At 53.7% G+C, this 69,228-nt stretch overlaps 2 protein-coding genes across 5 annotated transcripts; both read left to right on the top strand.

The window, feature by feature from the left end:
- Positions 1-4,282: 4,282 nt before the first annotated feature.
- On the top strand, positions 4,283-10,167 carry DNAJB1 (DnaJ heat shock protein family (Hsp40) member B1). The gene is made up of 3 exons (XM_073319091.1): positions 4,283-4,618; positions 7,467-8,038; positions 8,571-10,167. The coding sequence occupies exons 1-3, from the start codon at positions 4,408-4,410 to the stop codon at positions 8,799-8,801; spliced, it is 1,014 nt and encodes a 337-aa protein (XP_073175192.1). The 5' UTR covers positions 4,283-4,407; the 3' UTR covers positions 8,802-10,167.
- Positions 10,168-19,640: 9,473 nt separating this feature from the next.
- Positions 19,641-62,997, top strand: GIPC1 (GIPC PDZ domain containing family member 1). Of its 4 annotated transcripts, none has more exons than XM_073318309.2 (9): positions 19,641-19,746; positions 25,088-25,420; positions 25,785-25,970; positions 31,731-31,911; positions 40,758-40,870; positions 41,371-41,452; positions 42,184-42,320; positions 61,725-61,902; positions 62,241-62,997. In XM_073318309.2, the coding sequence occupies exons 2-9, from the start codon at positions 25,139-25,141 to the stop codon at positions 62,255-62,257; spliced, it is 1,176 nt and encodes a 391-aa protein (XP_073174410.1). In that variant the 5' UTR covers positions 19,641-19,746; positions 25,088-25,138; the 3' UTR covers positions 62,258-62,997. The 4 variants fall into 4 exon arrangements, with proteins under 4 accessions (XP_073174410.1, XP_073174411.1, XP_073174407.1 ...); XM_073318308.2 differs by lacking the exon at positions 62,241-62,997 and adding an exon at positions 21,558-21,731 and having other exon boundaries at positions 19,651-19,746; positions 61,725-62,213; XM_073318310.2 differs by lacking the exon at positions 61,725-61,902.
- Positions 62,998-69,228: the final 6,231 nt, after the last annotated feature.

Raw genomic sequence — 69,228 nt, 5'->3', positions numbered from 1 at the left:
CGGTGTGTATGTTGCAATGTGTATGTTGCTGTGTAGGGTGTGTAGGTTGCAGTGTGTAGGTTGCAGTGTGTAGGGTGTGTAGGTTGCAGTGTGTAGGTTGCAGTGTGTACGGTGTGTAGGTTGCAGTGACTCTGAGATAGCGCGTGCAGTGTGTAGGTTGCAGTGTGTAGGGTGTGTAGGTTGCAGAGTGTAGGGTGTGTAGGTTGCAGTGTACGGTGTGTATGTTGCAATGTGTAGGTTGCTGTGTAGGGTGTGTAGGTTGCAGTGTGTAGGTTGCAGTGTGTAGGGTGTGTAGGTTGCAGTGTGTAGGTTGCAGTGTGTAGGGTGTGTAGGTTGCGGTGTGTAGGTTGCAGTGTGTAGGGTGTGTAGGTTTCAGTGTGTAGGTTGCAGTGTGTAGGGTGTGTAGGTTGCAGTGTGTAGGGTGTGTAGGTTGCAATGTGTAGGTTGCAGTGTGTAGGGTGTGTATGTTGCAGTGTGTAGGGTGTGTAGGTTGCAATGTGTAGGTTGCAGTGTGTAGGGTGTGTAGGTTGCAGTGTGTAGGTTGCAGTGTGTAGGGTGTGTAGGTTGCAGTGTGTAGGGTGTGTAGGTTGCAGTGTGTACGGTGTGTAGGTTGCAGTGTGTAGGGTGTGTAGGTTGCAATGTGTAGGTTGCAGTGTGTAGGTTGCAGTGTGTACGGTGTGTAGGTTGCAGTGTGTAGGTTGCAGTGTGTAGGGTGTGTAGGTTGCAATGTGTAGGTTGCAGTGTGTAGGGTGTGTAGGTTGCAGTGTGTAGGTTGCAGTGTGTAGGGTGTGTATGTTGCAGTGTGTAGGGTGTGTAGGTTGCAATGTGTAGGTTGCAGTGTGTAGGGTGTGTAGGTTGCAATGTGTAGGTTGCAGTGTGTAGGGTGTGTATGTTGCAGTGTGTAGGGTGTGTAGGTTGCAGTGTGTAGGTTGCAGTGTGTAGGGTGTGTAGGTTGCAGTGTGTAGGGTGTGTAGGTTGCAATGTGTAGGTTGCAGTGTGTAGGGTGTGTAGGTTGCAGTGTGTAGGTTGCAGTGTGTAGGGTGTGTATGTTGCAGTGTGTAGGGTGTGTAGGTTGCAATGTGTAGGTTGCAGTGTGTAGGGTGTGTAGGTTGCAGTGTGTAGGTTGCAGTGTGTAGGGTGTGTAGGTTGCAGTGTGTAGGGTGTGTAGGTTGCAATGTGTAGGTTGCAGTGTGTAGGGTGTGTAGGTTGCAGTGTGTAGGTTGCAGTGTGTGCAGTGTGTATGTTGCAGTGTGTACGGTGTGTAGGTTGCAGTGTGTACGGTGTGTAGGTTGCAGTGTGTAGGTTGCAGTGTGTAGGGTGTGTAGGTTTCAGTGTGTAGGTTGCAGTGTGTACGGTGTGTAGGTTGCAGTGTGTAGGGTGTGTAGGTTGCAGTGTGTAGGTTGCAGTGTGTAGGGTGTGTAGGTTGCGGTGTGTAGGTTGCAGTGTGTACGGTGTGTAGGTTGCAGTGTGTAGGTTGCAGTGTGTAGGGTGTGTAGGTTGCAGTGTGTAGGGTGTGTAGGTTGCAATGTGTAGGTTGCAGTGTGTAGGGTGTGTAGGTTGCAGTGTGTAGGTTGCAGTGTGTAGGGTGTGTAGGTTGCAGTGTGTAGGTTGCAGTGTGTAGGGTGTGTAGGTTGCAGTGTGTAGGGTGTGTAGGTTGCAATGTGTAGGTTGCAGTGTGTAGGGTGTGTAGGTTGCAGTGTGTAGGTTGCAGTGTGTGCAGTGTGTATGTTGCAGTGTGTACGGTGTGTAGGTTGCAGTGTGTAGGGTGTGTAGGTTGCGGTGTGTAGGTTGCAGTGTGTACGGTGTGTAGGTTGCAGTGTGTAGGTTGCAGTGTGTAGGGTGTGTAGGTTTCAGTGTGTAGGTTGCAGTGTGTACGGTGTGTAGGTTGCAGTGTGTAGGGTGTGTAGGTTTCAGTGTGTAGGTTGCAGTGTGTACGGTGTGTAGGTTGCAGTGTGTAGGGTGTGTAGGTTGCAATGTGTAGGTTGCAGTGTGTAGGGTGTGTATGTTGCAGTGTGTAGGGTGTGTAGGTTGCAGTGTGTAGGTTGCAGTGTGTAGGGTGTGTAGGTTGCAGTGTGTAGGGTGTGTAGGTTGCGGTGTGTAGGTTGCAGTGTGTACGGTGTGTAGATTGCAGTGTGTACGGTGTGTATGTTGCAATGTGTAGGTTGCTGTGTGTAGGTTGCTGTGTAGGGTGTGTAGGTTGCAGTGTGTAGGTTGCAGTGTGTAGGGTGTGTAGGTTGCAGTGTGTAGGTTGCAGTGTGTAGGGTGTGTAGGTTGCAGTGTGTAGGTTGCAGTGTGTAGGTTTCAGTGTGTAGGTTGCGGTGTGTAGGTTGCAGTGTGTAGGGTGTGTAGGTTTCAGTGTGTAGGTTGCAGTGTGTAGGGTGTGTAGGTTGCAGTGTGTAGGTTGCAGTGTGTAGGGTGTGTAGGTTGCAGTGTGTAGGTTTCAGTGTGTAGGTTGCAGTGTGTACGGTGTGTAGGTTGCGGTGTGTAGGTTGCAGTGTGTAGGGTGTGTAGGTTTCAGTGTGTAGGTTGCAGTGTGTAGGGTGTGTATGTTGCAGTGTGTAGGGTGTGTAGGTTGCAGTGTGTAGGTTGCAGTGTGTAGGGTGTGTAGGTTGCAGTGTGTAGGTTGCAGTGTGTAGGGTGTGTAGGTTGCAATGTGTAGGTTGCAGTGTGTACGGTGTGTAGATTGCAGTGTGTACGGTGTGTATGTTGCAATGTGTAGGTTGCTGTGTAGGGTGTGTAGGTTGCAGTGTGAAGGTTGCAGTGTGTAGGGTGTGTAGGTTGCAGTGTGTAGGTTGCAGTGTGTACGGTGTGTAGGTTGCAGTGTGTAGGTTGCAGTGTGTACGGTGTGTAGATTGCAGTGTGTACGGTGTGTATGTTGCAATGTGTAGGTTGCTGTGTAGGGTGTGTAGGTTGCAGTGTGTAGGTTGCAGTGTGTACGGTGTGTAGGTTGCAATGTGTAGGTTGCTGTGTAGGGTGTGTAGGTTGCAGTGTGTAGGTTGCAGTGTGTACGGTGTGTAGGTTGCAGTGTGTAGGGTGTGTAGGTTGCAATGTGTATGTTGCAGTGTGTAGGGTGTGTAGGTTGCAGTGTGTAGGGTGTGTAGGTTGCAGTGTGTAGGTTGCAGTGTGTAGGGTGTGTAGGTTGCAGTGTGTAGGTTGCGGTGTGTAGGTTGCAGTGTGTAGGGTGTGTAGGTTTCAGTGTGTAGGTTGCAGTGTGTAGGGTGTGTATGTTGCAGTGTGTAGGGTGTGTAGGTTGCAGTGTGTAGGTTGCAGTGTGTAGGGTGTGTAGGTTGCAGTGTGTAGGGTGTGTAGGTTTCAGTGTGTAGGTTGCAGTGTGTACGGTGTGTAGGTTGCGGTGTGTAGGTTGCAGTGTGTAGGGTGTGTATGTTGCAGTGTGTAGGGTGTGTAGGTTTCAGTGTGTAGGTTGCAGTGTGTACGGTGTGTAGGTTGCGGTGTGTAGGTTGCAGTGTGTACGGTGTGTAGGTTGCGGTGTGTAGGTTGCAGTGTGTAGGGTGTGTAGGTTTCAGTGTGTAGGTTGCAGTGTGTAGGGTGTGTAGGTTGCAATGTGTAGGTTGCTGTGTAGGGTGTGTAGGTTGCAGTGTGTAGGTTGCAGTGTGTACGGTGTGTAGGTTGCAGTGTGTAGGGTGTGTAGGTTGCAGTGTGTAGGTTGCAGTGTGTAGGGTGTGTAGGTTGCAGTGTGTAGGTTGCAGTGTGTAGGGTGTGTAGGTTGCAGTGTGTAGGTTGCCGTGTGTAGGTTGCAGTGTGTAGGTTGCAGTGTGTAGGGTGTGTAGGTTGCAGTGTACATGGTGACACCCATTGTTTCGTGTTCTCCGTGTATACAAATCTCCCCACTGTATTTCCCACTGCATGCAGCGGATGAAGCGGGCTGTAGCCCGGGGAAGCCTGTGCTCGGATAAGCGCGCTCGCCTGTGGGGCGCCGCAAGTCCCCCAGCTCCTTTCGCGGACGCAGACGGACAGGGGGGGCTGCCCTGGAAATGGACATTTCAGACCTCAGCTCGCGCCCAGCCCCGCCCCGAGGAGGGGGCGGGGCGAGAACGCTCGGAGGGGCCGCAGCCATTGGTCCCGCCTGACGGGGCTGCGACCGTTGGTCGCCCAGCGCGCGCCTCTGTCCCCGCCCACCCCACGGGTGCGGGCGGAGGAGGGGCGTGGCCTCCGCGACGGTTACGCTCTCTAGGGGGGGGGGGAGGGTTGTGTGCGGTCACGTGACGCAGACCCGCCCCCTCCCCTCCCCACTGGCGGGGCGCGGCCGGCCCCGCGCTGCGATTGGCGGAGGCGGCGGCCGGGGCGGAGGAAGGTTCTGGAGGGCCGTGGCGAGCTCTGGAAGGTTCCGCCACCCGCCGTATAAATGCGGGGCGGCGGCCGCGGCGCGGGGGCAGGGACTGAGCCGCCATGGGCAAGGACTACTACCGCACGCTGGGCCTGGCCCGCGGCGCCTCGGACGACGACATCAAGAAGGCCTACCGCAAGCAGGCGCTGCGCTACCACCCGGACAAGAACAAGGACCCCGGCGCGGAGGAGCGCTTCAAGGAGGTCGCCGAGGCCTACGACGTGCTCAGCGACCCCAAGAAGCGGGAGGTCTTCGACAAGTTCGGCGAGGAAGGTGAGGGGGCTGCGGGGGAGGGGCTGCGGGCCGGTTGCCGCAAAGCTGGGGGAGGGGGAGGGAGGGGGGGGGGCTGTGTGGAGCTGGGGGGGGAGCGGAGTATCGGGAGGGAGGGGGGGCTGTGTGGAGCTGGGGGGGAGGGAGGGAGGGGGGGCTGTGTGGAGCTGGGGGGGGGAGGGAGGGAGGGGGGCTGTGTGGAGCTGGGGGGGGAGCGGAGTATCGGGAGGGAGGGGGGGCTGTGTGGAGCTGGGGGGGGGAGGGAGGGAGGGGGGGCTGTGTGGAGCTGGGGGGGGGAGGGAGGGAGGGGGGGCTGTGTGGAGCTGGGGGGGAGCGGAGTATCGGGGGGAGGAGGGGCTGTGTGGAGCTGGGGGGAGGGGGGGCTGTGTGGAGCTGGCGGGGGCTGTGTGGAGCTGGGGGGGAGCGGAGTATGGGGGGGAGGGAGGGAGGGGGGCTGTGTGGAGCTGGGGGGGGAGCGGAGTATGGGGGGGGAGGGAGGGAGGGGGGCTGTGTGGAGCTGGGGGGGGAGCGGAGTATCGGGGGGAGGGAGGGGGGCTGTGTGGAGCTGGGGGGGGGAGCGGAGTATCGGGGGGGAGGGGGGCTGTGTGGAGCTGGGGGGGAGCTGTGTGGAGCTGGGGGGGGAGCGGAGTATCGGGGGGGGAGGGGGCTGTGTGGAGCTGGGAGGGAGGGGGGCTGTGTGGAGCTAGGGGGGGAGCGGAGTATCGGGGAGGGAGGGGGGCTGTGTGGAGCTGGGGGGGGAGCGGAGTATCGGGAGGGGGGGCTGTGTGGAGCTGGGGGGGGAAGCGGAGTATCGGGGGGGGGAGCGGAGTATCGGGGCTGGGGGGCTGCCCCCGTAGAGCTATGGGGTGGCGAAGGGTGCTGGCTTGATGTGAGGGCGGCGGGGGGGGGGGGAGAAGGACGGTGAATCCTGGGGCGCTGGGGGAAGAAGGGTGCCGCTGCTTTTCGGATAAAGTAAAGGGGGCGGCTGGCTTGGCCCGGGACAGTGGTGGACGGCTAAGGCTGGGTGGGCGAGGAGGGGAAATGAGGTGCCCGGGTTTGGGGTGCCGTTGTCGTGGGGACAGGAGGGCCTCTTTGGAGGTGGGGGGGGCTGGGGCAGACCGTATGTCCAGGGGGAGAAGGAAATTCTGGTGCAGCTCTGTAGCAGGGCCCCCTGTATGGGGTGGTGTGGGGTGCCATGGTGATGGGCATCCTGTGTAAGTGCTTTCCCTGATGTGAGGTGCGGCTCTGAGACTGGGGAAGAGGGATATTATGCCCTAATGGGGCACACCTGAACTCTCTGGAGAGAGAGCTGGATATCCCTTTGCACCTGGTATCCCCGGTACATACAGGATGATGGAGAGAGGCTCTCTTGGGCCAGCCCTGGGAGTGACCGAGAAGTAAAGTATTCACTAGTAGCTGGACTCTCTTATTTTTATCCTTTACCCCTGCTCCTGAAATTCATTGGTTTTGTCTGCAAGTCTGGAGAGGGGTGACTTTCAGGGGACAGTACTGAATCCTGGGCTTGTGTGTGTACAGGAAGGGGACACAACTTGACTGTACAGCTTGTAGATGCTGTCAATGGCATGGGACGGCTAAGTGGCTGTGAAAAGGACTGTCAACAAACTAATCTAAGAGGAGACTCCTAGGAACAGGGAGATCTGGTACAGGGCTAGTTATGAAAGAAAGTAGAACTAGTTCCTACTGTCTGTAAGTGGATTTGGGAATTGGCCAGTTTCTTTATTATCAGTGTCCTGTTGCATTAATAACATAGCCTGTTAAAATTATTAATAGAACACCAGTGTCGGACTCTTTGGGAGACACCTGCTCTGAAGTCCATGTGCAAAGCCTGGAGGCAATGTGCCTGCCTGACTTCCTCCAGATTAAGGAGTTAAACTTCTGCACCAAATCTCTAATTTAACATTAGTCCAGATTGTTTTTTCTAGGGCGCAGTCTCCTCCATTTAGATGACTCAAGCAAGGGAGCTTGCTTTGTACTTTCTCAAACACTGCTAGCTCGGCTAACTCAACTGTCAATATTTGTATTCAGCTGAAACTGGAAGAAGAGAAGGATTTGTTTAAAACTAATTTAGTTGATATTTCCAGCTAATAGAATTGTAGATAACTGTCCTTAAACTACTTCCGAAAAGTGGAGTCTGAGCTGCTTTACAGTTGCTAGTTTCCTGTGTCTTATATCTTGCATTTCCTGTACATTCTTAGTGATTTCCCCTTAAGAGCTGATGTCTTAGTGGTAGTATGCTGATAGGCCAGTTTTCTAGGACAGCCGAGACATGGCTAGAGAATGGCTTTGCTTGTCACTAGAAGATTCTAGTACATTTGTTTGTTTGTATATGTTAGGTTATGAAACTTGCCTCAGTAACAGTGTTTCATTGAAGTAGGAAGAATTTAACTTTGCTGTCCCCAACCATTTCAGTTTAATGCCTACAATGATTCTAAATCAGACTCTCTGTAGATAGAGATGGGAAGTTTATAGGCCAGTTAGGTTTGCTGCCATATTAAGGAGTACAGTTGGGTCAATTATAAAAAAAATAAACTGCTCTGAATAAGTTAATACTTTAGGAGACTCAGTAATTGGGGGAGATGAGAGCTCTTAAACATGGCTGTAATTTCTGACTAGGGAGGTTTGAATCTTGACATCATTTTAAGATGACAGCAAACCTCTTTTTGGTGATGCATCTCAAACGTAGTCATGAATAAAAATCTCTTTTCAAAGATCTTAGGGTGGGGGAGAGTCTTGCCGTTAACAAAGCCATGGTGGACTGGACTCTTGATAAGAACTGAGTAAACTCAAGCTTTATGACTAACTACTGGATTATATTTACTCTGTTTTTCAGGACTAAAGGGAAGTGGTCCCAGCAGTGGTGGATGTGCCAATGGTGGTACCTCATTCAGCTACACCTTTCACGGAGATCCTCATGCTATGTTTGCAGAGTTTTTTGGTGGGAGGAACCCATTTGATACCTTTTTTGTACAAAGGAATGGAGATGAAGACATGGATGTTGATGACCCTTTCTCCACTTTTCAGATGGGGGGCTTTAGTAATATGGGCTTCTCTCGCTCCCGCTCGGGCCATGAAAGTATACGCAAAAAACAAGACCCTCCTGTCATTCATGATCTGAGGGTTTCCTTGGAGGAGATCTACACTGGCTGCACCAAGAAAATGAAAATCTCTCACAAACGACTCAATACAGATGGCAAGACCACGCGGAATGAGGACAAGATTCTGACCATTGAAGTCAAACGAGGGTGGAAAGAAGGAACAAAGATTACTTTTCCCAAAGAGGGAGACCAAACAGCAAACAACATTCCAGCTGACATTGTCTTTGTTTTAAAAGACAAGCCACACAATGTCTTTAAGAGAGATGGGTCTGATATTATTTTCCCAGCTAAGATCAGCCTCCGTGAGGTAAGCAAAGGTGCCCGATTCAATATGGGACTCTAATGGGTGGCTTGGCTTGGGTTTTAGATAGTGGGAGTGACAAATGGGAATACTGAGATCTCTTCTCTCCCCTACACTTCGTTCAGTATCTGGCTTGAATCCATAATAGGATACCTGCCTAACTGCTCTCTGGTCTGTATAAAATAAGTTAGTAGCCTCAGGATACTTCCTTCTGAAGCAACCAGAGGGCATAAGTCACCATTAGAGATGGCAGATCACAGGCAAATTAGTCTCTTGAGAAAGTGAACTTTCAACATCCAAACTGACCCTGCTGATCCATCAATGTGGAAGGGTTGCACAACTGTTTGTTTGTGGTATATTTGTACAATTTCTAGTGCTGTTGATCTGGTGCCTGTATCAAATTAACTCAGCAGGATTCAGAAGAGCCTAACTGGAATAAACAGGCCATCACAATGAAACGTTTTCTCTTTGGTTGTTCGGGAAATCTGCTAGAGATTGTTTGCAGACAGTGTTTTGATTGTCCTGTTTTTATACTTAGGCCCTGTGTGGTTGCACAGTCAATGTGCCGACGCTGGATGGCAGGACCATTCCAATGGTATTTAAAGATGTCATTAAACCTGGGATAAAGCGGCGAATCCCTGGAGAGGGCCTCCCATATCCCAAGAATCCAGACCAGCGAGGGGACCTTATTATAGAATTTGAAGTAAAGTTTCCAGACAGAATTCCACAGGCTTCCAAAAGTGTACTAGAGCAGATCCTGCCAATATAGCAAGGCTGCTCACGGCGAACTGAAATAAGGACACTTCCAAAGCAAAAGGTTTTTGGACCATAACCAGGACTTCAGGGTTTCTCTTTAGTGGAGGTTGTTGACTTTCACGCTAAGTATCTTTTTCCCCAAGAGTACCATCTTCAAAATTGTGCATTCACTTTTCAGTGACTCTCTAGTCCCAGATCATCACTTGAAGTATTTACATCAGTGAGCAGTTGCTTGTGGGAGGAATCTGCAGAACATCTCATGGCCAAACCTTTGTTCTGGTGACCAGTTTCCACCCTAGTGCTCAATGTGCTGCCTTCCCTTAACTGGTTACCCATAGACTGGGCATCTGTTCCATTTCATCTCATGCAGACCTGTAGTTCCTCCATTGGAAAGGGTGAAACATAAATCTAAAACTGGACTTGCAAGTAAAACAATCTCTAACATCTTGCCTTTGCTGTTGTACTGTGTTGTGTCCCTTGTCGCTTCCTACACGTAAGGACTTTCCTACTGGGACACTCTTAAATGTTAACTGTTTTTAGTTCCTGTAAGTTGTCAATGTCTTGCTAAGGGTTTTCTTAACAGTTTTTCCTTCTGTCGATAGTGTTAGAAGGAAGCCACCCTGTGTTTGACCTTAATCTGTGACTCTGGAAACATTAGAGAAGTCCTGATGTCTTTCAAAATGTGAGCCTGAATGAGTAAGCCCTTAGGTTTAAACTCATCATACATTGGCTAACAACCAAAGTTAACAAGGTCTGGTCTAGGAAAAAATATGCAAAGGAAAATGGATCTTAAGTATAATACTCTGAATCATTCCCTCTATGAAAGTCTTCCCCCTCACACAGACATTTTAAGGTCTCTTATCCTGGTTCCTGGTCATGGGCTGAACAAATATGGGGCAGCCATTTCTCATTCCAGGTACACTGTACCTAAACAGGATGTTGAGTTTCCATCATCCTGCATGCAGGGTCAGTGTCAAAACTTATTGTGTTAAAGACTTACTCCGTACACTAATGGACTCTGGACTTTTTTCAAAGGACTCTGATCCTCTGAATAGGTAGCACCACCGGAGTTATCCTTTTTGATAAAAGGGTTTTTGTTCCTGATACAGGAGCACAGTGGCACTTCCTGTACATATTATATATTTTTTGTATACATTTGTGTAAAGTTGATGTGTGTAATGCAGTAGAGCAGCTTATATTTTATAGGATTGAGTACATTGATAAAGATTCATGAGGGGGTTGTGAGAGAACATGCTCTCTATCCAATGTGGGAGCATGAACCCGGAATGCACTGGAAACTTAACTTGTAATGTTACTGCCATGATAGACTAATGTCAAAGAGCTGCGCCACAATTAAAGTCTCCTTAACTGAAGAAAAAGATCTAGGCATGTGTGGGGGCAGGGTTGGGTATCTGGAGTGAAGGACTTATCTAAACATGTCATTACACTTCAGTGTAATGGGAAAATGCAGTTGAACACTGGTTTAGTCACTAAACACCCATCTTTTGCAGAGTGTATTAGCACTAGTGCTTTTCACTGACCTACGATGGTACCTATGGTGGAATTACTAGCTCACAGGGCTGGGGCCTAGGTTTTTACCCTCCAGTGCGGTCTGCGTTCTTTATGCTGCTTTCGGTGTTACCACCGCTGGAACAGCTCCACTAGTCCTGAACCAGGGGTGGTGTAAACATGGCTTAATGGCTTCATTAGAGTTGTGGAGCACATAACTTTCCCAATTAAGCTTAGAGCCAGGGGCTGTGAGGAAACTAGTCAAGCTAGTCCATGCATTCTATCCCTCCTCTGTCTTGCGTGACAAACATACTTTGGGAAGGTGTTCTATACCTTTTTCCTATGGGAGAGCTCCCATGTGCTAGCACCATGCTGCTTCAGTTGTCTGAGTTGTGGTAAGCTACCCCCATCTCTTCTCTTTGATAATCTTCTCCCCCAGAAGGATGCAGTTTCAAAGTGGATGTCTTGAATACTTGTGGTGGCTTAAAAAGCAAAGGGCTGCAGACTGTGCTCCAGAACAAAGATACTGCTGTTTAAAACTACTCAACTCATGCCTGTTTCTACTACCATTTACTGACCATGCTTGGAGCTCCAGGGACCACTAGAGGTGACAGGGGCACCATTGCCCCTGCCAGGACCAGACCATCCTGCAGCTCCTGACCACTGTAGTCTGAAGTCACAGAGGTAGCTGGAAGTCACAGATTCTGAGACTAAATTGAAGCCTTATGTAAGCAGTCACCTGTGGGCTTGAAGCTCTGATCCCTCGTGCTCCCTGTGGGGCAGAAGCACTGAGGCTATGGGTGGAGTTGGGATGTGGAGGGCATTTTTCCCTCACCCCCCAAAAAAAAACCCAGCACAAGAGCATGGCAGTCTCAGGGGCAGCTCTACAACTTCCCCCCGCCCCATCTCCTCTCCTTGGCTGGGTCAGAGGTGGGAAGCTGGAGCAGGGCCCTGTGAGACAGCTGCTACTCTAGCTGGTGCCATGGAGCAGGCAATGGCAGCGTTCCCCCCTCTCCTGGTGCCCCACGTTGCAGCTGGTTTTCAGCTTTCCGCCCCTTTTGCTCCTGCGGCCACAGCAGGTAAGAGTCCCCTGCGCTGGGGGGCCCAGCTCAGTGGCTGGCAGACCCCTCAGGGAACAGGGACCATAGCAGAGCCTGCCAGCACATAGCCCCTAATTCCCCTCTCCCTATACCTTGAGGCTATGCCCTCCCTGCAGCTTGAGCTACCCCATGTATGCACAGCCCCTAGCTACCTGCTCCCTACACCCTAAGCTGTTTTCAAACTTTTTGAGGTAAGCTCCCCACCTCTGCTAGGCCCTTGAGTTTTTATTGCATGTCAAGGGGGGGCCTCAAATTGAAGAACATTTAGAACCCTTTCTCTAATGGAGTTGTAAAAGAGCATATGAGCTTCTTATGAAAGAATCAGGTGTTGAAGAGGAATTGGTTGTACTTTACTAGTATCATTTTATCAGATGGTGTTACATAAAACTTCCTCTTCCACTCCTGTTTGTAATATACTGTATCCCTGTCTCCCTTACAACACTGGAAAAGTACAAGTAGGGAAGTATTTAGGTATCTCAGCTGGCAGTTTCTCCCTTCTTTTCCTATCAAGATCCACCATTTTTGCTCTCTCGGTTTATGGCCCTAGGGCTTCTTTCAAGAGTCTGCCTTGCTCTGTCATCACCTGGTCTTTACTGGGTGCTTGATATTCATGGTACTTTCTAGTGCCTGTCCTCAATAGCTGCTAGTTCTGGTTCTCCTCCTTGGCTGGAGGCACTAGTTGCTCATGTTTCTTCCTTCAGCACAGCAACCCCTACTGGATAGAGCTAGACTGACTACTTGCATCAGTGTGTTCCTTGTACAGAAATGACTGGCTGGACTTTAGAAGGAAACAGTGTGACCTACTTCTCTTCCATGAATAAGTTTGAGAACTTGTTCCAGCCCAGCAGTATTACCTCATTTGTACCTATACAGCTGGAAAACAAAAGCCTGCTCCCCTCTAGGGTGACAAATGGAGCGAGAGCAGGAAGTTGGGGCAGCACAAATACTTTCTCTTAAGTTTTCAGAGCTAGTTCACCCCACTGCTCAGGCCATGGTTTCTATGGGGGATTCCATGTAGCAATCTGATGTCCATGTCCCAAGCTCCCATATGTTAAGGCTGTCAATCAAGGGCCCTGTATTAAGCCAGGCTTTAATCTTCTTTCCCCTCAGCAGTCTTCATGAGTAGAAACTTTCCACAATGAAATGATACAAAGCCGACTCCTGTCATATTCCCCCACTTTTTTTTAAGTGTATATGTAAATGCTTTAGTGTGCTTTATATTCCAGGAGGCCCTGGCATAGGGTTGTTGGGTGAAGGGTTAGAGAGCAGAAGATGTAATTTGCTGCTGTCTAGCACATCACAAGCATTTCATAAACAACTGACCCATAAGAATTGTCCGCTATTAATAAGGCTCATGTGCAGCTACCAGGCCTGCATACCCGTGGAAACTACCTGAACCGGCATGCAATGCACGCTAGTCTAATGCATCATAAGAGCATTGCAGCTGGGGGACTATTGTATCAAATTCCACCTATGAAGAATTAAGGTGGATGTAATGGTCCATCCCACCCAGATTAGATATGGTCCTCAGGCTCCCAGCAACCCCCTAGCTCAGCCAGTCAATGGTACAAAATTGAGAGGCACTGTGCTTTGTGTTTATTTTATTATAATAGTGCTTAGGGGCCACCTGAGAATGGGGTCCTACTGGGTTAGGTGCTGTGCAAAACCCTGCAGAGCTTACACTCTAAACAGACAAACTACATACAGTGGGTGGAGGAAGCAGTATAACAAGCAGAGTGAACTATGTGAGAACAGCAAACATATCAGTTTCATGAGTAGTTTTTATTTTGGGTGGGTTTAGCTAGGAGGGGATCAACTAGATGGGAAGGGAAGGGAGAGGGCAAGAGAGAAGAGGTGTAGGTGGCCAGCTAAGGTGAAAAAATGGGGCAGGGAAAGAATGTTGGAGCAAACAAACCCTCAGCATTCAAGCACAAAAATCCACTAAAAGCTAAATTTTATTATTAAAAGTTCACTTTAAAAAGTGTCGGGTAGTTAAAAGTGCTTATTATTGTAAGCTTTGAAATGCAAAACTGTAATGTCACAACCTTGAATAACTGCATCCCACCTGTATCTAATATTCATAGATTCATAGATATTTAGGTCAGAAGGGACCATTATGATCATCTAGTCCGACCTCCTGCACAATGCAGGCCACAGAATTTCACCCACCACTCCTAAAAAAGACCTCACACCTATATCTGTGCTATTGAAGTCCTCAAATTGTAGTTTGAAGACCTCAAGGAGCAGAGAATCCTCCAGCAAGTGACCCGTGCCCCATGCTACAGAGGAAGGCGAAAAACCTCCAGGGCCTTCCAATCTGCCCTGGAGGAAAATTCCTTCCCGACCCCAAATATGGCGATCAGCTAAACCCTGAGCATATGGGCAAGATTCATCAGCCAGATACTACAGAAAATTCTTTCCCGGGTAACTTGGATCTTACCCCATCTAAAAACCCATCACAGGCCATTGGGCCTATTTACCATGAATATTTAATTACCAAAACCATGTTATCCCATCATACCATCTCCTCCATAAACTTATCGAGTTTAATCTTAAAGCAAGATAGATCTTTTGCCCCCACTACTTCCCTCGGAAGGCTATTCCAAAACTTCACTCCTCTGATGGTTAGAAACCTTCGTCTAATTTCTAATCTAAATTTCCTAGTGGCCAGTTTATATCCATTTGTTCTTGTGTCCACATTGGTACTGAGTTTAAATAATTCCTCTCCCTCTCTGGTATTTATCCCTCTGATATATTTATAGAGAGCAATCATATCTCCCCTCAACCTTCTTTTAGTTAGGCTAAACAAGCCAAGCTCCCTGAGTCTCCTTTCATAAGACAAGTTTTCCATTCCTCGGATCATCCTAGTAGCCCTTCTCTGTACCTGTTCCAGTTTGAATTCATCCTTCTTAAACATGGGAGACCAGAACTGCACACAGTATTCCAGGTGAGGTCTCACCAGTGCCTTATATAACGGTACTAAAACCTCCTTATCCCTACTGGAAATACCTCTCCTGATGCATCCCAAGACGACATTAGCTTTTTTCACAGCCATATCACATTGGCAGCTCATAGTCAACCTATGATCAACCAATACTCCAAGGTCCTTTTCCTCCTCCGTTACTTCTAGTTGATGCGTCCCTAGCTTATAACTAAAATTCTTGTTATTAATCCCTAAATGCATGACCTTACACTTCTCACTATTAAATTTCATCCTATTCCTATTACTCCAGTTTACAAGGTCATCCAGATCCTCCTGTAGGGTATCCCTGTCCTTCTCTAAATTAGCAATACCTCCCAGCTTTGTATCATCTGCAAACTTTATTAGCACACTCCCACTTTTTGTGCCCAGGTCAGTAATAAAAAGATTAAATAAGATTGGTCCCAAAACTGATCCTTGAGGAACTCCACTGGTAACCTCCCTCCAACTTGACAGTTCACCTTTCAGTAGGACCCGTTGTAGTCTCCCCTTTAACCAATTCCCTATCCACCTTTCAATTTTCCTATTGATGCCCATCTTATCCAATTTAACTAATAATTCCCCATGTGGCACAGTATCAAACGCCTTACTAAAATCTAAATAAATTAGATCCACTGCGTTTCCTTTATCTAAAAGATCTGTTACTCTCTCAAAGAAGGAAATCAGGTTGGTTTGGCACGATCTACCTTTTGTAAAACCATGTTGTATTTTGTCCCATTTACCATTGACTTCAATGTCCTTAACTACCTTCTCCTTCAAAATTTTTTCCAAGACCTTGCATACTACAGATGTCAAACTAACAGGCCTATAATTACTTGGATCACTTTTTTTCCCTTTCTTAAAAATAGGAACTATGTTAGCAATTCTCCAATCATATGGTACAACCCCTGAATTTACAGATTCATTAAAAATTCTTGCTAATGGGCTTGCAATTTCTTGTGCCAATTCTTTTAATATTCTTGGATGAAGATTATCTGGGCCCCCCGATTTAGCCCCATTAAGCTGTTTGAGTTTCGCTTCTACCTCAGATATGGTGATGTCTACCTCCATATCCTCATTCCCATTTATCATGCTACCATTATCCCTAAGATCCTCTTTAGTCTTATTAAAGACTGAGGCAAAGTATTTGTTTAGATATTGGGCCATGCCTAGATTATCCTTGACCTCCACTCCATCCTCAGTTTTTAGCGGTCCCACTTCTTCTTTCTTTGTTTTCTTCCTATTTATATGACTATAGAACCTTTTACTATTGGTTTTAATTCCCTTTGCAAGGTCCAACTCTACTTGACTTTTAGCCTGTCTCACTTTATCCCTACATATTCTGACCTCAATAAGGTAGCTTTCCTTACTGATCCCTCCCTTCTTCCACTCCCTATATGCTTTCTGCTTTTTCTTAATTACCTCTCTAAGATGCTTGCTCATCCAGCTTGGTCTACAACTCCTGCCTATGAATTTTTTCCCCTTTCTTGGGATGCAGGCTTCCGATAGCTTCTGCAGCTTTAATTTAAAATAATCCCAGGCCTCCTCTACCTTTAAACCCATAAATTCTTCAGTCCAATCCACTTCCCTAACTAATTTCCTTAATTTTTGAAAGTCAGCCCTTTTGAAATCAAAAACCCTAGTTGCAGATTTATTTTTGTTAATCCTTCCATTCAGTTTGAACTGAATTAGCTCATGATCACTTGAGCCAAGATTATCCCCTACAACCATTTCCTCTATGAGATCCTCATTACTCGCCAAGACCAAATCTAAAATGGCATCCCCTCTAGTCGGTTCAGCAACTACTTGTTGAAGGAATCCATCAGCTATCGCATCTAGGAAAATCTGAGCCCTATTATTATTACTAGCACTCATCCTCCAGTCTATATCTGGGAAGTTAAAGTCTCCCATGATCACACAGTTTCCATTAGTATTTACTTTATTAAAAACATTAAAAAGGGCTCTATCCATATCCAAATTAGATCCCGGCGGTCTATAGCACACCCCAAGCACTATCCCAGGGGAGGCTCTAATAGTTTTCTTCCCCAATTTAATTATTGCCCAGACAGACTCAGTCATATCCATTTCATCGCTTCTTATTTCTTTACATTCTATCTCATCATTGATATACAGTGCTACTCCACCACCTTGACCTTTATTTCGGTCTTTCCTAAACAGCACATACCCTTCAATACCTGTAGCCCAGTCATGACGACTATTCCACCAGGTCTCTGTTATACCTATAATATCTGGTTTCACTTCCTGCACCAGTAACTCTAGTTCCTCCATTTTGTTACCTAGGCTCCTTGCATTAGTGTACAAACATCTTAATTTTTGCTGTTTGGCCTCACTCACATTCTGTACCCTATTAGGCACGGTTATTTTACTACCAGTATAACCTATTAGACTTGTATCTACACTGCCCTTCCTCCTACCTACAGCTGTATCCACTCTTACTTCATTTTCTTTCCACTCTATGCTAAATTCTGGCGTGGAGATTACCTGGACATCTCCCAACCATCTCCCCCAAATTCCTAGTTTAAAGCTCTCTTAATCAGTTGTGCCAGCCTCCATCCTAGAAGTCTATTTCCTTCCCTACTCAGATGAAGTCCATCCCGAGAGAACTGTCCTCTATCCATGAATGCCTCCCAATGGCCATACATCCCAAAGCCCTCCTTATAGCACCACTGCCTAAGCCATCTATTGATAGTCATAATCTTGTCACACCTTTGTTGCCCTTCTCTAGGAACAGGCAGAATCCCACTAAAGATCACCTGAGCCTCAATTTCCTTAAGCGTCCTCCCCAGCCTAACATAGTCTCCCTTAATACTTTCCAGTGAGAATCTAGCCGTATCATTTGTTCCCACATGAAGGATAATTAGGGGATTCTTTCCCGCTCCCTTTAGAATCCTTTTTAACCTCAGGTCTACATCCCGTATCTTAGCACCTGGAAGACAGCACACCCTCCTATTTTCTGGATCAGCTCTGGTTACAGGCCTATCTATTCTTCTCAATAAAGAGTCCCCAATCACATAGACCTGCCTTTTCCTAGTGACGGTGCTATTCTCCAGTCTATCCCCTGTTCCCTCTGGCTGCAAGTTTTTTCCATTCCCATTCTCCCTTGTAATCCTTTTTAACCCATCCTGTATCCTCCTGGGGCTCATATTTGGTGTAATCTCCATTAACTCTTCCCCTTTTCCTATAGGACTAACCGCTCTTCTCTTCTTCCTTGCCCTGTCACCTTCAGTGACTACCTGCTGAGCCCCTTCTTCATTTTCCAACTCTGCAAACCTATTCTGAAGCTCTATTTCTCCTTCACTAGCCCGTCTTTTCCTCTGCCTAGTTCTTTTAGTCACATGCTTCCACTGACCACTTTCCTCACCCAGTCTCCCCTCAGAATTCCCTAGTCCTGCTTCCATCTGCAAGTCTGAGCTTTTCCCTTCAGATACCTCATGTCTTTGCTCCATAATCTGCTCAAACCCCTTCCTAAACTCTACCAGACTTTCCACCTGCATCTCCAAACCTCTGATCTTTTCCTCCATCAGCTCTATCAGACGGCATTTCATGCAGACAAAACTCTTACCAGGTGCCCCCTCCAGGATCATGTACATACCACAGCTTCCACATCCAGTCATCTTCATTGTGTCATCTGCTACATGGGTCACTCCCACTGCCACCTCTGAATCTGTCATAGCCTTCCCACCTAAATCCTGTTAATCTGGGAAACACAAACCACACCAAAACATCACCACCCACAGCAAAACCAAACCCCACACAAGCACCACAAGACAAACTCCGCTTTCAAACTCCCACTCAAACTCCCCTGTTTACAGCTCTGTTTGCTAGCTCCTGTGCTGCTGCAGCTGTCTGTAGAACAGAAAGTGCCTTGTATCTGCTAGAACAAAAGGCACTAGCTACCAAAGTGAGGGAATGTCAAATGCACACCTCTTACTAGCTGCAAACAGTACAATTATTTGTGTGTGTTACAGTAGGGCCTAGGAGCCTCCAGCTACAAAATGGGAACCTAGTCCATCAGGTTGGGCAGTCAAAGGCAGTTGAAGATGAGGCTAGCCAAATCGCTTCCTTGTATACTGTTGCCCAGGAAACTTACATGCCTTAACTGCATCAGCTGGATGATCAGGGGATCTTTGACTAGGAGCCCCAGCCCACAGACCAGTTTTCAGAGTAGCAGCCGTGTTAGTCCGTATCCGCCAAAAGAACAGGAGTACTTGTGGCACCTTAGAGACTAACAAATTTATTAGAGCATAAGCTTTCGTGAGCTACAGCTACAGTTCACTTTATTGGATGCATAGAATGGAACATATAGTAATATATATATATATATATATATATATATATATATATATATATATATATATACATACAGATAAGTTGGAAATTACCCTACAAACTGTGAGCGGCTAATTAGTTAAGATGAGCTATTATCAGCAGGACCCCATCGTACTATATGCTGTACAGCCTCTGAACACTCAGTCCCTGCCCCCAAAGAACCAAAAATCAGATAGATGGATACAGACAGGCAAAAGTACAGGGAAGCAGTGACCTGAAGTAAGAGCTCTGTGTAAACTTGAAAGCTTGTTTCTTCCAACAGAAGTTGGTCCAGTAAAAATATTACTTCACCCACCTTGTCGCTCCCATTCTGGGACCAACATGGCTACAACACTGCAAACCAGGAAGCAAAGAGACAGTATTGGTCAGCATGCTAGGCTGTGGACTCTGCTCATTTTGGGGATAGGAGGGGACAAAGCACCTGGTACAGGTACTCCACCAATACCTTTGCCTGCTAATTTCTGATTGGCTAGTTTCGACCTTCTTGCTTGTGATTGGCCAGGGGAAGCTGCTGGGGCAGAAGTGGTTAGGAGGCATTTGCTACCAGCTCCCCTCCTTCTTCAGGTTTCAGAGTAGCAGCCCTGTGAGTCTGTATCCGCAAAAAGAACAGGAGTACTTGGGGCACCTTAGAGACTAACCAATTTATTGGAGCATGAGCTTTCGTGAGCTACAGCTCACTTCATGGGATCCTTCTTCAATAGTATCTCGCTATTCCACCTCTGAATGGTATCTCCCACTCTCCCTAGGGCTTCTGGGTGGTATCTCCCCTCCCCCCCCCCATCTCCTGGGATGGTCTCTCCCTTGCTGTTTGGATTGGACGCTTCCATTGCACCGTGGATTCGGAACCTGCCCGCCCAGCTCACCTCCCCATCGCGCAGAGCGAGCTGTGATTGGCTAGCGGGTCTGCGCGGTGTGCTGTGATTGGCTAATGGGCTTGGCATTGCTCCCGCCTTCCCTCCCTCCCCGAGCGACAGGCCCCGGCTGCGCCCGGCCGGAGTTTGGAGGAGGGTCGGGACCGGCTCTGTGGGGAGGCGGACGGGGTGAGTCGGGGGGGTGGGGTCCAGCTCTGAGGGGGCGATGGGCGGGGGGAGGTGCCCGAGGGTGGGGGGATGGGAGCGGGGCGGGTCCAGCTCTGAGGGGGGGATGGGAGCGGGGGGGGGTCTAGCTCTGAGGGGGGACGTGCCCGAGGGTGGGGGAATGGGAGCGGGGGGGGGTCCAGCTCTGAGGGGGGGGATGGGAGCGGGGGGGGGTCTAGCTCTGAGGGGGGACGTGCCCGAGGGTGGGGGGATGGGAGCGGGGGGGGGGTCCAGCTCTGAGGGGGGGAATGGGAGCGGGGGGGGTCTAGCTCTGAGGGGGGGAATGGGAGCGGGGGGGGTCCAGCTCTGAGGGGGGGAATGGGAGCGGGGGGGTCCAGCTCTGAGGGGGGGAATGGGAGCGGGGGGGGTCCAGCTCTGAGGGGGGGAATGGGAGCGGGGGGGGTCCAGCTCTGAGGGGGGGAATGGGAGCGGGGGGGGTCCAGCTCTGAGGGGGGGATGGGAGCGGGGGGGGTCCAGCTCTGAGGGGGGGAATGGGAGCGGGGGGGTCTAGCTCTGAGGGGGGACGTGCCCGAGGGTGGGGGGATGGGAGCGGGGGGGGTCCAGCTCTGAGGGGGGGAATGGGAGCGATGGGGGGGTCCAGCTCTGAGGGGGGGAATGGGAGCGATGGGGGTCCAGCTCTGAGGGGGGATGGGCAGGGGGACGTGCCCGAGAGTGGGGGGATGGGTGAGGGGGGGACTGGGAGCGATGGGGGGGTCTAGCTCTGAGGGGGGATGGGCGGGGGGAGGTGCCTGAGGGTGGGGGAATGGGAGGGGGAGGAAGGGGATGCTGTTGCTGGGAATGGGGTTCCAGCTGGAGTGTGTTTGAGGGGGCTCAAGCTCGGTGCGAGAGGTGGGAGGGGGTGCCGTTGCTGTGTACTTAAGGGGGGGCATTGGTGGCACGGAAGGATGGGGGTGCCCCCTGTGGGGTTTATGCCAGGGAGGGGCAGAGGCTCACGGGTACGTGTGGGATTCACTGAAGGCTATGAAGTAGTGGGAATAGTACCCAGGAGTCCTGGCTCTCAGTACCTTCCTGTAACCACCATACAGAGCTCCCCCCTTTGTGCAAATGCATAGGGGTCCCAGCCCTGCAGTCTTGTGCAGGATACAATGCATGTTTGAGGTGCTGGGCTGTACTTGGAGACCAGGGACAACAGTTAAAGCAGGAAACTGGGTGCCAGGTCTCCTGGTTATATTCCCAGTGTCATCATCAACTCCCTGTGTGACCAGGAAGTCTAGTTTGTACTCGGAGTAGCAGCCGTGTTAGTGAGCTGTAGCTCACGAAAGCTTATGCTCAAATAAAATGGTTAGTCTCTAAGGTGCTACAAGTCCTCCTTTTCTTTTTAGTTTGTACTCAGTTTCCCTATTTGGAAAATATGGGTAAAGAGACTTGGGAGCCTGGTGGGGTGAGTGGGGATTAATTGATGTATGTCTGAAGCACTTTGAATTCTGCTGATCAGAGGTTCTAATATAGAGATGGGCTGTGTGGAATCTCCAAATGCCCATGCAGAACGGGGGACAGCACCCTGTAAATTAGGCTTGGGTTTGGTTTAGGTTCTTCTCCACCCCCGCCTTTGTGAAAGATCAAAAGGTTCTGACTTAAGTTCAAGGTTTGCTGTGCAAAATCTACTGGAGATTTCCCATGTTTGCTTGTCTATTTAGTATCTTTTAGCCTGTTCCTCCCCTTACCTTTTCCTATCTAATGAAGGCAGGTGGTGAGGTTTGCAGAGGAGTGTCTGGTGCATAGTGCAGCAACGGGAACTAACATCACCCTTTTAGGTGTTTGTTTCTCCTCTGAGTGTGACGTGGGGCATGAGGGCAACACAGTGAAGACTACAAATGCTACAAAACAAAAGAAATAATCATTCCTAGTGTTGATCATCCCTCAAATGAGTTCAACAACCTCTACTGCCTGAGGAGTCGAGGAAAAACACAGCAGCCTTTCTACTACAGGTGGTAAACCACTGAATTAATTATCTCCCAAATCAAATCCCGCTCCATGGTCATTTGGGCTCCCAGAGAATGGTGGGGAATGCTTGGGTAGGTGTGCTCACTGAGGGCAACGGGTGCTGCTCCTTCCCTGTATCTGCTGTTCTAGCTCTGGCGGATCATGTTATAATCTCTTGTCAGCCAGGCTGGGGATTAGTTTTCTCTCACTGCCACAGAAAGGTACTAAGGACTGCTGGTGTTTGCAGCACTTGCAGTTTAGCCGGCGGGGGTGGGTTAGAAGGAGAAGAGGAAGAGGTTAGTAGAAGTTCAATATGCATGATTGAGCAGCCAGAGCCCAGTCACTGAATGCATAGAATTCCCTTTATGGCCATGAACAAAACCATCCATGTGTCATTTTGCCCTTCAAATTCCTGAATTGCCAGGTGGTGCTGAATTAAGCCTCATGTGAGAAGTAGGGAAGTATTGCTCTCCAATTTCAAAAGGGAAAACTGAGGTACCTTTTGTGGGGATGTATGTGAGGGGAAAGTGACTTGTCCAGCATGTTAGTGAGTTAGGCTGGAACTGGGCATCTGAACTGAGATCTCCTGAGTCCCATGTCTGTGTTTTAGCCACAAGATCAGTCAGGACATACAAACATGCACACAGTGCCCTACTTTTACTGGGCAATTTGAGAATCCTTATTTTTTATCCCATCTGATGCCTCTAGGCCCCCCACCCAGCTCTGTCATCTGGGTCACTAGTCACAAGTTCCTGGGGCAGGAAACTGCTGCCACTTTAATGGGCAGCACCATTTGTTATCTCCTTCCACTTGGCAGCAGATGGCCCCAGACCCAGCAGCTGGGGAAAGCCCCCTGAGCATTTCCAGCCATCAAATTTCCTTCTTCATCTGAATTGTGAATCTTTTTTTTTTTCCTAACAACTTTGCCCTAAAGTTCCAAATGCTCCTTAGTCATTCTGTATTTACTTAGCAAACGCTCTGCAATCTAGAAGGGAATAGCTTCACCCTCTGCTGAAAATGCAGCCACTTCTGTGGTGGAGCATAACAGTTGTTCAGCTGCTCGGTCCCTATGCCCACAAACAAAACAAGTGTCTATATAATGTCTTTATGGTATTAGCATTTCAAAAGCTGGGCAGGATAGCTGCAAACGGAACTCTAGTTCCTCCCTAAATGCAAAGACAGAACTGTGAATAGCTGTACAAGGAAGTTGTAGAGCAGATACTGGCAGTGTTATCCTGCCTGCCCCACAACTGTCGGTTGTGTGTTAGACAAATAAGTGATCTGGCAGGTGCAAAAGTTAGACATAAAGAGGTAGTAGTCCTAAATTGATTTAAGAAAAGGAGTACTTGTGGCACCTTAGAGACTAACCAATTTATTTGAGCATGAGCTTTCGTGAGCTACAGCTCACTTCATCAGATGTTTACCGTGGAAACTGCAGCAGACTTTATATACACACAGAAATCATGAAACAATACCTCCTCCCACCCCACTACCCTGAAGTTGAAACTTTAAAATAGGGGGTCAATTTATCTGGCCACTTGGGTCCTGTAAGAACTTGGCCTCCTGCATTTTTTTGTTTGTTGCTCTTTAGAATAGTTTGAATGAGTTAGTTATGGTCGGCCTGGCGATAGTAAGACAGGCATTCAGTGCTGAGTCTGAGTCTGTCTGAGCAGGAGGTCTCAGCTGGGTCCCAAGATCCCCAAACAGTGTGGTGCTAAATGTCTGTTTAGCACCAGTAAGTGAAGAACCATGTCCCAGGAAACTAGGATTTAAAATGGCCAAAGAAGGCTAAGTAAGTTCTGTCTCTGTGTGAGTGATAGACACAGTGAGACAGGAAGCGAAGAGCTGGAGGTGAAACTAGTAAGCATAAGGAAGAGGAGGAGACGGGGAAGGGAGGAAGTAGGGGAAAGATCGATGTGGGCACAGAATAGGGTATAAGGAGGATCCTGAGTGAGCTGGGCAGCTAGGGGGAGAACATGGATGTAGAGAAATTCTGCAGCATGAGCTGAATCCTCTCTTGGGGAATGCTGTTAGGAGCTGTGGGTTCTGGGCTGGGTGAGGGGGATGGTGGGTGGTAGTTCTGGAGGCATCTTTCTGCCCTGGGTGGTGCTGGGATCCATTGGACTGAGCAGGTTCCTGACATGGAGTAATCACTGACAGGCTTGGCTGAGTTCCTCTGCCATTACACCCTCTGAGGAACGCCCAGTAGCCGGTTTCTCTGCTCTGAATCAGCCTGCCAGGGTGCGCTCCACCCTCATTCCAGAACAGAGACGTTGGAGGCTCCCGGTCTGGAAGACTCCCGCCAAGGCTGCCCCTTCCTCCTCCATGTACTTGCTTCAGAGGTCAGGGCATTCCTAGCCAGCAGCACCAGGATCCTCAATCCTGCTGAGCCCCTCTGGAATCCCACTTCCCCTGGGAGTATCCTTGGAGTGTAAGGGTCAGTATGCATGTCCTGGCAGCAAGGAAAGCTCTGTGGGCCTGACATAGATTTTTCTTTGTCTGGGAGGCAATTGGGCTGGCATTTCCCTGTGGTTTGCTCTCTGCAGTACTCTGTCGTCTCTGCTCGCCAGCAGGGCCTGGGGGTTTTACTTTGTTTCCAGGTGGCAACTATGCTGATTTTTATTTTTTATTTTTAAATCATTACTCGGGGTCAGGCCCAGTGGGTGTTTTCTGCCTCCCCAGCAGCTCAGCCCTGAGGAGCAGGACTCCGGGGTTTATACTTTTCATTCTCTGCCCATACCCCACACGCACTGCAGCACTAGGAATCGTGTGAACAGCCCAGCACCACTGGAGGGGCTTTGGTATCAGAAATGCTTCTTCCCCTGTGTTGGCTAGTGGAATGGAGATGCAGGGCCACCGCTAAGCCATGAGATCACTTGATGCTTACTCATTAGACAGCTTTGTACTGAATGTGTTTTCAAAGCAGGCTAGAAATACCTATGGCTACTTCTCTCTCCATAACTTAGAGCTGTGCATGGGGGTCTGGCAGGAGCTGCCACTTGACTGCTGGCTCCCAGCAGGAGAGCACTGGTCTGGGGCTGTACAGTAGGACTTGGGGGAGGTAGGCAAGGGGCAGGGAGCTTCCAAAGCTGTCACTCCTCTTTTTTTACATTATTCTGGTTAATTTTAAAAGTGGCTAAAGCCGTGCAGATGAAACAGAATTGAAACAGGTCTTGTCATGCCACAAGTGTGATTCCCCTACCTTTCAGGCTCCCTGATCTGGGGCTGGATTGGAGCTGATGCCCTAGAGGAGGAATGCTGCGTGTCCCATTCCCTGACACCCTGTCAGCCAGCACTCCTAGGTTTTTGTTGTTGATTCCAGTGCCGATTTCCTACCATCTTTCCCCTTTGCTTCCTACAGGTCTCTCCTGTGGGTGACTGAAACTCCCTGCTGTCTGGCCACTCCACCCTCATGCCGCTCGGACTAGGCCGCCGGAAGAAGGCCCCTCCGCTGGTGGAGAATGAGGAGGCTGAACCCATTCGTGGCAGCTTGGGTGGGGTGGAGGTGGGCAGTGGTGGCAGTGTGGCAGCCCTGCAGCCCGGCCTGCCGCCGCCTCCTGCCAGCCTCCGCCCTCGACTGGTGTTCCACACTCAGCTGGCCCATGGCAGCCCCACTGGCAGGATCGAGGGCTTCACCAATGTCAAGGAGCTGTACAGCAAAATTGCAGAGGCTTTCAAGATCCCACCAGCTGAGGTAGGTGCTGAGCACCCAGGCTGCAGGGTGGGGAGCTCAAAGAGGATGCCCTGCAGCCTGGCAGTGTCTAGCCAGGCAGTGGGGTGGGCCCTCTGCGTTGGTGCCTTCTCTGGCTTCGTGGGCCAGCACCCTGTGTCAGGCTGTGCTGTGCCCTTGGCGTTTTGCAGGTCAGTGACTCTGGGCTCAGTGGCTACATGCACTCTGAGGTCTATGCCCAATTGGGTTGAGCCCAGTGGGGCTGGTGCTAGAATCCTGACATAACCTTGGGGATACGGGGCCTTCCCAGCAGAGATGCTGAGTGGGCAGTGGGGGAGACTGTGGTCCCCAGAGTTCCTTACTCTGTATCTATCTTCCCGCCTCCCAGGTGATGTTCTGCACCTTAAACACCCACAAAGTGGACATGGACAAGCTGTTGGGTGGCCAGATCGGTCTGGAGGACTTCATCTTTGCACACACGAAGGGCCAGAGGAAGGAGGTGGAGGTCTTCAAGTCCGAGGAGGCCCTGGGTCTGACCATCACTGACAATGGAGCCGGCTATGCGTTCATTAAGGTACAGATGACTGACCTCTGCTCACACCATCCTAGTGCCCAGGACGCCCTGTCACTGGCTGATTGGACTGTGGGTGGGGTGCATAGTCTGAGAGGAGGGGTGCTCCTCCCAGACGCACACTATGGTGTCTTGTCTTGCTCCTTCCCTTCCTATCTGTCTGTCCATCCCCAGAGAGCTGCAGTGTGAGCCCCCTCTGGGAGAATAGAAACCTCAGCAGCAAACCTGATCACATGGAGCTCCTAGTCCCAGAGACTCTGAGCCATGTGAACAGTCATACTGGACCAGACCGCTGGTCCATCTAGCCCAGTATCCTGTCTTCCAACTGTGGCTGGTGCCAGATGCTTCAGAGAAATACCTTCAGAGGGAACAAACAGAATGGGGCAATTTCAAGTGATCCGTCCCATCGTCCAGTCCCAGCTTCTGGCAGTCAGAGATTTAGGGACACCCAGAGCATGGGGTTGCATTCCTGACCATCTTGGCTAATAGCTATAGATGGACCTATCCTCTATGAACTGATCTAGTTCTTTTTTTGAACCCTGTATAGTTTTGGCTTTCACAGCATCCACTGGCAACAAGTTCCACAGGTTGACTGTGTGTTAACTTTGTTTTAAACAAGTTGCCTGTCAATTTCATTGAGTGACACCTAGTTCTTGTGTTATGAGAAGAGCTAAATAACACTTCCCAATTCACTTTCTCCACTGGTCATGATTTTATAGACCTCTGTCTTATCCTCCCTTAGTCGTCTCTTTTCTGAACAGTCCCAGTCTTTTTAATCTCTCCTCATATGAAAGCTCGCTATCCCCCTAAATAATTTTTGTTGCCCTTCTCTGTACCTTTCCCAATTCTAATATATCTTCTTCGAGATAGGGCAACCAGAAATGCACCCAGTATTCAAGGTGTGGACATACTGTGGATTTATATAGTTGCATTATGTTATTTCCTGTCTTATTTTCTGTCCCTTTCCTAATGGCTCCTAACATTCTTTTTAGCTTTTTTGACTGCCGCTGCACATTGAGCAGATGTTTTCAGAGAACTATCCACGATGACGCCAAGATCTTTCTTGCGTGGTAACGGCTAATTTAGACCCCATCATTTTGTATGTATAGTTGGAATTATGTTTTGCAATGTGCATTACTTTGCATTTATCAACATTGAATTTCATCTGCCATTTTATTACCCAATCACCCAGTTTTGTGAGATCCCTTTGTAACTCTTTGCAATCAGCTTTGGACTTTACTCAAGATAGTTATTTTGTATCATCTGCAAATTTTGCCACCTCACTGGTCAATCCTTTTTCCAGATCATTTATGAATGTTGAACGGTACAAATCCTTAGGTAAATAGCAGGGTCCCCCTTCTCCATTGTGAAAAATGACCATTTATTTCTACCCTTTGTTTCCTGTCTTTTAACCAGTTAATGATCCATGAGAGGACCTTCCCTGTTATCTCATGGCTACTTACTTTGCTTAAGAACCCTTGTCGAAGGCTTTCTAAAAGACCAACTGTACTATATCAACTGGATCACTGTGGTTCACATGCTTATTGACCGCCTCAAAGAATTCTGATAGAATGGCGAGGCATGATTTTCCTTTACAAAAGCCACGTTGACTGTTCCCTCACATATCGTGTTCATCTGTGTGTCTGATCATTCTTTTCTTTACCCTGTTTTCGACCAGTTTGCCTGGTGGTAAAGTCAGGCTTACTGGCCTGTAATTGCTAGGATCATCGCTGAAGCTTTTTAAAAAAAAATTGATGTCTCATTAGCTGTCCTCCAAATATCTGGTCCAGAGACTGATTTAAGTGGCAGGTTATATACCGCAGTTAGTTAGTTCTGCCATTTCCTATCTGAGTTCCTTTTAGAGCTCCTCAATGAACCCCATCTGGTCCTGGTGACTTACTGCTGTTTGGTTTATTTATTTGTTCCAATAGCTCTTCTATTGACAGCTCCGTCTGGAACAGCTCCTCAGATGTGTCTCCTAAAAAGAATGGTTCAGGAGTGGGAATCTCCCTGATCTTCTCTGCAGTGAAGACTGGTGCAAAGAATTCATTTAGCTTCTCTGCAATGGCTTTGTCGTCTCTGACTGCTCCTTTAGCACCTTGATCGTCCAGTGGCCCCACTGATTGTTTGGCAGGCTTCCTGCTTCTGCTGTACTTAAAACAATTTTTACTGTTAGTTTTTGTGTCTTTTGCTAGTTGCTCTTCAAATTCATTTTTGGCCTGCTTAATTATACTTTTACACTGGACTTGATAGTTTTTCTTTCTGTTTTCTTCAGTAGGATTTAACTTCCAATTTTTAAAGGATGCTTTTGGCCCCCAACCGCCTCTTTTTACTCAGCTTACAGCTCTTCCTGCTTCCCGTCCCCTGCTCTGACCCAAACCTCATTTGGAGTCATTCTCTGAAGGAGCTAGGGAATCAGTGCACCCATCCCCTCCTAACCTGAGGCTGCCCCAGTCCTTTCTCCTGCCTTGTCACTTTCTCACATGCTCTGTGTCCCAGATGGTTTTCCCAGGTGCTAGGAGCTGCAGCAGTTCCCTCAGAGGCGAAGAGACCCCTTTGTGCCCCCCTAGCACAGTGATAGTGACATCCCTGATCAGACTCTAAACCTCCAAGTAAATGAGAGAGGCCCAAACTAGTGGATCCGATGGAAAGAATAGAGCCCTGCCAACAGAGCAAGCTTGTGGCATTAGAGCACAAATCCTCTCTGGAATCTTACAAAAGATCCCCTGGTACTGTGGTGCATTCGCTAATTCTCAGCTAATGCCCTTCCCTCAGAAGCTTCAATTCCAGAGTCTAAATCACTGCGGTGGTGCAGTATGGCTGTTAAGCAGCTACCATGTTCCACCCAATAGTTGGCTGCATTACAGCAGTGGCTGAAGTGGCTCGTTTATAGAGACAGTCTCAAGTGCTCTGGGTAGAGGTACAAGGGAGCCTAATTAAATATTATTGAGTTAATACACAAGATGTGTAGACTCTGCAGCAACTCCAGCTGTTAAAACCAGGACTGTCCATCATCATGCCTCCTGATGCCATGGTCTTTTGTCTCATGGTGCCATTTGGTTAGTGGGAGGCATTGGGTTTCTAGGCCCTTGTGAAAGGATGTATGATTCCTAGATTCCAAGGCCAGAAGGGAGCACTGTGATCTAGTCTGTCCTCCTGTAAAACACTGCCCAGAGAACTGCCCCGAAATAATCCCCAGAGCAGATCTTTCGAAGAACCGTCCAGTATCGACTTAAAAATGTTCAGTGATGGAGAATCCACCAGGATCCTTAGTAAATTGTTCCTACGGTTAAATGCCCTCACTGTTAAAAATTTAACCTTTATTTCCGGTCTGAATTTGTCTAGCTTCAACTTCCAGCTGTTGGGTCATGTTAGACCTTTCACTGCTACACTGTCCATGATCAAATTATTTGTCCACACGTAGGTAATTTACAGACTGTAATTGAGTCACCCATTAAGTGTATCTTTGTTAAGCAAATAGATTGAGCTCCTTGAGTCTGTCGCTATAAGGCAGGTTTTCTAATCCTCTAATCCTTGTTGCGGCCCTTCCCTGACCCCTCTCCAATTTTTCAACATCCTTCTTGAATTGTGGAGATGGACCCAGGATTCCAACGGGGGTCACACCAGTGCTAAATACAGAGGTAAAATAACCTCTCTGGTGCTCCTCAGGATTCCCTTGTTTATGCACTGCAGGATGGCATTAACCCTTTTGGCCACAATTTTGCACTGGGTGATCATGTTTGGTTAATTATCCACCTTGACCCCCAAATCTTTTCAGAGTCACTGTTTCCTAGGATAGAGCCCCCTGTTGTGTAAGTATGGCCTGCATTTTTTGTTGTTGTTGTTCCTAGATGTATACATTGAGACACATTAAAACACACAGTGCTTGCTTGAGCCCAGTTTACCAAACGATCCAGATCACTCTGTTCTAATGACCTCTCCTCTTCGTTATTTGCCATTCCCCATTTTTTTTGTGTCCTCTGCAAACTTTGTCAGTGATGATTTTGTTTTCTTCCAGGTCACTAATAAAAATGTTAAACAATATAGGGGCAAGAACTGATCCCTGTGCGACAAACTAGGAACGCACCTGTTTGATGATGATTCCCCATTTACGCTTACTTTTTGAGACCTATCAATTAGCCAGCTTTTAGTCCATTTAAAGTGTGCCATATTAATTTTGTAATTCTAGTTTTTAAATCAAAATGGCATGCGGTACCAAGTCAAATACCTTAGACATCTCAGTATATTATGTCAACACTATTACCTTTATCAACCAACTTGTAATCTCATTTAAAAAACAAATCAAGATAGTTTGACAGGATCTATTTTCCATAAACCCATGTTGATTGGTATTAATTATATTGTCCTCCTTTAATTCTTTATTAAGCAAATCCCATATCAACTGCTTCATTATCATGCCTGTGATTGATGTCCGACTGACGGGCATATAACTACCCATGTCACCCTTTACCCAGTCTTCTGAAATTTTCCCAGTCTTCCAAGACCAATTGAAAATCAACATTAACAGTTCAGCGAGCTTCTCAATAGCTCTATTAAAACTCTTGGTTGCAAGTTATCTGGACCTGCTGATATTAAAATGTCCGACTTTAGTAGCTGCTGTTTTAACATTCCCCTGAGATACTAGTGCAGTGGAAACAGTGTTAACCTAGGATATTAATACATCATTATTTTTTCCACAAATACAGAACATAAATATTTGTTCTCTTCTGCCTTTTCTGTTTTACTATTGATAAAAAGAAAAGGAGTACTTGTGGCACCTTAGAGACTAACCAATTTATTAAGCTCACGAAAGCTTAGGCTCAAATAAATTGGTTAGTCTCTAAGGTGCCACAAGTACTCCTTTTCTTTTTGCGAATACAGACTAAGACAGCCGTTACTCTGAAACCTTTACTATTGATGATTCTCTCATTTCCATCTAGTAATAGACCAGTATTGTTAGCATTATTTTTGTTCCTAATATACTAAAAAAACCTCCTCCTTATTGTCCTTAACTCTGCTGGTGATAGATTCTCCTTGACTCTTTGCTTCCATTTTCAATTTTCTACAGTTCCTAACTTCTGACTTATATTCCCTTTCTTTTCTCCTTTCTTCCATTTGTTACATTTCTTTATTTTTTATAGCTGTCTTCACTTCCCCACTAAACCAGGTCATTTTGTAACCAATACTATCTTCTTCCTCAGTTGTGGCTTTATGGCCATCGCGTAATGTTCTTAAACCCAGTCTTCCTCTCAGCTGATGTGGCTCATAATTGTTTTCAGCTTTGGGAAACTGGCCCTTCTAAAGCACCGAGTATTTATATCACTGGTCTGGATTTCATTCTGTTTGTATTTTATAAATGTGATCAAATCATGAGCCCTTGTACATAAGTCACTATTAATGTGCTAAGGAAGGTCCAAGCTTGTCCTTGTGCGTGAGACTAGCTACAAAGGGAAGACCCTGTGGCCTGATGGGAGCCAGGGTTCCTGGTTCTGTTCCCTGCTCTGCTGCTGACTCGCTCTGTGACCCTGGAGATGTCTCTGTGCTTCAGTCTCAATTGACTTGTTTTACGGGGTTCTGGGCAGCTTTGCTGAATACAAAGGGCTGTGCGCACCCCTGTGCTGAACGGCAGTACAGCAGAGAAAGTGCTGCTGTTCACGCTCTCTTGTCCGAGTACATCTTGCCCTCCTGGAAGCTGCGGGGAGAAAACTGCCCCAGGACCCGCCATCTGTGCTGTGAGCCAACCAGCCTGTCTCTTGCTTGTAGAGGATCAAGGAAGGGAGCGTCATAGATCGGATCCAGGTCATCAATGTGGGCGACATGATCGAGTCCATCAACGGGCAGAGCCTCATCGGCTGCCGGCACTACGAGGTTGCCAAGATGCTCAAGGACCTGCCCAAAGGCCGCACCTTCACGCTGAAGCTTACAGAGCCCCGGAAGGCATTCGGTGAGTGAGCCCCACAGACTGCGCTGGGCAGATGAGGCGGGGTGGCCACTGGCAGGCTCAGGACAGTTGGAGCATGAGGCCTGTAACAAGTTGGTTCCACCCGACATGTGTAAAATGAACACGGTAGGTCTCAGTCCAGGTCCTAGTAGGGCAGGTGTCCCTGGCTCATGGCTAAGTAACTGGCTCCCCTTGTTGGCAGCCAAAGCAGAAAGGACCAAGCACGCCACAGAGAATGAGCTCCCCCATCTCTCCAGACGGGCTCGTTCCTGTGCGGGGGGGAGGCCTGGCAGCAGGGGGTGGTATGTTTGCCATTGACCCTGCTGAGACCTTCAGCCTCCAAGGCAATTAGTCCAGCACAGAACGCACTGGGCTTTGTTTTGCACGTTCTGTCCTTCCTCCTTCAGTGAGGAGTCGCGTTGGGTGCTTATCTGGGAGCACCTTTCATCATAGCCCAAAGGCCCAAGCCCTGCTGGCTGTTGTGGGCACTAAGGGCCGTTACCTTCTGTCCTACTCGGCCATTAAATGGGAGATGGGGAGGGGCTTTGCGTCAGGGTTTTCCAATCTTTGGGTTGCCGGAATGTTTCAGAGGGCCGCACGGTGGCTCTGGTCCCATGGCTCTGGCTGGGCTTGCCTCCCTCGAGCTGCTGTTGCTGCTGCAAGGTGAGTGCAAGGTGGGCTCTGCAACCTCCTTCAGGGCCACCCCAGCCAATGTGCTGGGTCACAACAGGCCCATCGACATTTACAAATGGGTCCTGAGCCAAAAAAGGGTGAGACCTGCTGCTTGAGGTTTGAGTGACGTGTCCTGTGGTGTGGTGGCCAGCAGGTGGCATTGTAACCTCACTGCAGCTCCTAGCCATATGGCCTGTGCACAGGGTTGGTTGAGAGGTGGGTCAGTTCTGTTGCTTAATTTCAGGGTAGGGCTTCACCAGCCACGTTACTGCAGGGAACCCTTCCTCGTATTGCTAGAGGGAAAAGGAGGCTTCTGCCATGCAAGGCAGATGGGATCTGGAGATTCCTGTAGCTACTGAGCCTGCACGTGGGCCTTCAGGCAGCCAGCCTATAAAGCTGACCCCTTTCTGCTTGGACTTGGGGGTAGGTGGCCCTGCCAGGGTATCTGTGAATGACCCTCTGTGTACTCAGTGATGAGAGGAGGCTGCTCACAGGACAAGTGGGAGGGGCTGACTCTGCCTTGCAGATCTGCACCCTCTTTCTCTTCACTCCCTCCGCACTCCCCCCACCCTCCATCTCTATGGTGGCCTGAGGAAAGGAGTCTCTACTCACTGTCCTAAATTTCACTAAGCAAACAGGCCTGTTTCAACCCCAGCAGCTGGCAAGGTGAAGGCTCTCTCCCTACTTATCCCTCAAAGCACAGGGCTTTGAGTGAAGCCTGGGGGAAAGCTAGGTCCCCAGGATGGTGCTGAAGGCCAAGGGGAGACAACTTGATTCCGGGCTGGACTGTTCCAGCCCCTGTGTGTGTTATCCAGTGCTGGCCTTGTCAGTAGCTCCCAAACGTACCCCAGGGACGGGGATTCCAGCCCTGTCAGCTCTGTTCCGGGCAGACTCCCTCTGATCACAGTGCGACCTCACCCTCTGTCTGTGCCGCCTTCTCCAAGAGTCCTTGAATCCGGATTCCTCGGCTGTTGGTAGCACCTTCAGACTGAGGCTCTCCAGGTGCTCTTCAAATGCTGCACAAAGCCCCGGGCTGGGTCATTGTTGCTACCCTCACGTTGTCCCAGATCACACCGAGGCAGTGTGGAAGTAGAACCCAGGAGTCCTGGTTTGCCAACCTTAACCACTAGGCGGCGCTCCCTCCCTGAGCAAGGGATAGAACCCAGGAGTCCTAGCTCCCAGTCACATCACTTTCCCTGCTGCTGGTGTCTCAGTTCATTCATCCACGAGGTCAGCCTGCCACTACGAATTCCTTCCTCCTTGAGTGACTCACTCTGATCTGGGAAGGAAGATCATTTTCCACTTTATTTCCTCCTTGGCTTATACTTCTCAGCCCACACACACGTCCCTGGTTTCTGGAATCTGGCAACTTTCTTCTCCCCTCCTTCCACCGGGTACCAGCTGCATCTGTTCATCTCTGGCACTTCGGGAGCCCTCACGCCAGCATCCGTGCCCCTGCTCATTCCCTGCAGTTCCTTCCATGGTAGTTAGTGACAGCTCCGTGGCACCGGCTGTGCGCGCGAACGTTAGGCTCTCTGCTCCTCTGCTCGGCTCTCTGCTCCTCTGCTCGGCTGTGCTGGAGAGAGACCGGGTGCCGATGCTCGCTGGCTCTGCTTTGGCGAAGCAAACGTGAGAAAGCTAAGCTCGGTCCTGCCAGCCCTGTGCTCTGCTGCCTGGATCCACAACTCACTGGCGGTGCAATCCAGCCTCATCACCTGCCCTGCCTTCCAGTGCGCACGGGACCCTCTGGACGAGGCATGAGGGAAGAAAAGCTCCATGCTGTTGTCTCAAAATGCCGGCAGCTAGAGCGCAGGGAGAGCGCCGTTAGCTGCCAAGAGTAGACTGGCTTTTCACCTCTGGAGCTGCCAGAGGGAGACACAACTTGGGAGGACCGGGGCAGATCTGATAGCATTCAGCAGAGGGCAGCAGTGGGTGCACCCCAACATGGGTGTTACAACCTGTTTGCAGGTCATGCTTGATTCTAGGAGAGGGTGGGGATGTTCTGCGTTCCATCAGGCTGGCCTGAGGGACCGTGCGGCGTCCGTTACAGGTCTTTCTCCCGGAGGTGGCCTCCTGGGTGTACCCTTCTACCCCTGCTGTATCCCCCTTACTGCTCTTGGCAGCTGTTTTCTGCTGCAGGGCCCTGGCCCAGCTCGCGGGCTCTTGCCGAGGACCCAGATCACCAGCTCCTTGCACAAACGCACAAGCAGCCTCTTGTCCTCTGATCGAAGCAGGGAGGTGGGAAACTGGTTCATCCTATGCTGGCCCTGTTCAGTTCCCACCTCCTGTTGAAACCCACTGGAGAGGCATCTGTCCGCTGGGCTCTGTGCCAGCCCTGGATCACAGGACTGGAGGGAACGCTGTGAGAGCTGCTGATAGGGAAAGTGCTGGCCTCTGGGGAAGAGCTCTAGGCCAGCTCACTTCATTTGTTCCCCTCTATGGGCAACCTGGAGCAGCCTCTTCTTTTAACCTCTCTCGCTGGCTATTTCTAGCTTGCCGGACTAAGTGGCTGTTATCCCCCATTGAGAGTGCTCAGGACCTTCCCCGTGATCTGGGCAGGGGCCAGACCCCTGCCCCGGCTGGGGAGATGCTGATCACAGAATTCTCTCAATGCTCTTGAGTAAGACTAACGTACAGGCAGCATGGTTGTGCCCACACCCCTCCATCCTCTTTGCAGCACCTCCTACCTTCTCCCTGCACATATCCCTGCCGCTACCCTCAGCACACCCCCCACAGACCCCCTGCTTCTCCAGCCCTGGGCTTCCCCCCACATACAGCCTTGCAGGTCCCCCTCAGCCCCCACCCACAGACCCCCTGCTTCTCCAGCCCTGCAGGTGCCCCTCAGCCCTGGGCTCCCCCCACACACAGCCCTGCTGGTGCACCTCAACATCCTCACACAGAGCTCTGCCAGTACCCCTTGACCCAGCCCCCCTGCTTCTCCAGCCCTGGCCCCCTCCCCCCGCAGCTCTCCAATGCCCTTGCTATTCCAGTCTTGCACTTATTAGACTATGTTGGTCATGTGACCTTCTGCGGCTCCTCTGGTCTCCACGCTTTGCCAGCGCCGGAGTCTTGGCGCAGACATGCCCTGCTCTCCCCTCCCATGCAGGCCCTGTGCCCTGTCCTGCCCGCTGCTGTGCTGTGGCATGACTGGAAAGGCTGTTCTTTCTCTTGGCTGTGAGCTCTAGGGCAGAGGCCAGAACCCCAGCCTCCCCATGTGAGGCAAACTACTCCTCCCTGTCTGAAAGGAGCCAAGCTTTCCTGGAAAGGCAGGGGAGTGTCTCTGCATTCCCAGTTTAACACAGCCACCCCCTCCCAGCTTTGGGGGAAGTGGGGGGATGACAGGAAGCCTCAAATACCAGTGCCAGGAACACCTGGAGCTCCATCCCCACTACGAGCCAAGCCCATGTTCCCGTTAGCAGAGGCAGAACAACTGGGCTCCTGTGCTGGGGCCAGGCTGGTCTTGCTCAGTGCTGTTCCCTGCCCTGTGAGGGCTCTAGCAGGGGGGCTGAGGCAGGCTGACCTGGGGGCCAGTGACCCCTCTTCCCATGGCTTCTGGATCAGTGATTCTCTCTGTATGTTGGGGGGGAATAGGTGCAGGGGTGAAAGTGGGCCAGTACGGTGTACCGGTAAGAAGTGGCCGCCGGTACCAGCCCATACGCAGCCCATGTTAAAGCGCTGAATAGATGGAGCGTGGGGTATGAACAGCGCCCGCCTATGATAGCCCTAAAAGGGAAAAATCCTCCCTGTCTTTTGGCCCAGAACAATCTCAAACCAAGATCTATTGACACAGTGCAGCCAAGAGGATCTGAGCACCATCATTGCCAGGAGGTGTTGGAGATGGATTGGGCTTCGGACAGAAACTGATTCCATCACCAGAGTAGCAATAAGATGGACACCTGAAGGCAAGCGAAAAGGAGGCCGCCCGAAAACAACCTGGCGAAGAGCTGCGGAAGCCGAGCTGAAAAACCTGGGGCAGAGCTGGGGAACCACTGAAAGACTTGCCAGAAGCAGGCAGGAGTGGAGGAGCTTGGTCACTGCCATACACGCCCGAGGCAGAATAGGAACGTGGTGGTGATGATGATGATGGCCCCTCCCTGTCACCCTGTCCTCCGGGTGTACAGTAGCCAGGCGTCCCGGGGTCTTAATGGCATTCAGCATCCACCCAGCAGAACAGGGGCTGCTCAGTGCCCGGGGCTGCAGGGACAGTAGCTGTGTGGACACCCAAGGGCTTATGCCGGCTCTGGGCCAATCGCTTTTTACATCATCTCTGGTCCTAGTGTAGATGGGGGCCAGAGGTCTCTTGGTTTGTGATCTCCTAGGAGTCTGCCTGCACGGCCCACACTTGGCCGGGGCACAGAGCAGCCTGCGCGGCAGTGTCTGGCCCCGACCTTTCCCCACAGGTGGTGGGTTGGCTCTCAGGGCTTTGGCCTGGCGTCTGTTTATGAGGCACACACGCGGCAGGGTGGGGTGCCAGCCCGGCACGCCATCCTCTGATTGCGGCTCTAGCCCGGACACGTTGATGTGGCTGGAGGATATTTGAGTCTGAGTCCAGGGCCTTTCCCTCTCCCGTAGCCCATGCTGTGCTAACCACGCTGGGAGTGGGCGGGGTGTCATGGCTCCTCCAGCCCAGCAGCTGCCAGGCTGTGGTGGCCGCTGCTGCTCCAAGGAGTTCTCCGTGGAACGGGAAGCAGCGTTTTCCATAAGAGACAGACGCTCGTGTGTGCTTGGAGGGGCAGGGAGCAGCTGCTAGGGCCAGCGCCAGAGAGCCGGGAAACAGGTGCACGAGGACTGTAAATAACCAAGCAGTGCATGCCCCCATGAAACTCCTGTGCCCCAATGCACCAGGCAGAGCAGTTCTAGCTGCCTTACAAACAGTCGGGGGAACCCGTACCCCCTCGTGTCCCTGGTGCTAAGGCATCCACGCCCCATGCTGCAGGGCCATGGGATCTGCTCTTGGAGGCAGAGTCCTAGGAGGAGTTGCATATGGCCTCCAGGCTGTACCTCGCCTTCCTGAGAGACTTGTGACCCTTGGACACGTCCACAGTGTCTGCTTCCCTCCTCTCAAAAATCACCCCAAAGGGGGTTCTAGCTCTCATGTGACCCAGGCAGTGACTGCTGGCTGACTCTGCTGACAGCCTGAGACTATGGCTGACCGGGTGCAGGCGAGTACTCGCTCCTCAGTCCAGTCTCCCGGTGGTGTCGTCTGCAACCTCCATTCTGTCTCAGCTCCAACTTTCTGTGGTGGAGGCAGGGTGGGAATTGGGAGCTGGGGCAGGGGGAAGAAGAGGGAGAGAAGCCGAGAGCGGAGGATGGGGACAGGAGAGAAGCACAGGGCAGAGAGCAGTGGCCTAAAGAGCGGAGCATTTATTGCCATGTTCGGTGAGAAAGCACTGAATATACAATCCCCAACAGTGCAGTTGCCACAGAGGCCAGACCGTCCCCGTCTCTCCCAGAGGGAAATCTGTAGATCAAGGGAAGAAGTGACTTCAAAATGAACGCCCTGGGCCAGAACTGAACGTGGCATTCTGTCTTCCACATCGAATGAGCGATACATCAGCCCCTAGAGCAGGGGTGCATCTGCCTCAGTTTGCTCCCCTCGCTTGGCATGGGAGGGTGAATAACCAGCTCCCCCCCCCCCCCCGCCCCTTGCGTCCTGGCAGCATGGCACCCACAGAGTCATCTGGGCTCCAATCTGCTGCAGAAATTTTTTTTTTTTAAATGGGGCATGGGGGAGGGGCAAACCAAAGTCTCTTGCGGGGGGTTTCTTCACAGCCACAGCTGTCGAGCCTACCCGATAGCAAGGACATCTGCCGGAGTCTGCAGGCAGCCTGACGCGGGAGCTCGTTCCTCGCAGACGTTTATCGAGGACGCTAACAGTTACCAGTCTCGCTGCTGCTCGCTTTGGCAGACTCATCGGGCTGTCCTCCTCCCGGGCCGTGGGCCACAGCAGCAGAGAACTGGGTAGCGGGAGCTAGCCTTTGCTGAGGTTTGGACTGAGGAGTTCAGGCCTTCCCCTGCTCCTCATTTAATGTCCTCTCTGCCCCTGCGCGAAGGGCGTGGGGAGGTGGAAAAGTGGCAAAGCACCAGTAGCCTCCAAAAGCTTTGCCCGGGCAGGTCACGAGGAGCGTGAGGGCAGCATGACATAGAATTTAATGCAGAAATAAATAGGGGCTCCTACAGCAGTGTGTACAGCCTGCTGTATTGGGCTGGGGCAGTGAGGTGGGGGGAGCCATGTTGCTGCACGTGTCCCCATCTTCCTTTTCCCCAAGCTGCCATCCCTCACCCTCTGGCTCAGCACATCCAGGGCCTCTCATCCCATTTGTGAAGGACAAACGGCAAGTGAAGCAGCCTCTGAAGAGCCTAGGACTAGAAGGGACCTCCTGCACCGTGTGAGTGGAGCCCCTCTTGGATAATTCTTGTCCCGCGCCTGCCCCAGCATCCATGCTCCACACACAGGATCTCTGCTCCCATGGCCGGCACCCCGGCTGCATGGCGTTTGCCCTCCGCCTCCAGACAGCTCTAACAAGCAAGAAAGCGGGGGCCCTCAGACCCCCTCCCCCCCGCACTTGGGGGCACCTCTTTGGCACAGCAGCTGGGCTTTGGGAATGTCATTGAGGGGCAGAGAGGAGACCATGGCTAGCAGGAAGCAATGGATCCAGGGGGCTGGTAGGAAAAGGAGCACAGCAGACTACTCTCCTGTGCCCCTTCTGGCAGGGACTGAGCAACACACAGCCCGGTGCCTAGGCATTTATACCATATTCCTGCTGCCATCTGTGTCCAGCGTGGGCGTTTTAGGGAATGGGCTCAGGGGACCCTTCCCCTGTATGTCAGAAGCAGGAAAGTGGTTGATCTGATGACATCTTCCCAGATTATTTTTACTTCGTGGGACTGTGGGAAACATCAGTGGGGCTGGATCTCCCCAGCACGCAGTAAAGACTGGCTGGAGAGGCGCATCACAAGCTGTTAACCCTTTGGCAGCCTGCAGGTCCCCTCGGCCCTGGCAGCTGCTGTTCTAACTGGCCTGAATAGAGAGTCTCTTTTAGAAACACAACAGCTGGGTTGGTTGCCCCATGAGGGTTTTAATAGGATGATGCTGAAGCAGCTCGGTCCCTTGTGGGGAGAGGAAACGGAGTGACCAGTGCCGTGTATCAGCTCAAGGGGACAGGGCTGTCCGGGGGCAATGTTGGCTGCTCCGGAAGTGCATTGGGACAGAGGTCCCTGCAGGCGTGGGAGCTGCTGCAGGATGCACCACGGCTTCCCTGGGGATTCCAGGCTGCCCAAGGGCAGGAAGAAACCGATCACATACTGGAGGAAAGAGGAGCTTGTGGGATCCCACACTGCTGCTGGCAAGAACTAGACCCACCCAGGAGACAGACAGGCCTGGAGTGGAAGGCCTGGGGGTTCCATGAGGCTTGCACTGTGGCTTCTTGTCCCCATGCCTCGGTTTCCTATCTGTGAAGCAGGGATCCCAGCCCCCTGCGAAGCAAGAGCACATCCCTCTGCTGTGGAGTATGGAGACCTGACCCTCCAAGGGCTGCGCTGCCTTGTCGAACGGAGGTTCTCGCACTGCGCCCATTGCCTTGCCGTGACTGCCAGGGGTCCCTTCTCTCCCCCACCCCCGCGCATCCCTGGTCCCACATGCTGATCTCAATGTGCCTCTGCCATCCCGTGTTGTCAAACTGACGCAGTTGAGTCTTGTGGGTCTGAGCCCCTCTCTGTGGGACCCAGCAGGGCAGATGGGGGGAGGGGAAGGCAGTTCTGCAGCTTCCTGGGGTGGATGTTACTGCAAACAGCCTGAATCCCAACCTGCAGCATCTTCTCCCAGCCCCTGGCCATCCCGGCCCTGGGCTCCCCTCCACCAGCTCCACTTGTGCCCCTCAATCCCAGTCCCCAGCTGTCCCGGCCCTGGGCTCCCCACACGCTCTGAGTTGGGACTGAGGCATCAGCCCAACGCACACTACCCCAACCCTGGCTGCCTCCCAAGCACACCCTGCCTGTTGTGCCCAGGTGGTGGTGTCTGATACCTGGCCCCACTTCCTGCTGGAGGGTGGCTGCCCATTTGGCTGCACCGGTGCCTCGGGCTGGGCTAGGATTCTGGGCTGCGAGGCCAGCGGGCTGACTGCCCCCCCCCCACCTCCGGCGTGGTCTCATGGGGTCGTCTCCTTGCTGTGTTTCAGATATGATCAGCCAGCGGGCTGCAGGAGGCAAGCACAACAGTAGCTCCCAGCTGGGCACTGGCAGAGGGACCCTACGGCTGCGGGCCAAAGGGCCTGCCACCGTGGAGGAGCAGGTAGGTATCAGCCCCTGGGAGCTTCCCCTGACAGCCCTTTGGAGCCTTTCAGTGTTCGCTTGGGCCCTGCCCTCTGCCCAGAGGGAACTGCGGGCGGGGAGCCAGAGCAGAATGAGAGGGGAGCTGAGGTCCCAGCTGTCCCAAGAGCGGGGAGGGGACAGGTCCTCCATGTGGGGCTGCTCCCCCCACTACAATCCTTGCACTGCACCTGCTTCCCAGTCTTCTCCCACAGCCCTGTCGATGCCCCTCAATCCTGACCTGCAGCCCCCTGCTGTCCCAACCCTGGGCTCCCCCACAGCCCTGCCGATGCCCCTCAATCCCGACACGTAGCCCACTGCTATCCCAGCCCTGGCCCCCAACACCCACACCCCTCTGCCCAAGAATGGGCGGGGTTGGAAGAGGCTTTAGAGGGCCCCTCTTTTCCCATGGGTTCTGGGTTGGGGGGGGGGAGCTATATTTTTGCCTCGGTCTCCTGCTCAGCAGCTCTCCTGCCCCCCCAGCTGTCTGCGTTTGAGGAGAGGGCTATTGAGAAGGTGGACGACCTGCTGGAGAGCTACATGGGCATCCGCGACACAGAGCTGGGTGAGTCTTCTGCCAAGCAGCCCCCAAGTCACCCTGGGGCTGAGTGCCCAAAGCATCGGGGTGTTGGGGAAAGGGCTGCGTCACGGTCCGCCGGTATGGGAATCCTTCCTGGGCAGCTTGGGAGAGGCCCAGGCTGGAGTAGCTAGTAGCACCCCCCACAGCCAGTGCTCCTCCCCTGCTCCCTCCAGCGCCCCTGCCTGGAGGGGCTGGGACTGGAGGAGCTGGACACTCCCCAGCAGTTAAGAGCCAGCTCTGCTGTTAGTGGCCCAGAGGCCTGCATCCCTCCTGTGCAGCATTGAGCGTGAGGAGAGACGTCTCCCCTCTCTGAGAGGTGAGCAGGGCTCTCCCGGGGGCACAGAGCAGCATTTCGGGGGTTACTGTGGAAGTGGCAGTGACAGCAGGCTTGTCAGTGTGTTCTGGGAAGCTGGGCTGGGCACAGGGAGAGCTAATCAGCCCTTCAGGCTCTGCAGGCTGGTGGCTCGCAGGGCTCCCAGCTGCCGTGCCTCCTCGGCCGCTCCTGTCAGCCAGGGCTGCGGGCAAGAGCAGTGCGTTGGCGCAGGGGGTCTAGCGCTCCTGGCAAGGGCGTGGCAGTGCTCTCGGGATGCACGCAGCGTTGGCACTGTTGGTGTCAGCGGTGGGATAGCACTAGGGCTGGCATGTCCTGCCACAGGTAACGTTGTGGCAATGACTGCTCCTCGTTACCCTCCCTCCCCCGTCTCTGCTCTCTGTAGCTGCCACCATGGTAGAGCTGGGGAAGGACAAGCAGAACCCCGACGAGTTCGCTGAGGCACTGGATGAGCGGCTGGGTGACTTTGCCTTCCCCGACGAGTTCGTCTTTGACGTGTGGGGCGCCATCGGGGATGCCAAGGTTGGGCGCTACTAGGACTCTGCTGTTGCCCATGCTGGATCTGCTGTGCCCTTGGGCTGGGCGAGGGAGGGCTGGGCCGCTGCCCTCGTGTGGACCAGGGGGTAGGGGTTACACCACGGGCCCGGCTCCAGCACCGCTCTGGCAAACGCTCCGGCTCCTTGCCCCTCCCCTCCACCCAGGGCCGTGTGTGCACCTCACTGTAGGCAGCCCTTCCTGGCGCCGCGCGGGAGTCGGGCTCAAAGCCTCACTCTTCTCTTCTCCTCTCCTTCCCCCCCCCCGGCCCCCCAATACTAGTGTCGGCGGAGGGGACAGCTGCTGGGCGTTAGGGAGCAAGAAGCTGAGCCATTGTGTGCCCCTGGGGAAGGCTGCAGGGATGGGCAGGCCCTTGGGGGTGCTCCCTCCCTGGTCCTGGGGGGCAGCAGGGGAGTGAGGGGGCCCCTTTTTGGGCCCCTTTTCTCTTCTGGGTGCTGGTCAGGAGATGGACAGGATTCCCAGCTCCTGCACTGCTCCCTGGGGTGGAGCAGGGTGTGTGTCCGGGCAGGTGCAGGGCCTGGCACCCCTATCCCCTCTTCAGTCAGCAGGGTAACCCGGCCACTGCCGGGGAGTCCCTTGGCGCAGCCTCCCGCCGGGCAATAACCCCGGTGCCTGTGTTCCATGCGTGGGTGTTTGCGAGCAGAGTGCCCCCCCCCCCACCTATATGGTACACCCACCCCGCTGCCTGTCAGCACTGATCTAACCACTAACGGGAGCGAGGCTGCTCCGGGCGGGCTGCGGATGGCAGAGGGCCTGCACCAGCCTGCCCACTCCTCCCCAAGGGCATTCTCAGCTCACTCCAGCTCCCTGCCATGCTGCTCTGTTAGTACTGTGCTGCCCTGTCCCTTCACGTGCTTTAATCCTTCCTCCTCCCAAGGCTGGCGGGGGCAGGCAGCGTGGGGGGCTGCGGACCGGCTCCTCGGGTGGTTCTGCAGCCCCGAGCAAGGTTGAGATCCCTAGTTCCCCTCAAAGGCAGTGTGAGACTGGGAGTTGCTGTCAACTTGACGGGGGGTGGCTAGCTCCCCTCCCCTCCTCCTGCTCCCTGTTACCCTCCCTGCCCCACCCAGGGGAAAGGAATCAACAGCCTGCAATGCCCCCTGCTGGCAGAGACCTGGCTGGGGTAGCTGGAAGCTCCCGCCCCCTTCTGGCAGAAGCTGTCTGGTGTGTTCAGGCTCTGTCCCAGCTGAGCCCCATCACCCTGAGACCCCTCCTCCGTTTTACCTGCTGCCAGAAAGGTTTCTTTGTGGGGCAGTGGGGCCATGCCCCACCTCCCACAGTGGAATAGCCCCAGGATCGGTCCTGCTTCTTGGGACTGCTCCCCCCCCTTCAGGGAGGGTGGGCCGGGGGGGAAGGTCCCCACTCCACCTCCAGCCCCACCTGGTGCAGCAGCATTCTTCGGGAGCCGCTCAGGAATGACTGAGCGTCTCTTGTCATGCGTCTGTTCCTGAGGCTGGAGCCCTGCGCCCCCCTAGCTGTGCGGTTCACACCCCACATTCAAAGCAGCTGGTCTCTGCTGGCTTGCGGGCAGAGGGTGAGTGTGATGGGGCGTGTCCCTTAGCTCTCAGACAGCCAGGCAGCGCCCACCCCCTACTGCTGCCCCGGAGCATCGCAGCCGTGGGGGGTGGTCAGAGGGTTAAATCCACCTGCCTCCTGCCAAAAACCACCCTGAGCAATCAGGCCAGGCAACAGCCCTGTGCCAGTCAGGGGCCTGTTCTGTTCACAGCTCCCCAGCCCACCTTTCCTTCCCACCCATCTACCCTCCTCTCCATTCTCGGGGGCGGGGGGAGAAGAGTTTGAATTGTCTCCCCACCGGAGCAGGTGCACCAGACCCTTCAGGCTGTATACGTCACTGGGTCTTGTGGTGGGTTTCCCAGCTGATCTAGGCTCCCTCCTCTGGCTCAGTCAAGGTCCCTTGCCTGCTTCATGCTGCTCTGACTTCCTCTGTAAAGAGATTATCCCTGCCCCCTTATTCAGGGGTGGGGGGGTGCCCTCCTCCCCCTTTCCCTCCATGGCTCCAGCACTGGCCCTAATGTCCCATCTGTAACCCAGGCAGGTGGGTTAATGATCTCTCCTAGCATTTACGCTCTGTGATGATTAATTGCCCCTGGAGCCCGTTGTGGGGTTTCGCTCACCACTCTGAGCCTGTCATAACACTGTCCCTCCCAACCCCCTCCGCAGTGCCCCATGTGTGGATGCACCTAACACCTCCCTCTCACACCTTACTCTGAGTGAATCCCCCACTGCACCCATGGGGGGTGGGGGGGGTGAGCTGACACACAAAATGCTGAATGGCTGGGGTCCCCTTGGGCTGGCTTGGAGTTTTTCAAGATCCTTCTCTAAAAGAAGGCCCACGGTTGAGTGGCTGGATCAGGACTCCTGGATTCTGTCTCTGGGAGTTGGGGGGCCCCTACGGATTAGACCGGGGCATTTCAGCCCAGAACTCCTGGTTCTGTTCTCAGACCTGCCTCCACCTCTCACCCTTGGGCATGTCCCTCCTCTCTCTGTCTTGTCTTATCCATTCACGCTGGATCGGACTGACCTACCTCGCAGGGCGGGTGTGAGGACACGCAATGTTTGTAAAACTCTACGTGCTGCAATATTTATATCCCGTCCCGCCCCTGTTCCCGGGCTGCAGGCTGGGAGCCCCAGGATTGCTCCCTGCCCCCCAGCTTCTTCAGTCACTCTCCAGCCCTCAGGCACCTCCCGTATCCACGACACTAAGCCCAGCACTGGTGCTTGGGCCTGGGCCCCGGCTCAGAGGGGGAGTGTGCAAAGCACGGGACTTGGAGGGGATGGTTCCATTGCAAGGGGCTCCAGGCCCCCAGGGTGGGGAGTGACCCCCTGCTGAGCAGGACGTGGTCAGGGTTTGGAGTCCCAGGCCCCTGCGCCCCCCCTCATGCTGTGATGGAAGTGAGCTGTGACCCCTCTGCTGAACCCCAGTCCCTTGGGAGCTGCTGCAGACCCCCCCCCCCTCCTCCCAGGGCCTATTTTTGTATTTTACCTGTAAAGCATCTTTAACATAAAAATATATCGACTCTAGCCAACCAGCTGCATGTCTGCGGGGGCAGGGAGTGCGTCAGGCATGGGCCGTGCCTGGGGCAGTCGGGAACTTGCCTACAGCTGCAGGGCAGGGGTGGGCGCTGGGGAGCCTGGTCGTGCTGTGGGGCTGGGCAGTGGGTACAACAGGAGGCAGTACCAAAGCCCAGGCCCCCCCCGCCCCACTAGCAGCTCCCTCTGCAAGGGTCCGATCAGAGCATCCTTCCCAGGGGGCAGCACTGGAGGAAAGAACAGGCAGGCCTAGCTCAGCCATCACACACCCCCCTGCCTGAGGCTCCAAGGCGAGGCCCCGCTGGAGGTTCCTGCCCCCTCAATGCCTGTCTCCCCACTCTGCCCTGATGCTGGGTCCTGCTCAGTGCAATAGAGCAGACCCCGAGCTGCCTCGCCCCGGAGCCTGCACTCAGTGCCAGTTGTATGGCTGTCCTGGGCCTGGCTTTCTGGGGTTGGGGGTGGACATGTATCCCTTCAGCAGCTGCCCTCTGCGACTTCCGCCTTCCCTGGAGTCAGAGGGCAGGCTAACAGGGAGACCAAGGGGATGGGAGACACCAGGGGCGATGCTTCAGCAGGGGGCATTCTCCCCACAGCGTGCTGACCCCAGGGCGGCGCTAGGGGATGCTGTGCTGCAGGGAGAGGGGGGCTCAGCAGGGGGCGCTCTCCCCTGGCAGTCAGTGCTGACCCCAGGGCGGCACTAGGGGGCGCTGTGCTGCAGGGAGGGTGGGGCTCAGCAGGGGGCGCTCTGCCCTGGCAGTCAGTGCTGACCCCAGGGTGGCGCTAGGGGGTGCTGTGCTGCAGGGAGAGGGGGGCTCAGCAGGGGGCGCTCTGCCCTGGCAGTCGGTGCTGACCCCAGCATGGTGCTAGGGGGCGCTGTGCTGCAGGGACGGGGGGAGGGGGGCTCAGCAGGGTGGCTCTCCCCTGGCAGTCAGTGCTGACCCCATGGCGGCGCTAGGGGACGCTGTGCTGCAGGGAGGGTGAGGCTCAGCAGGGGGCGCTCTGCCCTGGTAGTCGGTGCTGACCCCAGCATGGTGCTAGGGGGCGCTGTGCTGCCGGGTCGGGGGGGGGGCTCAGCAAGGGGGGCTCTCCCCTGGCAGTCAGTGCTGACCCCACGGCGGTGCTGTAGTTCTGGCTTTAAGATGAGGGGTAGAGCCAGAGCCATGCCCACTGGTGGTAAAATGATCCCCCAGGGTGTTCCCACCAAGCCGGAGGGTGAGTCCTGCTGCCCTGGCTCAGCTCCGTCTGGGCTAATTCTCTTTTAACCCCCGTCCCACAGCTTCAGCTGGAGTCGCAAGGTTCTGGCCCTGCTGTCAAAGACCCCTGTGGGCCCCTTTGCCCTGCCTGGCGTGGGGCTGCTGACCATATAAACACCTAAACCTCAGCCAGGGTCAGGGGCACGAGGCCAGCTGCAGCCTGTCCTGGGGTTCCTGCCCCAGACACAGAGCCGGGCTGCAGCCCCCTCGCCAAGGAGATGGGCAAGCACGGGAAGGGAGCCCTGGCTCTGGGGCTTGGAGCTGCCAGCATTTCGCTGCCACCGGCTGCCCCTTCCCCAGCTCCAGTGCCCCTTCCTTTGCCTGCCTCAGCCCCTTAGGTGCCTGGTGTCGACCTGGCAAGACCCCACCCCCACCCCCAGGCTGTGCTCCATGAGTTTCACTCTTCCCAGAAGGTGACCCCAGGACTTGGGACACGGACTTCATGTCCCAGGCCAGAATGCGTCACTGGTTCCAGTCCAGCCGGGATGGCCTGGGCTCGACACTGCTGCCGGTGGACATGGAGCTCAGCCAGGTTCCTCCTGGACAGGCGTCTGCACCGGTGGCTGCCCCCACTCTGGGCTCAACAGGGGGTGCTCCCCTCATTAGGCTGGGATCGTAGGTGCTGGAACTCTGGCTTTAAGTGGTTTCCATTACATGCAGGATTTACAGTTTGGTTAAAATGCTCTCAGCACCCCCACTATAAAACCTGTGGGGATAGCTGGGGGCTGCGGGTCAGGAGTGAGGGGCCCCAGCGGGGCTGGGAGGAGGGGCAGCCCAGGGCTGGAATAGCAGGGGGCTGCGGGTCGGGAGTGAGGGGCCCCAGCGGGGCTGAGAGGAGGGGCAGCCCAGGGCTGGAATAGCAGGGGGCTGCGGGTCGGGAGTGAGGGGCCCCAGCGGGGCTGGGAGGAGGGGCAGCCCAGGGCTGGAATAGCAGGGGGCTGCGGGTCGGGAGTGAGGGGCCCCAGCGGGGCTGGGAGGAGGGGCAGCCCAGGGCTGGAATAGCAGGGGGCTGCGGGTCAGGAGTGAGGGGCACCAGCGGGGCTGGGAGGAGGGGCAGCCCAGGGCTGGAATAGCAGGGGGCTGCGGGTCGGGAGTGAGGGGCCCCAGCGGGGCTGCTGCTTTCATGTGTGTCGCACGCTGATGTCTCGTTCCGCTGCGTGGTGGAGGGCAGCCCGCTGTGGCAGTTCACCCTCCAATGGTCTGCACCCCGTCTGCATCGCTGCCCGCAGTCACGCCTGCCTCTCCGTCCCAGAGCCGCTGCCGCCCTGCAAGACCGTGGCTGGCGGCCCCGATCCGCTGCGGTTCCTCTGTGATTGGCACTGGGCCGGCGGCACTGCACGTGAGCCCATGGGCAGGACGAAGATGTCGCCAAGACAACCCTGGCACGCCAGCCGGAGCTGCCCGGATCCGTGTTTTCTTCTGGAGGCAGGCAGCTTCTCAGCCCCGTGGCAACCGCTGTCAGCCTCGCGTGAGCAGGTCACGTTCCTCCGGGGTCGCCCTCCATGCGCTACGGGTGATGGCAGCACATCGACGTTTGCCGGGGGGGGGGGGAGCCTGTGAGCCAACACACACTAAGTTCACGCTAACGAGCGGCTGGGACAGCCACTAATGATACAGGTGCGTGAGCTCAACTCCAAATCACCGAGATGAGTGTGCCAACTTCTGCCTCAAATTGTTGCGCGATATTCACCGGGACGGAGTGCGGACGGCGATTCCTAAACCATCCGCCTCTGCTCACAAGGAGGCTCCCGCTGGCTTCTGGATCAAGGCGATGGGGAGGCAGTGGGATGGCACCGGTATGTTAGACGTCTAAGTGGGTGACCCCTGGCTGGACTGGGCCTGGACAGTTCCCAGCACAGACCGGGGGGTTGATTGGCCAGGCGGTTGTTCAGATGGAAGGCTAGATCCTGTGAACTATCCACCCTTCAAGAAGGGCAAGAAAGTTGGAGCCATTCAGGTGGACCCGTCAGCTGGGTAGAGCGTGTCCGGCATGTGGGGCTGACCCCCAAGCTGCTGCCGGCGCTTCCCTGTATGCGCAGAGTGCGGCTTCTCACGGAAGTGATAACGAACTGGAGCTTCACCTTGCAAGCCAGAGCCAAAGCCAGCCAGTTTAGGCATCTCCATATCCAACCCCTGCGAGATCCGGGCGAGCGCTTTCCCGTTTCAGCAGACACACTCGCGACCTACCAGCAGTTAAGGCCGATAAGTTCGTCTCTGTGGGTGCTGTCTGTCTGACTGATGGGGATAACGATCCACAGCCAGCAAAGGGCCACTCAGCCAGGACATGAATACTCTGGCCGCTTACCTTAGTGGAGACTTGGCCTAAGTGAGGCTAAGGTGGTGGCCAGCCTTCCCGCGATGGCCAACCTGGGGGGACGCAGACAGGGCTGGGGCAGCAGGGGGCTGCGGGGCGGGGTTGAGGGGCCTCTGAGGCTGTACAGCTCCTGCCCCCAGTCACTCATTCCCTTGGCACTGGAGTCCCGTCTCCCCAGATAATGGTCCAAAGGGAGCTGGGCTGGAGCCCCTGACTCTGAGGGGGCCCCGCTGCCTCAGCAGATCGTGAAGTGGAACCAGAGGCCGAGTGCTGGGATTTTCAAGGGCAGGCTGGGCCCAGACTCGGATGCTGGCTGCTCCCGAGGCACTAAGTGCGGCTGGGTGGAGGTTTTCTCTAATCCCAGCGTCTCAGGCCCCACGTGCCCTGGGCCACATCAACAAATCCCCCTGCAGTGCCTCAGGCTTCGTCCTCATCCCCAGGACCCACAGGGGGGACAGCGGCAGGGTTGGAATGGGACCCCACCTCCTCTCCCAGAGCCAGTGACTAGAACCCAGGAGTCCTGGCTCCCAGCCCCCTGCTCTAACCACTAGACCTCACACCCCTCCCAGCATGAGAGGCAGCGGCCCAGAGGGCGGCGGGGGGGGGGAGAGACAGACAAGGACGCAGGCTGTGTCTGTGCCAGCAGGAACAAACATCCCATCCTGCCAAGGGCAGCTGAGGCCAGGAAATGGGACAAGCAACGGGAAGCAGGGGTGGCTCGGGGGAGCCCTGGCTGGAGGTGGGGGGCGGGAGCATCTATGCCCTGCTAGGCCTGCCCAAGTCCCCATGCTGCTCCTGAAGAAGGATATTGCCCAGCTGGGGCTTGGGGGGAACATCTGGGCCATGTGGGGGGTCGCCCTCCCCCTGGCCGAGGGGCAGTGTCTGATCCTTGGGACCAGGGAAACACGGGTTTGCCAGCTGTTGGCAGGGTGGCAGGGAGAAGGTGGGTGGGGTCATGTAAAGGTAGGGCTGGGGGAAGCAGCAAGCTCCTGGGGAGGGGCTGGGCTGTTCAGAGCCCCCAGCAGGAGGCGCTGTCATTGCCTCAGCCGGGCTGTCCGCCTGATTGGCTGCCCTCTCCCAGGAGGGGGTTGTCCCAGTCACCCATAGCAGGGTCTGAAGCCCCAGCCATAGATGGGGCAGTGCCCAGATTCTCTTGCCCCCCGTCACTGTGAGGCTGGTAAACTGTCCCCAGCTCCACCCCAGAGGCAGCTGCATCTCACCTCTGTGGCAGGAACGAGGCTACTAAAGCCCCTGGGTTCTGGCAGCGTAGGTGCCTGGGAATGTTCCTGGAGCGAGCAGCCAAAGTCTGGGGGCCCCTCCTGTGGCCCCAAATCCCAGCCCTAAGCCCTGGGGGAGAGGCTGGCTGGAGAGCTCTCTGTGCGGAGTTCATTTTGTGACCAGCAGGGGGCGCTGGGACACAGCGAGGGGCTTGGTGGTGGGAGAGGACGTGTGTGTGTGTGTGTGTGTGTGTGTGTGTGAGAGAGAGAGAGAGAGCAGAGTTGGGGGGGGTGAAGCCTGGGGGGTGTTGCGGGAGGGGCTTGGCTGGGTGTGTATCTGCAGGGTGCACAGTGGGGAGGTTGTGGGGGGCTCTGGGCAGAGAGCCCACGACACTCATCTGGTACAGCCCCCCCAGCTACTGCAGCAGAGACCCCTTTGTGCACAAACACCCGCCCCCTCGTGGCACAAGGCCACCGCCTGCCACTACCTCCACTCTGGGCAAGTCGTGCTGTCTCCAGGCTAGTGTGGACAGTCACCACAGCCCCGATCCGCCCGCTCCCCATGTGCTCCCTCAAATGCCCCCCGAACACACAAATCCTCCCAGCCCTGTGGGAGTCCCCCACCCCCCTTCCCGGTCACGCTCACTGTGGGGCTGGGGCATTTTAGAAGGTTCCCACTCTGGTGCCAATGGGGGTTTGCCGAGTGGGTCCCTGCTTGGTCTCCCCATGGGACACAGGGGGGAGGGGATTTACCCAAGCCAGGCCACCCCCCCGCCATCCTTAGCTCAGACTGAGCGACCCCCTCCCCAGCTTCAAGGCAGTTAATTTATCCCTTCCCCCCATGTAATGGGACACCCCCATTTAAATCAGCCCCCTTCCCCCAAATCCCAGACCCATCCAGTTGATTCCAGCTGGGCCTGGCTCTCCCCTAGGCTCTGTTCCTGCCTCCCACCCCGTTACTTTCCTAGAGAGGTGGGGGAGGCTGGAAGGAGGAGGCCCGGCCTCCCAGGCCCCCAACCCCAGATAATGCGGCAGCCCAGCCTGCTCCCCCCACCCCTATCCGAAAAACCCTGCTGGCCCCAGGAACCCGCCGTGCCCCTCCCCCGCCCGCTGCTGCTCCCACCCCTGAGCCAGTGGCAAGGTTGGGGATCAGGCCCAGAAAGGGGGTGACCAGTCCATAAACTGCAGAGTGGGAGGGTTCCCACTTGGCCAGTATTGGACCCGCCTGGCTGGGTTTTTTATGGATATGCCAGTTGCCAGAAAAATCGTTTAATCTGCCGGGGGGGGGGGATGTTTTTTTATGTGGGTCTAGAGATGTGCCTGATTCTCACTCTACACAGGGCCGGCGATGGCTCCGGTGTCTGGCCAGCTACAGGGGCTGCGCTGCCCCTCGGCCACCGCCTAAAATGATGCTCAATCTGTCTATCAAATTCATTTGGGCATAAATTTCTTAGTCTCTAAGATGCCACAAGGACGACTTGTTGTTTTCTCTGGTACAGACTAACACGGCTGCTCCTCTGAATCTTATCTATGTGCGTCCTCTCTCTACTCTAGATACAGTAAGTGGCTGTTGAAGGGGGGTTGCAGCATTGACTTGGGGTTGCGGCCGGCTTGTCTTGCGTGCAGGGGTGCCGGGGTTTTTGCATTTCAAAGGTCCTAGGTGGGGACTGACTTGGCCCTGTGCACCCCAGGGGATTGTGGGAGCAGCGCCTTGGGGAACCTGGCATGCCCGGGGCCCCCAACTCCCCCAGTCTGTGCAGAGCAGATGGACCGAGGGAGGCAGGGACTTGCCCAGGGTCACCTGGGGGTGGCAGAGCCAGGCCGTGAACCCAGGAGTCCTAGCTCCCATCCGTCTACATGGGGGGTTAGGGGGAGCCCCGAAGAGCAGCAGATCCCTCTGTGGGGAGCCGGCGGCTGTGAACGCTGCTTGGTGACCCCTGCAGCCTCTTGCCTCTCCCAAGGTGCCCCAAGCCCTGTGCCTGGAGGGAGGTGTGGGGTCAGTTGCTGCAGGCCCTGGGACTGGGCCCAGACCTAGTGTGACCTTGGTCGCCTGCCCCTGGCGTGGGAGGCATTTGAGCTCTGTCCCGATTCCCACATGACACAACTGCCTAAATTCATAGACTACATGGCCCTGGGTCTCCCCTGCGCCCCTGGCCTCTTCCCCCCCAGGCCCCAGGCCTCCTTCCCGCCCCCTCAGTGCCCCAGGCCTCTTCCCCCCCCTTCCCACTCCCGTGCCCCAGGCCTCTTCCCCCCTCCCTGTTCCCCGGGCCTCCTCACACCCCCAGCACCCCAGGCCTCTTCCCCCTCCCCCGAGCCCTGGGCCTTCTTCCCCCGCCCCCGCAGTGCTCCGGGCCACACACAGCGCCCCGGGCCTCCTTCCATCCTCCCTCCCGCAGCGCTCTGGGCTTCCTTCCGCTCACCCCCAGCACCCCAGCCACAAACCCCTGAACTTCCAAAGACCCATGGAGGCTCCCCCCAAGGGAGGCTGTTAGCTTGCGGGGAAGGTCACGCTGGTGCCTTTCCTCCCACACCAATGGAAAAACAACCGAGCAGATCACCGCCCAACAGGTGCCAGGGGGTCGTGCCCACCCTGCCCGTCTCATCCTGCAAACTGTGATGGGGGCGGGGGGGCAGCATGGGGGCAGGGAAGGGGGAGTTGAGCAACAATGAGCCAGGAAATCTGCAACATTCGCAGGCGACTGCAACCGCCGCGCCGGGGATGTAACAGCTGGGTCCCACCGCAACCGCAGGGACACACTGCTGGACACACGCACAAACACCCCCCCACTCTCCTTTCCCTGCCAGCATACACCCCGCCCACCACACGCGCACGCATGCTTCCTCGCAATCACAATCAGATGCACTTCGTAACTCCTCGACCAGCCGTGCGGGGGAGAAGGGGCGTAGCAACACGCGTGGCCAGCTCGAGGGCTCTGTGCAGGGGACACGCTGTAATCCGGCCACGGGTGACGGCGGTCGGGTGCTGTGGTTGAGCTGGGTATGTGTGGGGAGGGGTCTGTCTCCTGGGCCGGGCTGTGTGTGTGTGTTTGTGTGGGGAGCAAAGTGTAGGAGTGTGTGGTTGTGAGGGGAAGAATGATTGTGACTGTGAGCCACAGCAAGGGTGTGACTGAGCACGTGCGTGTTGTGTCAGGGCACACACCTGTGGGGGGGGGTGCTGTTGGTGTGTGCGGTTGCGAGGACCTCCGTGATTGTACCTGCTTCTCCCTGACCGTGCTGGAGGGGGTGTCATGGGGGGGGCATGGAATGATTAGAGCACACGCCATTGGGCGAGCATGTTAGGCAGCAGGACACGGGTGCGGGCATGGAGCCGCGCCGTGGGGTGGGGGGGGTCGAGAGCAGCACACACGTGTGCAAGGGTGGAGCCGCGCCGCGGGGTGGGTCGAGAGCAGCACACACGTGTGCGGGCGTGGAGCCGTGCCGCGGGGTGGGTCGAGAGCAGCACACACGTGTGCGGGCGTGGAGCCGTGCCGCGGGGTGGGGGGGGTCGAGAGCAGCACACACGTGTGCGGGCGTGGAGCCGTGCCGTGGGGGGGGGTCGAGAGCAGCTCACACGTGTGCGGGCGTGGAGCCGCGCCGCGGGGTGGGGGGGGTCGAGAGCAGCACACACGTGTGCGGGCGTGGAGCCGTGCCACGGGGTGGGGGGGGTCGAGAGCAGCACACACGTGTGCGGGCGTGGAGCCGTGCCGTGGGGGGGGGTCGAGAGCAGCTCACACGTGTGCGGGCGTGGAGCCGCGCCGCGGGGTGGGGGGGGTCGAGAGCAGCACACACATGTGCGGGTGAGGAGCCGTGCCGCGGGGTGGGGGGGGTCGAGAGCAGCACACACGTGTGCGGGCGTGGAGCTGCGCAGCGGGGTGGGGGGGGTCGAGAGCAGCACACACGTGTGCGGGTGTAGGTCTGCACAGCAGGGGGCGTTTGCGGGTGCGGAGCCGCGCCGCGGGGGGCCTGTGGTTGTGGGGGGCTGAGGGATTGTAACCAGCACACGCTGGCACGTGACTGCAGTTGGGTAAGCGTGTTGTGTAAGGGCACGCGTGTGCTGGCTGGGGCGCGGCTGTTGCTGGGAGGTGCCCGGTTCCTGGACCGGGGGGGGGGGCGTTAAGTACCAGCCCCCACCCCCGTATCCTGTCTCCTCCTGTTTACATGGAATCAAAACAACTACGAGTCTGGTTTTGTTCTTCAAGGAGGACAGGGGTGGGGTAAGGGGGAGGGGGAATGGAACCCAAGCCAGGCCCCCCCATTAGGGTCTGAGCAGCCTCCCGTCCCCCCCCCCCCCAGCCCCTCCACTCATTGTCACTGCTAGTGCCACAATCCCCCTCCCAGGGAATCCAGGCATGGGGGCGAGGTGGGGAGGACGAGGGGTGATCAGGTTGACCTGAGGACTCTGCCCCCAGCCATGGGGGGGCCTCCCTGGCAGGGATGCAGCGATGCCTAACCAGATGTGCCCTGCGAGGGGCGGGTGCAGAGGGGCCCTCAGCTGGGTGGCACTGATGTCCAGATGTGCCCTGTGGGGGAATCATGGCCTGGCGGATGGGCAGGGATGCAGGGCTCCCGAGCCCCCCTCCCGCTTTCCCAGCATGCATTGCTATTCCAGCTTCTCTCTGGGGTGAAGTCGGCCCTGGCCCTGGCCCTGGCCCTGGCCCTGGCCCTCGCCCTCTCCTTCAAGGGCAGCTGCAATGTCCCAAATTGCTACTTGGCAGATTTTGCTGCTGGGCAGCTACTGAGTATGCTCAGTAACATCTGTTGTGGCCCTGGCCCTCAACTTGGGATTAAAACCTCCTGCCTGCTGTTTATAGGGGTGGAAAGGGGGGCAAATGTGGGGGCCGGGGGATGGGGATGGGCAGAGTCTGTCCCCATACGCCCCCCAAACACTACGTGTCACACATTCTGAGTATTTAACACCATCGCTTCTCAGCTTCCTGTCCGCATCAATATGAATAAGGTTATCTTGAAATTCCTGGTATTATTACAGGGGGAGGGAGAGCTCAGTGGTTTGAGCATTGGCCTGCTAAACCCAGGGTTGTGAGTTCAGTCCTTGAGGGGGCCATTTAGGGATTGGGGGCAAAAATGGGGGATTGGTCCTGCTTTGAGCAGGGGGTTGGACTAGATGACCTCCTGAGGTCCCTTCCAACCCTGATATTCTACAATTATCTATATTAAATATTACATTTACACAGTGCCTCTCAGCACAAAGGTTTCCAACCTGCTTTACGAACCACATGTAGAAAACTCATTGCAGTTATCACTGGGGGTGGAAGACAGTCTCCTGGCAAGTCCCACATTTGTCTTATCTGCTGCTGTGATTCCCTGAAGTGAGCTCCTTTGCTTGGCATCCATTCGAAAGATAGCTTTGCTCCTTTGAATTGTTGACTTTTTAAAATGTTCTTTTTATTCCTCGTCGCGCTTCATCGTTTACCACGCTGGGCAGACGGATGTCGCTGTGCTGTTTAATTTACGTTTGAATAGCAAATCATCATCAATAATATTTCAAAGTAAATAGGTTTCAGAGTAGCAGCCGTGTTAGTCTGTATCCGCAAAAAGAACAGGAGGACTTGTGGCACCTTAGAGACTAACAAATTAATTAGAGCATAAGCTTTCATGGGCTACAGCCCACTTCATCAGCTGCATGAAGGAGGAGGGGTAGCTCAGTGGTTTGAGCATTGGCTTGCTAAACCCAGGATTGTGAGCTCAATTCTTGAGGGGGCCATTTGGGGATTGGTCCTGCTTTGAGCAGTGGGTTGGATTAGATGACCTCCTGAGATCCCCTGCAACCATGATATTCTATTCTATAGAATAGTTTCAGAGTAGCAGCCGTGTTAGTCTGTATTCGCAAAAAGAACAGGAGGACTCGTGGCACCTCAGAGACTAACCAATTTATTTGAGCATGAGCTTTCGTGAGCTACAGATGTGGTGTGTGGTTGCTGGTGAGTATTTGCTTCAGGTTGGGGGGCTGTCTGTAAGCAAGGACTGGCCTGTCTCCCAAGATCTGTGAGAGTGAACGCCACTAGCCGTCACCTTCAGCCCCCAACTAAAACCTCTCCAACGCATCATCAAGAATCTACAACCTATCCTGAAGGACGACCCATCACTCTCACAGATCTTAGGAGACAGGCCAGTTCTTGCTTACAGACAGCCCCCCAACCTGAAGCAAATACTCACCAGCAACCACACAACAGAACCACTAACCCAGGAACCTATCCTTGCAACAAAGCCCGTTGCCAACTGTGTCCACAGATCTATTCAGGGGACACCATCATAGGGCCACACTATCAGAGGCTCGTTCACCTGCACATCTACCAATGTGATATATGCCATCACGTGCCAGCAATGCCCCTCTGCCATGTATATTGGCCAAACTGGACAGTCTCTACGTAAAAGAATAAATAAATGGACACAAATCAGACGTCAAGAATTATAACATTCAAAAACCAGTCGGAGAACACTTCAATCTCTCTGGTTACTCAATTACAGACCACAAAAGTGGCAATTCTTCAACAAAAAAACTTCAAAAACAGACTCCAACAAGAGACTGCTGAATTGGAATTAATTTGCAAACTGGATACAATTAACTTAGGCTTGAATAGAGACTGGGAGTGGATGGGTCATTACACAAAGTAAAACTATTTCCCCAAGTTTATTCCCCCACTCCCCACTGTTCCTCAGAAGTTCTTGTCAACTGCTCACCTTAAGTGATCACTCTCCTTACAGTGTGTATGGTAACACCCATTGTTTCATGTTCTCTATGTATATAAATCTCCCCACTGTATTTTCCACCGAATGCATCCGATGAAGTGAGCTGTAGCTCACGAAAGCTTATGCTCAAATATATTTGTTCGTCTCTAAGGTGCCACAAGTCCTCCTGTTCTTATTTTAGAATGGAACATATAGTAAGAAGAAATATATATACACATGCAGATAAGTTGGAAGTTGTCATACAAACTGTGAGAGGCTAATTAGTTAAGAACTATTATCAGCAGGAGGAAAAAAACTTTGGTAGTGAGAATCAAGATGGCCCATTTAGACAATTGACAAGAAGGCGTGAGGATACTTAGCATACTTGTCAACTGTCTAAATGGGCCATCTTGATGATCACTACCAAAGTTTTTTTCTCCTGCTGATAATAGCTCATCTTAACTAGTTAGCCTCTCACAGTTTGCATGGCAACTTCCAACTTATCTGTATGTATATATATATCTCTTCTTCCTATATGTTCCGTTCTATGCATCCGATGAAGTGAGCTGTAGCCCACAAAAGCTTATGCTCTAATAAATTTGTTAGTCTCTAAGGTGCCACAAGTCCCCCTGTTCTTTTTTCAAAGTAAATAGTTGCTGGCCGTTTTAGCAATGCCGTCTGTGTTCCTAGTACCGCACTGCCTGTGTTTTTACTGAGAGTTTTCATTTGGAATCTTTCATTCCAAATTTTCCTTTTTCTTTTTCTAGCATAAGTTTATTCTCTTGGCCCATGTGACTTCCAATCTGCCTGATTTCCTGGCCTGGTGTCAAAACGTCTCCATTTCCATTTGATCCACTAGTGGGGGATTGCCTTCCTCAACTGTTCTTTCTCCTCTCAATCCAGCCCTTAGTGCTTTTTCACGTCACTGCTTGTGTGTGGAGCCTGCTTCCCAAAGGGCCGTACACTGTCTCAAATTAAATCCTTTTCAAAGGCAAAAATCTACTGTAACTTTTACTGAACATAAGAACGGCCACAGTGGGTCAACCCAATGGTCCATCTAGCCCAGTATTCTGTCTACCGACAGTGGCCAGGCCAGGTGCTTCAGAGGGAATGAACAGAACAGGTCATCATCGAGTGATCCATCCCCTGTCATCCAGTTCCAGCTTCTGGCAATCTGAGGCTAGGGACCCCCAGAGCATGGGGTTGCATCCCTGGCCATATTGGCTAATACCCATTGATGGACCTATCGAATTTTTTTTTGAACCCAGTTATAGCTTTAACCTTCACAACATAATGAAAACCCATCAACAACCGCAAGATTGCTTGATAACCCCAAGAATTCAAAAATCATGAGTGGTACACCCCCAAGTCGTGAGACTGAAAAAAAGAAAGAAATGATACTGGGTTCTTTTGATGTGCCTTTTTGGTCCTGAGCCTTTAGGGTGCAGGAGGCCCAGAGTCACAATAGTAGGAGCCGAAACCCCTGAGTGAATCTTGACCTCGCCTCATACTTTTGCTGGTACCTCCCCCAAACAATCCATGTCCCTAAGGCCACATCTGACGTGCAGACTTACGTTAACTCCGCAGTCACTGCAGTTAATACGTCACTTGTGCGTGCACCTATTTGGCGCCTTGGGTCGGTGGTGAGCGTACTCAGCAGCAACGCTTGTATGGATCCAGAGTGTGGTGCACCATGGGTAGGCAGCCTACTGTGCAACTCACCACCATCCACCGCCCTGTATTTTGGGAAGTTTTGGCAACGCATGTTGGCGCCCAAAGGGGTCCCACGGGGGTGTCTGGGAGCATGGGGTCAACTTCCTCTAATGCAGTGTTCACCATCCCATAATTTTATACGTGTCCCAGAAGTTTCGCACCTTTTCCCCAAACCCCACAAACCCAGGTGGCCCTCCTTGCTGTCCGCTGTGTCTGACAGACGCACGGCGCTTGCATGGCTCTGCGCTACCGTTATGAGCGTTGCGAGGCCAGGGGCGCACGACCCTGCAGTATTTGCACGGCCGCAAGAGTAGACGCGGGGAACCTGTCAATTCCGTGCAGAACAGATTGCTGCGGGACAGAGCCACAAGCAATTCACATTTGGTGCTGGCATTCACGGAGCAGCTGCAAGTGGTGGTGCTCCAGTTCTGGGCCCGGGAAACAAGAGCCAGCTGGTGAGATCACATCGGAATGCAGGTGTGGGATGAGGAGCCGTGGCTGCAGAACTTCTGGCTGCACAAGGCCACATTCCTGGATCCGTGTGCCGAACTCGCCCCAGCCTGCCAGCGCAGGGACATGAAAAAGAGATCTGCACTGATGGGATAAACGAGTGTCAATCGCACTGTGCAAACTTCCAAGGCCAGATTGTTACCAGGTAGTCAGAGTTTTTCAACTAAATACATCCATTCATCATAAGCAGTTACCACATATTGTAAGAGACCATTCCATGTTAAATCTCTTGTTAACAGCTCTCCAGTCAAAGGGACATTACTGGGTTACAGGCTGTTGTCTTTTACAACTTCGGGTCAAAGGAGTTGGAGTGAGGACTCGGCTCCTTTCGCTTTCCGATTCCACCAGGCAGTGCAGAAGCAGGGAAAGTTCCCCACAATAGCAGGACCATTCCCCCGCTCACATAATTGGCATCACCAAGAGGACCCTAGCCGTAGGATCCGCCCCACTGATTTATTGGTTGAATTCTGGTAGCGCTGTTCAGGTCTGGCTGAGAACCCTACAATGGCTGGAACTGAAGAACTACGGGCCCAGTTTGCTGAAGTGGGCTGAGGCATTTTGATGAGGTAGATCTGAGCAGAGAGGTTTTATCATTGGCCAAGGTGGTGACAGACCAGCAGGCTGCTGCAGCTAAGAAGCCTCCTACCATTTATGCTCCAGGAGACTGGAAGATATCTGAGTTCAGCGGCTTCCCAGCAAAGCCAGGAGACATCACAACAAAAGAATGGATTAAGTCAGTGAAGGCAGCTCTGAGAGGACCCAGAGAAGATCACATGGATTTTGTGGAAGAGGACCTCAAAGGCCAGGCCACATCCACAGTGAAGTTCATGGCAACAGCTGACAAGATAGACATAGGGAAGATATTTCAGCTTCTCTTAGAAGTGTGGAGACAAAGTGCTCATTGGAACCAGACTCAAGGAATTCTATGAGCGGACACAGAATCCAGGGGGGACCATTCAGGACTACACATATGAGCATCGGGAGAGAATGGGCCATGTGGAGCACCAGGACACACAACGCGGTCTGGATGCAGATATGGCCCTGAAAGAGCAGTTCCTGGTGGGGCACTGGGATGACGCCCTTGGCCATGCAATGAAGAGGATATTTAAAGAAGAGCCCAGTAAGAAGTTCCATGAACTAATGCAGGCTGCCATTATGTAGTCTGAAGAAGAGTAAGTTTCTGTGGCAGAGACGGCCACGTCTAAGCCCCGTCCAGAAAATGGAGGCCTAGGGAATGCAGCTACTGGGAAAAGGCCCTGCCCCAAACACAGTTGACGTGGAAAGTTTAAATGAAGCTGTCCGGAAACTGGCAGGCTAACAGCGGAAGACGCTGAAGGTGGTAACAGGTGATGAAAGGTAAAATCTCCCCTCGTACACCTATGCCACAGTATCCCAAGGCCCCAGGATCCTGAAGATCCCCTCTGAAGGACGAGCTGGGAAGGTAGATTGCTACACTTGTGAAAGGCCAGGGCAGACTAGCCGAGAATGTCCACTGAGAAGGAGACCAGAGTCCCAGGCACTCGGAACCAAAGGGGCACCAGGAGTGAGTGGCCCATCCACAGTAGAAGGCCAAACAGCGGCAGAAGGATTCCTAGGCCTGTCCCTGCTGGAACATCAGTCGGCATACAGAGCTGAAAGGAACTCGGACAATGCCAGCGTATCTAGCGACATCTGTGAGCGAGCGTTCGGAGACTAACCGCTGACGTGCTTGTCGCCGGGGTGAAGCCCAGCTGTTGGTTTGATACCTGCTCAGAAGTCACCACCCTCACTGAGTTGCATTTTCAAAAATATTTGAAGGACAAGGAGCCAGCAGGTGGTTTGTACGCCTAACAGCAGCGAATGGATTGGCCATCCCAGTGCGGGGGGAGGCCTCGAAGCAGACATGTGGATCAGTCAGTGCCATGAAAACGGCTCTTCATCCTGAGAGACAAAGTCTTTGAAGAAAGGCATATGGGAGAAGGAGTCCCAGGGGTTCTAGGGATGAACATCATTGGGGAGTTGAAATTACTGTTGCCAGGAGAAGGAACCAGGAGGATGAACCGCCATGGGCACTCTAAGAAGAATGCTGTGCTGAGCAGAAGACTGGCTCGAGCAGAGACAGAACCATTCCCTGGGCCCTGCGGGGCAGATTGGAAGTGTTCAAGTGACCGGAAGACAGAAAACAGTTATTCCTCCCTGGAGAGGGAAGATCCTTGATAAACGCTGCTGGGTACCAGGAAATACCAATGGATATTGAGTGCTTGTAGAGCCTACATCTGAGGCAAGCCTACCTAATGGGCTCCAGCCAGCCAACGTACTGTCAAAGGAAGAGTACTCACGTGCGAAGGCCATGGCGTTGTATCCTCGAACCAGTGTTGTAGAGCGGCACCAGCCCAAGGGAGTGGTTCCTTGGGTGGAGGTGACCTTTGAAGAGAGTATTACCAGCAGGAGAGTGGGGTGGGAGGAGAGAAAACCTTTTGTAGTGATAAACACCCATTTTTTCATGGTCTGTGTGTATATAAATCTCCTCACTGCATTTTCCACTTTATGCATCCGATGAAGTGAGCTGTAGCTCATGAAAGCTTATGCTCAAATAAATTGGTTAGTCTCTAAGGTGCCACAAGTCCTCCTTTTCTTTTTGCGAATACAGACTAACACGGCTGCTACTCTGAAACCTTTGAAGAGAGTGACAATGAGCTGCGGGGGACAAGGAGAGATGAGCTGCGGGAGTCAAGAAGGGAGCACAAGTTACTGGTTCTCGAGAAAGACTTGCTGGGAGGCTGCCAATTCCAGTTCACGCGGCACTCCAAGGGCTGATTCCTGCGCAGGTGGCTATCTGAAGGGTGTTGCTAGAAAAGAATCCAGAAGTCTTGTCTAAGGAGGAGGTGACCATTGGCCGGCTGGGTCTTCTGAAAAATATTCTGGTTTTCTTGGAATTATGCAGCTGGAAGGGAAATGGGTAACTGAGAAGTTTAACTGTATTTTTGCTGAAATGTACAGAGACAAAAATACATGTTAATAACCCGATCTGAAAACAAGTTTAGATGCTTGTTTTTGAAAACGTTGCAATGTGCAGTGAGTTGTTCTTGTTTATAGACCTTGTTACCACCATAAAGTTTTCAGATTTTGAAAAACATCTTTTTATTTGTGTCCCCATTTAAAATAGAGTTTATCAAACGGTAGCGAACTGTGACGGGAGTGACCTGATCCGTCACAACTAGCCACCCCTGGGCCAGGAGGAGGAGAAAGGTGAGAGTAGCTCATTGTGACAGGGCAGCAAAAAAGACTATCCAGAGATGTCAGTGTGACGAAGTGGCGATTTCCCCTTGTTATGTTGTGTGTGAGTCTTACTGTCGAGCCGATGTGAGTTTTGCTGTTTTGCGTGACCTGACCCCTTCCCATTCTGCGACAAGATCTATGTACTATATACAGCATAGGCAAGAGTGGTAACATAAGAGGCCTGCTGGCCTGCATTCTGTAAGACTTTGCTTGCGCTAAGAGCATTTGCGTATGCTGGGCCGTGGTATTTGACCCAGATAACAGACTAGGCCAACCGCCTGCTAGAAAAGAGCTAAAGGGCCAGAAGTCCCTAGCTGTCCATTATATGCAACCCCCCCCCCCCAAAACCTGCAAAAGCCCCTTGACAAAACTCTGCCACGAGCAAACCGCAGGTCTTGATAATAACAAGTGCGTCAGCAGTGTACTAATTATGAAACCATTTTTTATCTCCTTATAAGGCTTTACTAACAATCCTTGAGTGATAAGGAAATGTATCATTTGGCTTGGATTTGTAACCTATATAAGACTGGTCTTATAGGGGCAGGACTGAGAGAGACCAGGGTGGTACCTGCGTGTGACCATCTCTGTCTCCCTCTCTCTGCATACTTGTATTCAATAAAGGACCTCAGACTGTTTGAACCAAACAGATGGTGTGACTCGTTTTCCACAACACATGAATACTCTGTGTGCCTTAGTTTCCCTGTGTGCTGCACCAATAATGCAGTGGTGGGAATAGGGGTGTGTGACTTTGGCTGAGACCTCTGGGACAGGTGACGCTGCTCCAGCTGCCTGCACATATGCTCTGACCAGTGCCCTTCGTATCCTGAGACCCAGGAGGGGGATGCAACCAGGTGGCGACCTGGTGACTCTTTGCCCGAGGAGCAAGACAAAGACAAGGAGGAAGAGTAACGGGAGTGTTGGAGGTCGGGTCGCTGGAAGCTGGCAGTCTGCTTGGAGGGACTGGAAGAGGGGGGTCCAGGGCTTCTGGCCCAGGACTCCCCAAGATGGACTTGGCTGAAAGTCACTGATTTCTAACAAGTTCTGTTCTATGCTATGTTCCTGACAACTAATAAACCTTCTGTTTTACTGGCTGGCTGAGAGTCACGTCTGATTGCGGAGTTGGGGTGCAGGACCTTCTGGCTTCCCCAGGAGCCCCGCCCGGGTGGACTCGCTGTGGGAAGCGCATGGTGTGGAAGGGGATGCTGAATGCTCCAAGGTGAGACCCAGGAATGTCAAAGCTGTGTAAGCTTCTTGCCCTGGCGACAGTCTGCTTGGAGAGAGGAGGCTCCCCCAGAGTCCTGACTGGCTTCGTGTGGAGTAGTTCCAGAGCATCGCCCCGGTGACTCTGTGACAACTGGTGGCAACGGTGGGATAAACTCCACCCCGTGGACAGAGCATCCTGCAGTAAGTGACTGGGGAGCAGTAGAACGAAGTGGGATTCGCGAGAAACAGGTGTGCTGAAGGCTCCGAGAGGTGCGGTTCCAGGAGGCGGAGGCTTAACCCCGAGAGAGGTGGATCCCCGAGAGAGGTGGATCCCCGAGAAGGGCTGTCACACTGAAGGGGTTCCTTCCAGGGACTGTGGGGAGCTGAGAGAGCACAGGCCTGTGAGTCCATGACCACTTGGGAACGGCGTGGGGATGGCCTATAACCATCTCCTTAAGAAGGACATTGTAGAGCTGTGCAGAGAAAGAGAGTGGCGCATTGGAAAGTTCACTAAGGCACAGCTGATTGCTCAATTAGAAGAGGAGGATCGCTCTAAGGAGCTGGTTCCTGACCCAGCTGGGGCCACGAGAGAGCCTGGAAGCAGCCGGGCATCCCGGAGACCCGTGTCCCCGTCAGCAGGGGGGTCTCCACTGGGTTCCCCGTTGGTGGATCTGAGATGGATGGAATTGGAGCTGAGATTGAAGGAGTCAGAGGACTATGAGAGACAGGGAAGGCGTGAAGCAGAGCAGCAGGAGAGAGCGCTAGTAGGGACTGGCGATGGCTGAGCTGAAAGGCAGAGGGACCTGTCCAGGGGTGAGTGGGGATGGATCTCGGGATGCCAGTTCCACAGGGAACCTCGACACTAAATTGCTGCCCCAGGTTAAGGAGTGGGGAGATACAGATGCCTGTCTCACAGCCTTTGGGAAGGCTTCAATTGGAACCAGGCTGGCCCTGCAGAAAGGCTCTGGCGTCTAGCCCCCTTCCTGGGTCCCAAGGCCATAGAGCTGTTTAGCCAGATGGGCGGGGTGGCAGACTGGCTCCCATTCTGGCCCCAGCATATATGTCTGTGTGGACTCTCCTGGGCTCAGGCCCCTCAGACCCCCAGTGGGAGTGGAAGGTGATGGTCAATAGGGAGACATTCCTGGGGTGGTGAGATCCTGGGACAGAGAGAACTGTTGTCAGACCCCAGGTGGTGCAGCCTCACCAGATGCTGAGGGGCTGTGTGACCTGGGTGAAGGCCCCACGGATGAAGCCCCTCACCCTGCCTATGGCCCAGATCCCTGTGCAGATACAGGAGGGATCGGGCTGGCTGGTAGTTGGGGTTCTCCAAGATATCGGCTGTGACCTCCTGTTGGGGGACGACTGGGTCTCTTTGGGACAGGATCCAGGCCCTGCTCCTGTAACAGACGAGGATTTGGAATTGAATCCAGGGAACCAATCAGCCGAGACTGAAGCGGTCAGTGAAAATGCAAATGACCTGGCTGCCAGGGGGAGGAGCTACTAAGATCAGGATACCTGCCTGCCTGTAACCAGAGCCCTGGAGCTGAGTGGGACAGAGAGATACCCCTGCACCCGGGTAAGTTGGCTTACACTGGCTGTGATGCTGTGAGCAGAGCAGTGGGACAGCAGGGGCAAAGCTGAGCCCAGGGGGATCGGAGACCCCAGCTGAGTGTGGGGAACCAGAGCCAGGGTGGGACAACTCCCAACCAGGGCTGCCTTGTCCAGAGGTGCAAAAGGCCCGGTACAAGGGTAAAACAGCCTTGGGACACCTGCTTGTCATAGAGGATCCTTTTCAGAAGGTGGCCCTGGACTTGATGAGAGATGGATGGGAGGGGAAGGCCTCCCCTGATGGAGAATCAGTGGTGGAGCATGTACTGACCTTCCTGGAAAACCTTGCTGAGCTCATGGGTCCGGCCAGGGAGAACCTAGCCAGGGCCCAAGGGAGGCAGAAGGTCTGGTACAACCGCTCAGCCTATGGCACCGGGAACCAGGTGAGGATTCTCGTCCCGGTGAGGAAGAATAAGCTGCAAGCTGCCTGGGACAGGCCTTTCAAGGTCATCAAGCAGCTGAATGGGGAGAACGATGTGGTGGAACTGCCCAACCGGGCTCACAGCCACCGCGGGGACCAGGTCAACTTGATGGAGCCATGCTGTGACAGGGAGAGGCTGGTACTGGCCATGTGTGGCCAGGGGGAGAAGGGGGAAGATCCCCTGGTGGGTCTTCCCTGGGACAGGAGCCAGCCCCTCGCTGGAATCAATTCTCCTCTCTGACCAGCTAACCCATGTCCAGCAGGCAGAGATCAGAGAGGTGCTGCATTTGTACCATCAGCTGTTCTGCAGCCTTCTGCATTTCACCATCAGCAAAATATGTTAGTGAGATTGGAGCCCTCATTGTGCTAGGCACTGCCCAGACCCCGACCAAGATCAGGGACCCATTGTGCCAGGCACTGCCCAGACCCCAACCGAGATCAGGGCCCCATTGTGCCAGGCGCTGCCCAGACCCCGACCGAGATCAGGGCCCCATTGTGCCAGGCGCTGCCCAGACCCCGACTGAGATCAGGGCCCCATTGTGCCAGGCACTGCACAGATCCCAGCTGAGATCAGGGCCCCCTTGTGCCAGGCGCTGCCCAGACCCCGACCAAGATCAGGGCCCCATTGTGCCAGGTGCTGCACAGATCCCAGCTGAGATCAGGGCCCCCCCCCATTATGCCAGGCGCTGCACAGATCCCAACCGAGAGAGAGGCAGGAAGGATCATCCCCATTTTATGGGCAGGGAGCTGAGGCCTAGAGAGATGCCCACGGTCATCCAGGGAATCAGTGGCAGACCTGGGCATCAACCCCACATTTGCTAAGTCCTAGCCCCAGCCTCTCGCTGACCTTCAATCCTGGGGAGGGTTAGGAGCTGGGTCCCAGATCTGCCCCTCATTCAGTTCCCCGGCTCTAAGGAGCAGCCAGAATGGTGCAGCCGCTTTCGGGGCTTTCCCCAGATCCTGAAACCGGATGGGACTGTCACTCACATCTTGTCTGGCCCCCTGCCCAGCAGCCCTGCATCCCTTCCTGCCGCGAGCCCAGCAGCCAGGCCTGAGCTAGAGCAGAGCTCTTCGACTACCAGTTAGCCTTGATTGATCCCTCAGTCCCCAGGCCATCTTGGCTGACCTCCGGGATAACCCAGGCCGGAATCCTGCCCCCAACGATTGCTAGGAAAACAGCTTGATGTAAAACCTGCCAGGGATGGCGAAGCCTTCACCATGCCCCTGGGTCAGGTGATTAATCACTGTAACCAATAAACATTTGCGCCTATTTCCAGTCTGAACTGGTCTAGTTTCAACTTCCAGCCATTGCCTGGTGTTCAACTTTCCTCTGCTGGACCACAGAGCCCATTAGCCTCGGTTTGTCCCGTCCCCCCGGTAAGTATTTACAGCCTGGCTGAAATCATCCCGTAAGCGTCACATCTAGGCTGAATCTTGTCTCGCTCCAGCCAATCGCCCCCATCAGCCTCACAGCACCCACTTGAGGATTGGACCCAGGCGTCCTGGGGCCCAGGCAAGCACCCTAGCGGCTGCAGCCTGCAAGAGACTCTATGCCTGGGCCACAGATTTAGGATAAGCCCCAGTGTTCAGGCCCTGACTCACAAAAGGCCCAATCAAGGCCGGGCGTGTTAGTTTCCCAGGCCGGGGCTGATCCCGCTGTTTACATGCAGGGATATCGGCACCATAAACACCAGCGTTCGGGCCGCGGGTGGCGGCACATTCCAGCCCCGGTGCTTGGCCCAGCGGATCCCCAGGGGACAGAGCATCAGGGCGGGGCAGGTTGTCGCAGGAAGCCAGGCAGCCAGGGCTGTCGTTAGCCCACAGGGACCCCCTAAGAGCTGACACAGACCATGTGAGTTATAGGGGGCAGCACCCCAGCATCACAGCACCCTCTGGTGCCAGGCTGGGGTGTGTATGGGGCTGGGACACAGCCAGGGCATTGAGGGCAGCAGCCCAGCACCCCCTGGTGCCAGGCTGGGGTGTGTATGGGGCTGGGACACAGCCAGGGCATTGAGGGCAGCACCCCAGCACCCCCTGGTGCCAGGCTGAGGTGTGTATGGGGATGGGGCATTGCCAGGGTATTTGGAGGGCAACACCTCAGCAACGCAGCACCCCCCAATGGCTAGGGTGTGTATGGGGATGGGGCATAACCAGGGCATTGAGGGCACCATGCCCAGAACACACCAGGCATTGGCAGGCAGCCCTGCCCCCTGTGTATCTGCCCTGTGGCAGGGAGAGAGGGCGAGGGGACTTGGCACGGTCAGACCCTGGGCCCTGACAGAAGCTCAAGGGGACACTGGGGAGCAGGAGAGATGCCCACCAAAGGCCATTTTCACAGGGCCAGCCCAGCTCATGTTCGCCATCCCCCAGGAAGCAGTGGCAATGTGGTAGCCGGGGGGTTCAGGCCTGGCTCTAGGGACTAATGCCCAGATGTGGATGGCGGGGAGGGGGTTGGCACAGCTAGTGCTGCCTTTGTGCAAACCGGATCATCCTTTTCCCGCACCCTCATCTCCTGGGTGAGTTACTCAATGACTCCGTGCCTCAGTTTCCCCCAGCTGCCAAATGGGGGTCATAATTCTAGAGCCTGCATTCCTTGGGGCAGGGACCACCACCGTGCATCTGTGCAGCACCCGGCACCCACCATGGGGCTCTCAGCTTGGCACCTGTCACATGGAGACGTTTGCAGAGCTGAGCCAGGCTCAGAGACATGCTAATCCCTGGAGCTTTTCCCCAGTAGAGCTCAAAGCACTTCACAAAGCTCAGTGTCATTACACAGATGGGGAAACTGAGGCACAAAGCGGGATTAAGCTGCTTGCCCAAGGTCCCCCACACAGTCAGTGGCAGAGCCACGAGACCGAATCCAGCTCTCTGGTGCCATGCACTGTCCTTCGGGCCACGCTCACCCCAGAGTTCTGAAGGACTCAAACGTGAAACTGCAGAACAGTTACCTGCGCGATGTGACCTAGCAATCAGCCCCACGCCAGACGACTGGCGGATCGCGAATGCGACACTGCTTGTTAGAAAAGGCTAAAGAGGCGACCCTGGCAATTCCAGGCCGGTGAAGCCTAACTTCAGCACCAGGCAAATCGGCTGAAACGACAGCAAAGAACAGAATAAGCAGACACCAAGATAAACACGGTATGTTGGGGGAGAGTCAACAGTGCTTCTGGAAAGGGAAATCATGCCTCACCAATCTGTTAGAATTCTTTGAGGGGTCAACGAATATGTGGAATAGGCTGATCCAGGGGATATAATGTACTTGGATTTTCAGAAAGCCTTTGACAAAGTGCCTCACCAAAGGCGCTTAAGCAAAGTAAGCCGCCGTGGGGTAAGAGGGAAGGTGCTCTCAAGGATCAGTAACTGGTTAAAAGATAGGAAAGGAAGGCTAGGAATAAATGGGCAGTTTTCAAAGTGGAGAGAGGTAAATAGCGTGGCTCCCCCAGGATCTGTCCTGGGACCAGCACTGTCCAACATAGTTATAAATGATCTGGGAAAGCGGGGTAACCAGTGAGGTGGCAATTTGCAGATGATACAAAACTACTCAAGATAGTTCAGGCCAAAGGCCACTGCAAAGAGTTACAAAAGGATCCCATGACACTGGGAGACGGGTCAACAAAATGGCAGATGAAATTCCATGTTGATC

Source organism: Lepidochelys kempii, chromosome 20, assembly GCF_965140285.1.
Source record: "Lepidochelys kempii isolate rLepKem1 chromosome 20, rLepKem1.hap1, whole genome shotgun sequence".
Classification (NCBI taxonomy): Eukaryota; Metazoa; Chordata; order Testudines; family Cheloniidae; genus Lepidochelys; species Lepidochelys kempii.
Note: the sequence above shows the minus strand (reverse complement) of the source record. Positions and strands in the feature narration are given on the sequence as shown.

Bases quoted from the DNA above. Each gene is read 5' to 3' on its own strand.
- DNAJB1 (XM_073319091.1), top strand. From the start codon at position 4,408: ATGGGCAAGGACTACTACCGCACGCTGGGCCTGGCCCGCGGCGCCTCG. The intron at 4,619-7,466 runs GTGAGGGGGCTG...TCTGTTTTTCAG, and splicing joins CGACAAGTTCGGCGAGGAAG to GACTAAAGGGAAGTGGTCCC. The intron at 8,039-8,570 runs GTAAGCAAAGGT...TTTTATACTTAG, and splicing joins CTAAGATCAGCCTCCGTGAG to GCCCTGTGTGGTTGCACAGT.
- GIPC1 (XM_073318306.2), top strand. From the start codon at position 25,139: ATGCCGCTCGGACTAGGCCGCCGGAAGAAGGCCCCTCCGCTGGTGGAG. The intron at 25,971-31,730 runs GTACAGATGACT...TCTTGCTTGTAG, and splicing joins CCGGCTATGCGTTCATTAAG to AGGATCAAGGAAGGGAGCGT. The intron at 31,912-40,757 runs GTGAGTGAGCCC...GCTGTGTTTCAG, and splicing joins AGAGCCCCGGAAGGCATTCG to ATATGATCAGCCAGCGGGCT.